We start from the raw sequence: 72,089 nt of genomic DNA, 5'->3' as shown, positions 1-72,089 counted from the left end.
GAGGAAAAGATTACCAAGCATTGGTAGAGCCAGTGTTCTCTGATAGCCAGCCCACTGTCCTGACAGCCAGAGGGGTAGTTGATGTTCGCAAAGGGAGAGTACCTGTACGCCTCTTGAATTGTGGGGAAGAGGAGGCCACAATACCTCGGTATGCCACAGTTGCTAAGCTGCTTACTGTCAGTAACAATGCAATACGGGAAGCAGAGCCCTTGGTCTCATCTGACCAGGTGGAGGACAATGGCTCTGTAAAGCAGCTGGAGGAGTGGTGTCAGCAGCTGCAGGTGGGAACTGACTCCACCCCTTCATACCAAAAGAGTGGGGTTTACCGAGTGACTCAGGAGTATGAGCAGGTATTCAGTAAACACCCTCTAGACTTTGGGAAGGCAAAAGTGGTTTAACACCATATCCCCACTGGACATCATCCACCCATTAAAGAAAGGTACCGGCCTATACCCCCAACACAATATCAATGTGCCAAAAGTATGTTGCGGGAAATGAAGGCGGCTGGGGTGATCAGAGACAGTTGTAGCCCTTGGGCAGCTCCAATAGTCTTTGTGAAAAAGAAAGATGGTACCATGAGAATGTGTGTTGATTACCGAAAAATTAACAGCATTACACATAAGGATGCCTACCCATTACCAAGAATTGAGGAGTCACTAGCCGCACTTAAAACTGCTAACTATGGCAGAGGCAGACAAAGAGAAAACAGCGTTTACCACACCAATGGGTCTCTGCGAGTTCAACTACATGCCGTTCGGGCTCTGCACCGCCCCAGGGACATTTCAACGGCTAATGGAGTGCTGTCTTGGACACAAGAACTTCGAGACAGTCCTGTTGTACCTTGATGATGTCATTGTTTTCTCCAAGACTTATGAAGACCATTTGAAGCACCTGGCTGAGGTGTTTGAAGCCTTGTCCAACTTTGGCCTGAAAGTGAAGCCTTCCAAATGCCACCTCCTGAAGCCCAAGGTACAGTATCTCGGTCATGTAGTGAGTGCAGAAGGTGTGGCACCGGATCCAGACAAAGTCACTGTCATCCGAGTCTGGCAGAAGCCCAGCAACCTCCATGAGGTACGTCAATTACTCGGGTTGGTAGGCTACTACCGAAGGTTCATCAAAGGCTTCACTGAGATAGCCACGCCTATGCAAAATCTTCTGGTGGGCCAGCCCAAGAAAGCCAAGAAGAAGAATCCTACATTTGAATGGAATGAGGAACTGGAGAGGTCCTTCACTCAACTGAAAATGGCTCTCACAGGAGATGAAGTTCTGGCCTACCCAGATTATGACCAACCATTTGTTTTGTATACTGATGCCAGCAACGTGGGACTGGGAGCAGTATTGTCACAGGTACAGAATGGCAAAGAAAGAGTGATCTCCTACGCCAGTAGGAAGCTTCATCCCACTGAAAGGAAGCCTGACAACTACAGTTCCTTCAAACTGGAGTTCCTCGCCATAGTCTGGGCTGTGACTTAACAATTCAAGCATTACCTAGCTTCAGCCAAGTTTACCATCTTCACGGACAACAACCCGTTGACTCACTTGGAAACTGCAAAACTAGGTGCACTGGAGCAGCGATGGATGGTCCGGCTGTCTAACTATGAATTTACCATCAAGTACCGAGCGGGGCCCAAGAATGCCAATGCTGATGCGCTGTCCAGAATGCCCAATCTGCCAGATGCAGGAGAAGACCCTGAGGCACTCAAAGAAATAGAGTTACCTGTCTTCCACCGGCCAATTGCGGCCCAACGTGCCCAAGGAGTGAGAAACAGACGGTCTGTCATGAAAGAGGCCACCCTAAATCCATTGCCTCATCATGACTGGGCAGAAACGCAGGATAGCGACCCCGCAGTCCGCCTGGTAAAAGAGCTACTGTCACAAGCTGACTCACGCCCAGGTCCAGATGCTCCTGAAGAAACCCAGCACTTGTGGAAGGAAAGAGGCAGGCTGTTCCTCTATGAGGGAAAGCTGTGTCGGAGGAGTATCAATGCCCACACTCATGAGCTGGTCTGGCAGGTGGTAGTCCCAAAGAGGGAGGCAGCAATGGTCTTGGAAGCATACCACAATGGAGCTGGACACTTTGGATGGAAGAAGTTGGAGGCCTTGCTCCGGGAGAGATTCTACTGGGCTGGTATGAGGAAGGCCATTGAAAATTGGTGTTGGGAGTGTTTACAATGCAACCTGCGCAGGAAGGACCGTAACAGCCAACGAGCTCCTTTGCAGCCAATCATAACCAAACAGCCACTTGAGTTGGCAGCCCTGGACCATGTGAAGCTGGTTCCAAGCCGTTCAGGCTACGTTTATGCTCTTACTATCATTGACCACTACTCGAGATTCCTGGTAGTCGTGCCTGTCAAGGATCAAACAGCCAGGACAGCAGCTAGAGCATTCCAACAGCACTTTTGTCGACCACACGGATATCCCGAGCGAGTGCTTACAGATCAAGGTCCAGCTTTTGAGGCAGAAGTGTTCCAGGAATTCTGTAACTTGTACGGTTGCAAGAAGATCAGGACAACACCGTACCATCCACAGACCAATGGCATGTGTGAAAAGATGAATCAAGTGGTGATCGATCTACTGAAGACCTTGCCTTTAGAAGAGAGGAATCTGTGGCTTGAGAAGTTGCCATATCTGGTAGACCTCTACAATCACATTCCTGTGAATTCCACCAACTGCACTCCAGCTTACCTAATGAGAGCGAGGCCTGGCAAGTTGCCTATTGATTTGGATATGGGAGTCCTGACACCTGAAGTGACATCACCAGATGCTGACTGGGATACCGAACGGCAGCAGCTGTACCGTAGAGTACAAGAGTGCGTAAAAAAGAGTGTAGCTCAGGCGAGACAAAAACAAGAAAAGAACTACAATCAACATGCACCTGCAGTTCCCTTGTCACCAGGAGAACAGGTCCTAAAGAGGAAAAGGAGGATGCATAAATTGGATGACCAATGGGAAGCTGAACCCTACACCATCTTATCATCAAACTTCGACAACACCAAGGTGTGCCTTATCAGTAAGGATGGAGGAGAAACCTCATCAGCAGTATCGAGGGATCATCTGAAACTGTGCCCTGACCAGCTAAAGGAAAGGATGGGAGAACAAAACAACCTTCAACCAATAGAAGAGGAAGAAAAGGTCAACACTCTACTTGGAGAATTTCCTGCAACATGGACAAGAGTGGATCAAGCCATCGTAGTTCCTGTCCTAATCTTTCCCCAGCCTACTGCAACTGAAGTAGCGGAGACTCAAGAGAACGCTGAAAATCAGGAAGTTCAGGCAGCGGATGCCACACTAGCAGTGGAGCCAGAGAATCCTCGCCCTGCCAGTGGTGAATCTGTCATGCCCACAGTGAGTCTAAGAGTTCATAGACGGCTACTACCCAGTTTACCAACAGCAGTAACAAGCCCACTAAACCTAAATAGGCCTTTAGAAGTACCAATGCTAAGCAGATCTACCCATAGTACAAAAGGTGAGATCCCAGTTAGATATAGAGATTAAGTGCAAATAGAAAATGTAAACTGTACCTGTAAATAAGCAACTTTTCAAGCTTATGTGCCTACAGAGACTCTGTAAGAACTTTTTGAATATCTTGTTTTGTTTTGATGGACAATTGGACCACAGGACTATATGTGGTCAAAACTACACTTGTACATAGTTACCAACTGCTCAGGAAATGGACTATGGACATTGACACATGGACTAATCGTCATCAGGACTATTTTTGAGCTTTGGGTTTTTGTAATTTTTCATTTTTGAAATCTTGTTACATTTATAATTGTTCATTTGGTAATATGTTTTGCATGTTTTCTTCAGTTCGGGAGTACTGAATTGCACTAGGGGGAATGTGGCGCCCCCAGGAGTATGGTCGTCACAGTGGCATTACCTTCCACCTAGGGAGTGTGATGTCATGCTTGGAAGCAATGAAAGGGTCTCTCTATCAGTTAAATACAACACACAAGACAGTTCCCACTCCAGGCCAGCAGAGGGAGCTCTGAACCAAAATTGGGGGAGGAGCTGCTCTCTGGGGGCCAGGAAGGGGAAATTAGTGAGTTTGTGTGAGGAGGGAAATGTATGTAGACGTGAGGAGAAGAGCTGGAAGATTGAGCAGAGTTCGGGCTCACTTCTAGCTGTAGCGTATGATCTGGAGTCCGGTCTCCAAGGCTGTACGGATACTGATGTTCCTGCAGCAGAAACCGGAGGAATAGGAAGCTGTAAATGCTCTGCTCCCACATAAGACTCAGAGGCACAACAGCAACGTTTGAGCCAGAAGAAGAAGGCTACAGCTGTCTGCTATACGAGGCAGTTCTAAAAGAGAACAAACAAGTGGAACTTAAGTGTAACACAGTACAGCAAGTACCTCAGATAAGCACTAGAAAGGAGACTACACATCCCATCTGCATAGAGAGATTCCTAAGTTGCTTCCAAGCTGACCAGCCTCTGTTCCATCTGTAATCTGGACCCTGGACTGCACTTACAAAGCACAGTAAAGGTAACGGAAACTGCACCCTGTTGTGTCATTGTATTCTTCCTGCAAACCCTCCAGCACTGCTACATCTCTGTGCCAGACACTACCCCTCTTCCTCAACACCTATTACCACTGCCCTGGGACTACAGCTCTACCTGTGGGGAGCTATTACATCTTGCTGCCTTATACCATCTGTCCCAGAGGATATGTCGGCAGCGTCGGCTTAACCCCTTCATTGCCAAGCACCACAGGTGGCGTCACGTATCATCCACTTATAAGCTTTAACCAGCCACGCTTAGGCTACTTTCACACTTGCGTTTTTTGCGCTGCGCACCATGCGCAGTGCAAACGCACATAAAAAACGCATCATGTGTTTTTGTGTGCTTTTGTGCGGCTTTGCACACTTTTTTTTTTTAAAAAAGCATGCGTTTTTTTGGGCTGACGTGCGCATTAACATGCGCACGTCAGCGCACCCATAGACTATAATGGGTGGTTGGGTGAAAAATAAACACATTGCGTGCGCATGCGGTTTTTTTTGGGCAAGTCGGACGCTCAAACAATGCAACAGAGTGCATTTTGTGCACCCGAGCGCACACTACAAAAAAACGCATGCGCATACAAACGTGTACAACCGCATGTGTATGCGCACCCATGTTAAGAATAGGAAAAAAAAGCATGCTTTTTTTGCGCGAAAAAAACAGCGCAAAAAACGCAAGTGTGCAACCAGCCTTAACCCCTTTTACATGGACGCCCAGGGCCACGGACCAGGTCACCGCTACTGTGACACTTCCCTCTGAGATACCGGCCCGGTACCGAGTACCCCACTTCCCTGGCGGGCGATCCAGTAACAACTGACAAGACTCCAGCACCTAAATCCAGCACAGACACCTTAGAACAGCAGAGCACCCTTTATGGCAGCTGCTTTGGTTCATGAAGGGTGCTGGGTGGTGGGTGGAGCTTAGATTGCACTAAGAGGGGAAAGCTGACAGGAAGTTTGGTCAGAATCTCCAGAGAGTGGGAGAAAGACAAAAGAGCCCCGGAGGGGCATGAAGAGATGACGTGTTTGCAGCAGCCTCCTGTGAGCTGGAGCTGTTGGCATGGAAAGAGAGAAAAGGAAAGATCAGTTGTTCAGAAGGAAGATAGATAAGAATGGAACATGAGGAGGAGAGAGACTGGGGACTAGGGCTACAGCAGAGCCCTTCTCTAAGTTAAATGCGCCAAAGGCCGGGCGCCGGTATCCAAGGCTGTGTGTGATATTAATGATCCTACAGCAGAAACTGGAGGAATAGAAGTTGTGACCACTTTATTCCCACCTAAGACTCGACGACACATCAGCAACGTGTGTGTGGCGGGACATGATTGTAAGGAGTCCCAGAAGTAGGCTACAGCTGCCTGTCATGCGAGTGAAGTTCTAAGTAACAACATGAAAGAGGAACTTGAGTGTAATTCATAACTACAAGTACTTCAGATTAGCTCTAGTAAGGAGACGTTCAGAAAAGGCACATTTGAAAGGGAGTGCTGGAAGGGTGTATTCCATCTGCCTGGGAGTTGGCTGAGCCCCTCACCTGAAGGCCACGGCACTGAAGTGGGCACCTGCTTATGCCAGAAACGTGAGTAAAGCATTGGAACTGCATTCAGCTGTGTCATTGTCTTCTTCCTGCGCCAACCTACTCAGCACTGCTACATCTCTGTGCCTAACACTACATCATCTACCTTAACATCTACTACTTCTGCCCTGGGACTACAACTCTGCCTGTGGAGAGCTTTACCAACTCTGCTGCATCATACCATCTGTCCCAGAGGATCTGCACTGCAGCGCTGGTCCCTCTTCTGACCAGAAACCACAGGTGGCGTCACAAACTTATCCATACATAAACTTTATTCATTCCATCTATTTTACATGGACATCCAGGGCCACGGACCGGGTCACCGCCACCGCGACACATTCCCTTTAAGACACCGGCCTGGTACTGAGTAAGTGTGAAATCAACCCCTCCACTTGCCCTGGGGGTGCTCCAGACTCATATACAACATAACAGGTTCTCTTTAATTATAATGATGATAGATTACTTTAGTGTCTCCCATACTAGATATTGATAAAATATATCACCCGACTTCATATATACATCTGACAATACTTTCAGCTCATATTGTTCTATTATAAATACAGGACTGTGTTCTGCCATTATTCATAGCAGTAATTGCTTTTCACTTGAAGTAAATACATACAACACAAACAGACGACAATAACGAAGGACGTGAGGCCTGGAGCAAAGCATCATGGCTGTGCGCTAAATTAGTCCTGTCCTCATCAAGACAAATTTACTAACAATAGAATGACGAACTCGGCCACGGGCTAAGGAAACACACAGAAGAGACTGAGAGAACAGGAACGTGTACACAAGAAACTAAGGAAAGTGTCAGTGATGAACCCGGTGGAATATCCCCCAAATATTAGTATAATTAGCTTAGTTATTACTTTTGGGACCCTCTCGCCTATCAGGACAACAGAGCCATGACCCAGAGTCATGGCTAGGCTTTCTTTCCTGTGGGAAAAATGTTCAATTGACTGTCATGAACATTTATCTAAACCCTTTGGACGCATTATCTAATAGACAGCCAGCTCATATGACACATGCCGTGATTGCCCTGCCTGTGCAGCGACCCATGCTCACAGAATCGGAGTTGCTGCATGCTGGCTTCTGCCATGTACCCCGACATTACTGCCGAGCCCAACAATTGGCTGCAGTGGTCACATTGTATAGCCATGTCAACAACGACTGGGGCAGAGAGGTAGAATTGGAGCATAAGAGGGTAAGTACAGCTAATTTTGTCATTTTTAAACAGTTGAACCTGTGGAATATAAGGAAGTAAAAAAAGAAAACCCATTTAGTAAACCATGCATCAGCCGGAAATACTGTGGATACGCCATATACAAAACAGAATGCAAAATGACTGTTTCTATTACAGCCAAGTCAAAGTATAAAATAACGGCAAACTAGCTAGTCGCATAAATGGTTTTGAGAATACAGCTTGCTGTTGCACTTCCAAATGTATTGTTAAGCGCAAGCCTTATATATACCCGAAGATAGAAAAAAATGGGGAATGGCGTAGATTCACTGCTGCCAAGGTGCATTTCCTGCATGTTGGGACACAGTGCCAATCATGTCTGACAGTCCAGTTACTAAGTATAGTGTTCTCAGTGTGGCAGTATGTTTTATATAGTAAGTCTTAGAGGGGTAAAGAGGCTTAAAAAATGCTTCCATTGATCACTGCTACTTCAATCAAAGTTAGGCATAGTTAATAGCACAGGTTATAGTTATGGTAAAGGTAGTTTGAAAATTCCATTGTCTTCCATTGTACTTAGCTGAAGACATATCATCAGGTCCAGTGTCGGACTGGAGCACCTTGGGCACACCAGAGAAAATCATTTTTGGGGCCCACTATGTAGCTACATAGAAATAAATACAAGACCACCAATTGTGTGGTAAAATGCGCTAATATCAGGTTCTAACATAAGGTAGTCTTAACTATGTAGCAGGGGTTGGGGTAGTCCTCCTCATCAAATATACAGTAGCCAACTCATAGAATATAAAGTAGCCCCCTCATAGGGTACAATGCAGCCCCATCATAGTATATAAAGTAGTCCCATCATATAGTTTAATGTAACTCCCTCACAGAATATAATGCAGACCTTATATACTGTAGTATAATGTAGCCCCCTCATATAATATAATGTAGCCCTCCTCATAGAATATAATGTAGCTCCCCATAGAATATAATGCAACCAACATCATAGAGTATAATGCAGCCCCCCCGTAAGGTATATGTGGCGCCCCTGAGGGTTCAGTCGCCACAGAGGTACTGTACCTCCTCCTGAGGTGTGGTAGCCCACCATTCAGGTAAGGTGGAGACACCTGACCACACTCCAACACCTGCATCCCACACAGCAAAGTAGTGTAGCAAAGCATCCTTGGTGGCTCCCTGCTTGGAACACGAAGCATGCTGGGAGGCGGGTGGAGTTTAGTCTGCACCAAAAGAGCGGGAAGAGTTTAGTATTTGGTCGGTCTGAGGAGGAGTGAAGATCCCCTGAGTGTGATGGATGAAGGAAGTGCTGCAGCCGACCTCAGTGACCTGGGTCCACTGGCACAGGAAAGGAACATTAATAGAAAGCCTGACTCTCCATAAGAAGGGAAAGATTAGTAAGGAACGTGAGGAGAAGAAGAGAACCAAGGATTAGGGTTAGAGGAGAACCCTTCCCAAGTTCTAAGCGCAAGGACGGGGTCCGGTCCCCGAGGTTGTATGGATACTAATGGTCCTGCAGCAGACACCGGAGGAACAGAAGTTGTCACCACTTTATTCCCACACAAGACTTAGGGGCACAACAGCAACGTGTGTGAGCCGGGACTAGGTAGTAAAGAGTCCCCGAAGCAGGCTACAGCTGTCTGCCGTACAAGTAGAGTTCATAGAAACATCTGACAGGAGGAACTCCAGTGTAACTCGGTACTGTGAGTACTTCATTAAAGGCGCTAAGAGGGAGACGTTCAGAAAAGGCACATATGTTGGCGGAGTGTTGGAAAGGAGTACTTCATCTTGCCTGGAGGTTGGCTGAGCTCCTGACCCGGAGGACACGGCACGGATGCGGGCTCTGGTGCCACAACAGACTGTGAGTAAAGCTTTGGAACTACATGCCCCGGTGTCCTCCACTTATTCCTGCGTCAACCTGCCCAGCACTGCTACATCCCCAGCGCCCGACACTACATCATCTAAGTGTCACTTCGCTTATTCTGCCCTGGGACTACAGCCCTGCCTGTGGAGAGCTATAACATCATTGCTGCACCCCACCATCTGTAAAAGAGGATCTGTCTGCAGCGTCAGCTCAACATCTTCATTGCCGAACACCACAGGTGGCATCACGACTCATTCATTCATAAACTCTAATCATCATAAGCACACTGAACATTTCCCCCTTTTACATTGGGCGCCCAGGGCCACGGGCCGGGTCCCAGCTGCCGTGACATCTCCCATTGAAGCTCATCGGGCCCGGTACTGAGTACCCCACAGCCCTGGGAGGGCGACCCATATAATGTAGCCCCCAAAGACTATAATGCAACCCTCTCATAAGGTATAATGCAGCCCCCCCCATAGAATATAATGTAGCCCCCTCATAGGGTATAATGCAGCCCCCTTCATATGGTATAATACAGCCCCCCCACAGAATATAATGCAGCCCCCCTCATAGGGTATCATGCTGCCCCCCTCATGGGGTATCATGCTGCCCCCCCTCATACGGGGTATCATGTTGCCCCCTCATACGAAATATCAAGCTGACCCCCTCATACGGAGTATCATGCTGCCCCCCCCATATGGGGTATCATGCAACCAAGTCTCACTATATATAACAAAAGAAAAAACACTATACTCATCTCTCCTCCTCACTCCCACGCTGATTCCAGCAGCGGCTCTGCTCCGATGTCAGGAACTGCGCTGCAGTCAGCTCAGCACACAGCTGGGACGTGATGAAGTGACGTCATTGCACAACCGCTGTGTGTCAGAGGAAGAGGGAAATGATGGGAGAGGGAGCATCACGTGATGCTCTCTCTTCATTATTACAGCGTGCACTGGGGGAGCGGCGCTGACGCCTGGTCCCCCTGACTTTTGGCCCCATAGCGGCCGTGTGGGCTGGGGCCCCAGGGGGAGCGGGGCCCTGGTCTGCGGGCCCTTATAACGGGCAGTGTTAGTCGCAGCCTGTGGCATACACTGCCTGTTTAATTTTCACTCCTATGCACGCCCATGGGGGTGTGAGAAGAGTGAATATTCATTTTATTTTAGCAGCGGAAACAGGCTCTGGCTTCCTGTCACCTGCTCCTGCTCTGCTGGCACCGGGGGCCCCCATAGCAGCTGCATTGTGTGCCGCTATTAGCAACACACAACTGGCTGGGGGCCCCTGGAGCAGCAGGGGCCCTAGGCAGCTGCTGGCCCTATATGCCAGCAGGTGTAAGTGCCTGGGTCCACTGGAGAATCCTTCGGTTCTCCGGTGGCCCAGTCTGACCCTGATCAGGTCATTGTTGTGGCATTAACTAATAGACACTTACAGACTGAATGAACAAGTAGCATAAATGCTGCTTATTATCAGCATTTTTTTGCAGGTGTTTGCAGCAAAATACTTTATAACAATCTTCTTGTGTTTTTTTGGGGTGCTTTTCTGTTTTTTTGATGTATTTTTGGTTCAGATTTAAATCTGTCACTCCCTGGGATGCTTTTAAGCTATTACTATGGGCATACAGTTAATAGAATGGCTAAACTAGCCTTATATGTATGCCTCATAGCTGTGGTCTAGATGTTGAGAACTTCACTTATAATCTTTTATGTTAATGATTTCTTCCAGGCTCAGGGGCGTTTGGTGCCTCGAAGAAATCCCTGCCTCTTCTCTTTATTACAATACTACATCATGTCCTAAAATGGACACTGTACAATACCACCCCCCTCCCACATCCAGTTGCGGTGCCATAATCTCGCACATGCTCAATACCCTTGCGCGGTTATGTGTGCTTAATCCGCTCGTCTATGGACAGTTTCTTTATCCTGTTTCTGCGCAGGTGCCACCGAGTCGCTGCGCAGTATCATTACCTGCTTCTGCGCAGGTGCCACCGAGTCGCTGCGCAGTATCATTACCTGCTTCTGCGCAGGTGCCACCGAGTCGCTGCGCAGTATCATTACCTGAAAGAAATGATTAACATAAAAGATAAAAGTGCATTTTTCAACATCTAGACTGCAGATATGAGGCATACAGGTAAGACTGGTTTAACCATTCTATTACCTGTATGCCCATAGTAATAGCTTAAAAGCCTCCTGGGGGTGACAGATTTCTTTTAAAGCGGCATTTTAATGTGTTTTTTTTTTAGTGTAGAAAAGCTTGGATTCTACACTTGAAATTGCAAATATGTTTTTTACATGAGTTTTTTTCAGGCTCCCCATTGAAGTCTACAGGGAAAAAATGCACCAAAATGCCCCAGGAAGAAGCCCACGCAAAACGCATGTTGGGGCGCAGCGTGCGGTTCTCTTGACAGCCATAGGTAAGGAATAAATATGGGGTTATGACCTGATGACTGATTAGCGAGGGACTATTATGATGTTTACACCTCACTAGGGGATTATTTTACCTCTGCTAATTTGTACTTTTGGGGCCTCTTGAATTTATTTGCACTGGCAATATACAAACTATTTCTTCCTGTTGTCACTAGTGCTTCACTTTTGTTGCACCTAGGTCTCTTTCTGACAATCAGCCATATTATTATTGTATTATCTTGTCTATTAATATATTTGTGATTTATCTAGTAATAAAATAACTATGTGATTTTACTTGAGGATTTAGACTCCTTCTTTTTGCATGTTTACATCTACTTTGCTTAAGCAGTGAAAGAGGTTATCTGGGAATAATTTTTTTTTTTTCTTGTGGGCCCAAAAAATTACAGGCAGGTAGTTTCTAACTACAGATCTCTGCTCGCTCAGAGCAGTCGTGGACTGCTCCTGCTGGCGATTCTGTGGCATCCGGTGACATCAAGTCGAAAGAGCAGCTATTTCTCTTCAGCTTTGCTCTGTCAACGGGGCGTTACTCCTAATGTTTAGCAGATAGACAGCCGGCTCCGCGATGCCTAACTGCATGGAGCCATCTGTCAATTAGCCTAACATCAGCAGTTGCGCAGCGGCAATAGAGCAGCATTGAAGAGGGAAGGGCTGCTCTGTTGATGGTCAAATGAATATGCAAATAAAGTCCCTGGAGCCTCAAACACGGGCCTAGCAAGATCTTCCTCCAGGGAAGGACCCAGCCAAGGGGTGGCTCCTTTCGGAAACCACCATTACCACCATATTAAGTGGCCCTTTAAGTCAGGCCACTTAATATGGTGGTAATGGTGGTTTCCGAAAGGAGCCACCCCTTGGCTGGGTCCTTCCCTGGAGGAAGATCTGGCTAGGCCCATGTTTGAGACTCTTAAATGAGGCTCCATGGACTTTATTTGCATATTCGTATTTCCCAGGGAGCATTGCACATAGGATTTCACTGAAGAGCGCCTTTGCCGGCTGCCGCAGTGTTTTCTTTGACTGGTCTCCCTGAGGTCAGTGATTGTTTCGTGATGGTCAAATGAAGCAGCAGAATTGCTGGCAGGAACGGTCAGTAATTGATCTCAGCCGGTGCCAGGCAGAACAGGCAGATAATTAGAAACTACCTGCCTGTCAGTTCTTAGCCCCATGTGAAAAAAAACCCTTTTAAACCCAGATTTTCTCTGCAAAAAAAAAATAACGCAGAGAAAATGCAGTATTTCTGCTTCGTTGGAACATGGCCATACATGGCTTTATTGTGGGGAGGTTGACCTGACAGAGGCACTCAGATGAAAAGAATAGGGTGCCATAATGAGAGTGACCATTAGAGGGTAGTGAGGAGCTGACAAAGGGTGGTCATGTAACTGTCAAGAGAGTGTTACCTAACTGCCAGAGGTCAAGGTCACTCTCATTGGTCGGAGGTGCCTGTCAGGTGACAGTGGGCGGGGCTACCTGTGCTGAGAGTATAAATCCTGAGGTAAGCTTCTAGAAGCTTCAGTCAGCCCAGGGAGCTCACTAGAGAGGAGAACCTGCTGTAGGAAGGAAAGTGGAATACCCCTACAGAGACTAACTGACAGTGGAGACGGTCACGGGGGGTGACCCTAAAAGACAGCGGTCGCAGACAGAGACAGCCTGTGAGTACCAGGTGTTCGGTGTACTTCAAAGGGTGAAACGCCGTGGTGGATTGGCCTAGGGCAGCCACGGTGGAAAGAGCCACAAAGGACACCACGACGGTGACAATCAATAAATGAAGGTACTCGGCCCAATGAACAAAGGAACATACACACTGCAGGTGTGCGTATATGGTGTGGTATAATACAGCAGAACTGATATAATGCAGTCAGCTGAAGATATATTTCATGTCTGTGGATCTGTTTGAAGTTTACATGACCTACTTATTCAATCTATGCTAGAAGGAAGAAAAATGTAAATTATCTTCCATGCTTTTCGCATGATTTCAAACATTGCAATGCGACATCTGTAGCGTTAGCAGATAATTGTCTCTTCCAGGATACAATCCTGAAGGACACTTATTGTATTTGTCACTCATTATCCAGTCTTTACAGAGTTAATTACGAGCCTCTTATTGATGCTGGAAATGAATAAAGGAAATCTAATGGCACAATTGTGACAATGGATGCTGGACATTCCTCTACATATTAAGAGTATTTTTAGATTCCACATTTAATCAATGTAACTAGTAACTGAAACAGTTCCGTTGTCATGCGCTTAGGAAACGTGTTGTTGCCATGGCGATTCCGTCATCCCATATAACCTTATAATCAGAGGATTTAGCAAACATTTCAACTCAGCGTGCTGATACATTATCAATGATATGGGGTGAAAGATATATGTGATGTACAGGAATTTAGCCCAGATCAAACTCTGTTATTACTCAGCAAATTATGGTGTTTTGATCTGTTTTCTATCAATTGTGGGAGCCACATTCATTTGTTTTCTGTCACTGTGTTGTGCTAGAGAGGCTTCATAGCTAATCACATAATTCCTATGGCCGCCGCGCCGTCATCAGCTGTCAATTAGTGTCTACAATGCAAAGCAGTATATATGCTGTCTCTTTATTTTTCCTTCCATGTATAAAAGAAAGCTAAATGGAGCAATCCAGCAATTTTTTTTCCATTTCTTCACCCCCACCTGATTGTCCATCACAGTCGGCACTTCTCCTATATGTAGTGCACTCATTTACCTGTAGTTCAGCCTCATTTTTTTTCTCAAAGTTTTACCAAATTTGAAATAGGGGAAAACTTCCCAATTACTGACTGCTCCAACTAAATGACTCTGAATGCAGCACAAGTCAAGCATGCCATTCTCTGCTCCTTTTTTCTCTATGAGACTGTTGGAGGCTTCCAACTGCTATTTTTGGTTGTTTTTTTCAGGACTGCCATAGGAATGAATGAAGCAAAAGAGCACATGCTCATTATCGACGGCATTTAATTACGACCCATGACATATATATACGTCATAGGTCACCTCCCCCTCTTTGATGCTGGCTCCAGTGCTGAGCCCTCATGTTTTCCGACACATGACAGTTGAGTTCATCGCGATCCACACTGGCTCTTAAAATGTTAAATGTCCAACAGCGGCACTTAACATGGCGTTACTAACCCCACCCATCGGTGCACCCGTCACATGATCACAGGGTGCCAATGAGTTGTCATGACAATCCTGGATCTGCAGGAGACTCCTGTGGTTGTCATTGCTGATCTGCTATGAGCACCGCCCAATGGCCAGAGCGTATGAGCAGATGATCAATTCTGAAGCTTTGCTATGTGTAACACAAGCGATCAGAGGATCACAGCTTCGAGTCTCCTCCGGAGACTATTGAAGCAAGTGAAAAAAAATGTTATTAAAAATATTTAAAAAATTCAAATTGCCCCATTCAACATATAACATTAACAAAAAAAACCCCACATACTCGTATTTTGCGGTTTATAAGATGCACCCCAAATTTTGATGAGAAAAATTGTAAAAAGGCCTTTTTTTATTAAGTGGTGGTGCTTCTGACAATCCATTCATCATATTGCTTATCGGGGGTGGTGGCTGCAGTGAAGCAGAGTCCCAGGTGGGTGATGCTGCGGACCCCAGACAGGGAAAAAGGGGTGTTCGTATGTGCGACGCTGCGGGTGCTCGGTGGTGCGGGCTCCGCAAACATTTTGTGAAAGCCCGGACCCCGTACTTCCATTGTTCACTTTGCGGAGGACTCTAGGAAAATGGCCGCCAGGGGTGGCGCATGCGCAGATGCAGATCTTGGCGCTGACTTATAAGACACCCCCCCATTTTCCCTCCAAATTTGGGACAAAAAAGTGCATCTTATAATCCTAAATATATAGTATTTGGTATCGCTGCAGAAACGCTCAATAAATAAAAATATAAAAAGAATTAATCCAATTGGTAAACGACGTAACAAGAAAAAAATCAAAACACCAGAATTAAATTTTTTTTTAAATTTTAAATTAAATTTAAATTTAAATTTAAATTTTAAAATTTAAATTTTAAATTTTTTTATTGCAACATTGCAATAAAATGTAATATAACATAATCTACCCAAAAATGGAATAAATAAAAACGTCAGCTTGGCGCGCAAAAAATAAGCTCTCACCCAGCCCCAGATCCCGAAAAATGGGTATCGGAAAATGACACCAGTTTTTTATTTATTTTTTTGCAAACTTTGGATTTTTTTTCACCACTTAAATAAAAAAGAACCTAGATATGTTTGGTATCTATGAACTTGTAATGACCTGTAGAATCATGTCAGTTTTAGCATTTAACATTCTACCGCCAAATGGTGCGGTAGAAACCGCCATCTCTGGGAAATATCTACATACAGTCGGTCGGCTCAACCCATTTTTTTTTGAGTTTGTCACCACCATTGAACTGAACTTACTCTACTGTTTGATCTGTTTTAAAGAAGAAAAATACCCCGACAGAGTATCAATCATCCGAACAGATTCATTCACTCATGATGTTAAAAAGATGTACCAGATGTACTTAAAGTGTCCACTTGGTGACCAAGACAAAAGCTTGGCCCCTTATGTGATATGCTCAAGTTGTTCAAATGGTCTCCGTGACTGGTTGAATATGAGGAAAGTGGCTATGACATTTGCTGCTCCCATGATTTGGAGAGAACCCAAAAATCATAGTGATGACTGCTACTTTTGTTTTGTCAAACTGAAGGGCTTTTCTACAAAGAACAAACATAAGATTAATTACCCTGAACTTGAATCTGCGATTAGGCCAGTTCCACATGATGGCACCTTGCCAGTTCCTGTACCACCGTTGTCTGGATTGGATGAAAATGAAGTAGAATATGAATACAATGAATACAATGGCGCTGAAGCTACTGACGAAGACATGGCGACCTCAAGTCAAGATGAATATGTACCTGATGGAGCAGCCTGAAGCCTGAATGCTTTACTCAACATGAATTAAATAATCTCATCAGAGACCTTTCATTGTCAAAAGATAAAGCTGAACTTCTTGCATCTAGGTTGAAACAGAAGAATCTTCTTCATGATGATGTCAAAGTGTGTTATTACCGAAACAGAAGTAACACTTTAACACAATTTTTCACAGTTGATGGACTAATGATGTACTGTAACAATGTGAATGGCCTCTTTGAAGAACTGAACTAAGAGTATTTTGTTGCAGATTGGCGATTGTTTATTGACTCATCCCAGAGAAGTTTGAAAGCAGTGTTGCTTCACAATGGAAATATGAAACCATCAATCCCTATTGCTCACTCATGTCATCTAAAGGAAAGTTATGAAAATCTGTCAGTTGTTTTGGATGCTATACAATATAAGCATCATCAATGGAATATCTGTGGAGATTTGAAAGTGATTGGGAATGCAAGGAGGTTTCACAAAATGTTGTTGCTTCTTGTGTTTATGGGACAGTAGAAATACATTAGAGCATTATGTTCGTCATGACTGGGGACAGAGAAACATCTATACTCCAGGCAGAGACAATGTTCAGCATAATCCTTTAGTTGCTCCAAAAATACATTTTCTCCCTCCACTACATATAAATTGGGATTGATTAAAAACTTTGTGAAAGCCATGGCAATGATAAATTCACAAGGATTCCAGTTCATTTCACAGAAATTCTCCATTTCACCAGAAAAACTTAAGGAAGGCGTATTTGTTGGTCCTCAGTTCAGAGAGCTTGTGAGAGATGATGTGTTTGAAGGTACTCTAAATGATAAGGAATTGAGATCTTGGAAAAGCTTCAAGTGGATCTGTGAAAATTTCTTAGGAAACCAAAAATCTCCAGAATATGTTGAAGGTGTTGAGGAACTGCTAAATGCATACCAGTGTCTTGGATGTCCCATGTCTCTGAAAAATGCACTTTTTGCATTTACATTTACATTTCTTCCCTCAAAATCTTGGGGATGTAAGCGATGAACAAGGAGAGCGGTTTCACCAGGACATTAATGTAATGGAACACCGCTGCCAGGGTTTTTGGAATGACTCAATGATGGCAGATTACTGTTGGATTTTATATAGGTACAACCCTGAAAAATCGTATCAACGACAGTCTAATGTCATGCACTTTTAATTTCTGTTGATATTTTGGTTTCTATTTTGCATGTGAAATTATTTGGGTTCAATAAAAACTGCTTGGAAGCATTCGTTTCTGATATGTAGATTACTGTTTTCTTATTGTTGCCAGTATATTTCCTATACCTTATAATAATGATGCTGCTCCATGGAAACTATACATGCTACAGAAAAACTATATACATTTTTGAAATCAGGACAAAAAGATGATTTGGAAAAGTACAAAGTCACCTGCGATGGTTCCAAAAATGCCCACTTAACATTAAATAATGTCCCCTGAGTCCCGCCATGTACAGCTCTCATATACACACTATGATGGACCCACAGCTCCTCTATACACCGTATATTGTCCCCACACCTCCCCTATACACAGTATAAATGACTCACAGCTTCTCTATACACAGTATGATGAGTCCAGAGCTGCTCTTTGCACAGTATGAGGGGCCCATAGATGCCTTGTGCACAATATGATGGGCCCACTGCTCCCCCAAAACACTACATAATGACCCACCACAGTAGTCCTCGCACTATATAATAGTCCCCACACTTTATAATGGCTCCCACAGTAGCACCAATACTATAAAATGACCCTCACACTTTATATTAGCCTACACACAGTATGGTGGCCCCTAAACTGTATAATGGCCCTCACATTAGCTTTCACACTGTATAAGGGCCCCACAGCAGTACCCACACTTTATATTTGCTCCCACACTATATGAGGGACCCTCACAGTAGTCCCAACACTGTATAATGACCCCCAAGCTGTATAATGGCCCTCTCGTTAGCTCCCACACTATATAATGGCTCCAACAGTATTCGCCATGCTGTATAATGGCCACCACACTTTGAGGACTACAAACCATATGACGGCCTCCTACAATAGTCCCTACAATATATGAGGGTCCCTCCATGCTTTATGATGCCCCCATAGTCACACTACAAGTATAGATGGTCGGACTTGAACTGTATAGTCACCAGGAAATCCGTGTTACTGTTTAGGTTCAGCCCCCGAACACCGGGTGTTTGTCGCACTATCATGGGCATGACAGCACTACAAACACTGCTTCTGATTAGAGATAAAATCATCATCGCCAGGTCAGACAGCCATATTTCCCATGCTGTCAAATTACTGCTGTTGGGACTACTGCTCCTATCAGCCGACGCTTGCTGCTGCTAATAACAGTGAGAGCAGGTGCGGCTGATAGAAGTATTCATCAGCCGGCACCTACACTGTAAATAAATAATTAAAAAAAAAAACTTGTGTGGGATACCCTGTATTTTTCATAACAAGCCAGGCAAAACTCACAGCTGGGGGCTGCAAGCCCCAGCTGTCAGCTTTTGCAAGGCTGGTTATCAAAAATAAAGGGGTCCCTACGCTGTTTTTTATTAATTAATTAAATAATTTAAAAAAATGGCGTGGGGTCCCCCTATTTTAACAACCAGCCTTGCTAAAGCAGACATCTGAGGGCTGGTAGTCTCAGGCTGGTAAGGGACCATGGATATTGAGCCCCCCAGCCTAAAAAGAGCTGCCTTCAGCAGCTCAGAAAAAGGCACATCTATTAGATGCAACAGTTCTGGCACTTTGCCGACTCTTCCCACTTGCCCTGTAGCGGTGGCAAGTGGGGTAATATGGGAGGTTATTGTCACCTTTGTATTGTTTGCTGACATCAAACCAGGCCACAGATTAGTAATGGAGAGGGGTCTATAAGACACCCATCCATTACTAATCCTAAAGTTACATTGTAAATAAAGTCACAGCAAGAATAAAGTATTTTACAGTATTTTTAAATAAAAACAAAATACACTTTTCTTTTTTTATTTAAAAATATCAAACACAGTTATACTTGCCTAATGCCCATTCCATTGAATCTATCATCTCCTATAATGAAAAAACAATATCCCGCACCTCTCCATCCTTCTGTCCCATGCCATAATCCATGTCTGGGGATTAATAGTTTTCAACCTGGATGGTTCGAAGATGTGACTGTCCAGGCTGAGAACCACTGGTGAATGAGCTGCTGTGAGTGCAGTATCAGTAAACAGTGGTGACCTCATTGAGGTTACCATGGGCCACTGAGGTTGCGTTCCCAGCCGAGCTGAACTGCGGTGGCCTCAGCGAAATTCTCCCGGTGAACTCACCTCTGCCCCAGCTGTCTGCTTTAGCAAGGCTAGTTGTCAAAAATAGGGGAGACTCCACGTCGTCTTTTTAACTTATTTAAATAGTTTTAAAAAACAGCATGGGGACCCCTTTATTCTTGATAACCAGCCATGCTGAAGCTGACAGCTGAAAGTTACAGTCCCCATCTGTGAGTTTTGCCTCGCTGGCTATCAAAAATACATAATTGTTTTTTTTAATTATATACACTCCCATCAGCCGCTCCTGCTCTCACTGTTATTAGGGGCAGCAGACGTCCGTTGATGGGAGCAGTAGTCCCATCAGCAGACACCAGTGACTGGAGGTAAACTTTATACCTCCGAGCACCGCTGCGCACTCATGCTGTCATTTGACAGCGTGGGAACCAAGGCTGTGTGACTGACGGTAATGATTTTATCGCCGATCAGTAGCAGTGTTTGCCGCGCTGTCATTCACATGATGTGACATACACTAGATGTTCGTGCCCCCAATCAAGTGAGTGGGGTCCAGGTTCGGGTACTTTTCAGGTACCCACACCCAAACTTTTTTTAACTGTTCGGCCGAACCTGCCAGACCCGGACCTGAACATCCAGGGGTCCGCCCATCTGTAACTACAAGTTTTAATTAAAATAAATAACATTGCATACTCCACCTAATCCAAGATTCTGACGAGTACAGCAGCAAAAGCAGGAAGTTAGAGTCCTGGCATGATGACATCAACACAGCGGGACTCTAAAGTCATGTGCATATGCTGGCGACTCGGCCAGTGTATTTGGGTCGCCCTCCCAGGGCTGTGGGGTACTCGGTACCGGGCCGGTGTCGGCAGGATGTGTCACAGCAGCGGTGACCCGGTCCGTGGCCCTGGGCGCCCAATTAATGGGGGAAATTGAATGGTAGAATGTAGTGAATGGAATAGTTTGTGATGCCACCTGTGGTGTTCTGCAAGAGAGGTGTTAAGCCGACGCTGCATGCAGATCCGCTGGGACTGGTAGTATGGTGCAGCAAAGATGTAAAAGCTCCCCACAGGTGAAGCTGTAGTCCCAGGGCAGTGTAGATGTGGTTGGCACGGGGATGTAGCGGTGCCAGAAAGGTAGGAAGCAGACAAGACACAGCGGGGTGCAATTTCTGTACCTTTACTTGGTAAATGCAGTCCAGGGTCCTGATTACAGATGGTACTGGAGCAGGCTAGCCTGGAAGCAACTCAGGGATTCTCTCTCAGCAGATGGGCTGTGCAGTCTCCTTCCTAGCGCTTACTTAAGGGATCTCCAGTACTGAGTTACACTGGAGTTCCTCCTGTCAGATGTTCCCAAGAACACCACTTGTACGGTAGACAACTGAAGCTTGTTCCAGGGACTCCTCATTCCTAAGTTGCTGTTGTGCCCTCAAGTCTTAGATGGTAGTATTGCATTTACAGCCTTCTACTCCTCTGGTGTCTGCTGTAGGACCATCAGTGTCCATACAGCCGTGGAGACCAGGCTCCAGTTCATGCGCTCTTACGGGAGATGAGCTCTTCCTCTCAGCTCTAGCTCAGCGCTCCTTCCAATACATCTGCACACTTCACCCTCTGCAGACTAACTAACTCCCCACTCCTTCCTCTTGGCCCTCAGAGAGCACTCCTCCCCTGAATTCCGGTTCAGAGGTCCCCCTGCTGGCCTGGAGTGGAACTGTGTTGCATGCATAGATTGACTGCGAGAGAGACCCGTCATTACCTCCAAGCCAGGCATTACCCTCCCCTGGAGGAAGGCAAAGCCACTGAGGGGGCGCCACATATTACTCTGCCGATCTGTAAGCTGCAGGCTTAAAGTGACATGTGCTCCAAACAAAGGAGATTACCAGATATTAACCCTAAATTTTTATATGTAAATTTTTAAGTAGACACCTTAAACTTGAAACCAAAAAATTCTACTTAAGAAAAAGAACTCCAAAAATAAATAATTATCAAATATATCATTTTTATTTAATCACAAAGACTCCAACATGATTTTAAATATAAAAGACAATCAAAAATTGTTAGATAACTATACAACTAGAGTTGAGCGACTTTTGCTTTTTTAGGGTCGCGTTTCGTTTCGTGAAACCCGACTTTTCCAAAAGTCGGGTCGAGCAAGATCGTCCGATTATAGGGAAAAGTCGGGGTCGTCCCGAAACATGAAACCCAATGTAAGTCAATGGGGAATAAAAGTCGGCAGTGAGAGGAGGACAGGAAACACACCTACAGTGCCCATTTGAATGCCAAAAGCATCAATTCTTCTTACTTAAGCTTGTCAACCTTAATTAACTTCATAATACAAGTTACGCACTGAAAAATGGGGGTTATTTGGCTAAAGTTGTGGGGGGGGAGGGCTGGCTGCAGGTTTTCATGTGCCCTGGGCGAAAGAGCGCCCCTTTAACACATACCACAACTCATCATGCTCCGATACGGCAGAGAAATAGCGGTATAGTACAATGAAAAATACCTCACTTTTTACATCTCATGACGAGGCCCATCTATTTCTCCATACAAAATCATTGGTCCCATATAATGTTTGAAACAGTATATGATGAGCTCCACATAATGCTACAGTATATGTTGGTCCCCATGGATGAAGCTCCACTGTCTTATGGGCCCAAATAATGCTCCAAACATAATGGGCCCCATTTCTACTGCTCTAGTGTATAATGGGCCCTGTAAATGCTGCTCCAGTGTCTGATGTCCACCTTTGGAATGTTCCAGTGTATGGTGGGCCCCATCTATCATTCTCCAGAGTATAGTGCTCCCCAAAAATTGCTGTCCCAACATAGAAAACAATCAAATAAGTCTCCTTGCTAGGGAATCCCTGTACTTGTCTTGACAGGTGCTGTAGCTTGCTTAACAGCTCGCCAGCCGTTCTCACGCCCAGTATGGATTGCACGTGATTGCACAAAGGTTAGAAAGGGTACCGTATCCCTGGATAACATGTATGGATAGCGTAGACATTCAAAATATATGTCTATACAGCATGAGGCAGGCTCAGACGGTGTTAGGCCCAGTATGGATTGCACGTCATTGCACAAAGGTTAGAAGGGGTACCGTATCCCCGGATAACATGTATGGATAGCGTACACATTCAAAATATATGTCTATACAGCATGAGGCAGGCTCAGACGGTGTTAGGCCCAGTATGGATTGCACGTCATTGCACAAAGGTTAGAAGGGGTACCGTATCCCCGGATAACATGTATGGATAGCGTACACATTCAAAATATATGTCTATACAGCATGAGGCAGGCTCAGACGGTGTTAGGCCCAGTATGGATTGCACGTCATTGCACAAAGGTTAGAAGGGGTACCGTATCCCCGGATAACATGAATGGATAGCGTACACATTCAAAATATATGTCTATACAGCATGAGGCAGGCTCAGACGGTGTTAGGCCCAGTATGGATTGCACGCCATTGCACAAAGGTTAGAAAGGGTACCGTATCCCCGGATAACATGTATGGATAGCGTACACATTCAAAATATATGTCTATACAGCATGAGGCAGGCTCAGACGGTGTTAGGCCCAGTATGGATTGCATGTCATTGCACAAAGGTTAGAAGGGGTACCGTATCCCCGGATAACATGTATGGATAGCGTACACATTCAAAATATATGTCTATACAGCATGAGGCAGGCTCAGACGGTGTTAGGCCCAGGATGGATTGCCCGTCATTGCACAAAGGTTAGAAGGGGTACCGTATCCCCGGATAACATGTATGGATAGCGTACACATTCAAAATATGTCTATACAGCATGAGGCAGGCTCAGACGGTGTTAGGCCCAGTATGGATTGCACGTCATTGCACAAAGGTTAGAAAGGGTACCGTATCCCCAGATAACATGTATGGAGAGCGTACACATTCAAAATATATGTTTATACAGCATGAGGCAGGCTCAGACGGTGTTAGGCCCAGTATGGATTGCACGTCATTGCACAAAGGTTAGAAAGGGTACCGTATCCCCAGATAACATGTATGGATAGCGTACACATTCAAAATATATGTCTATACAGCATGAGGCAGGCTCAGACGGTGTTAGGCCCAGTATGGATTGCACGTCATTGCACAAAGGTTAGAAGGGGTACCGTATCCCCGGATAACATGTGTGGATAGCGTACACATTCAAAATATATGTCTATACAGCATGAGGCAGGCTCAGACGGTGTTAGGCCCAGGATGGATTGCACGTCATTGCACAAAGGTTAGAAGGGGTACCGTATCCCCGGATAACATGTATGGATAGCGTACACATTCAAAATATATGTCTATACAGCATGAGGCAGGCTCAGACGGTGTTAGGCCCAGTATGGATTGCACGTCATTGCACAAAGGTTAGAAAGGGTACCGTATCCCCAGATAACATGTATGGATAGCGTACACATTCAAAATATATGTCTATACAGCATGAGGCAGGCTCAGACGGTGTTAGGCCCAGTATGGATTGCACGTCATTGCACAAAGGTTAGAAGGGGTACCGGATCCCCGGATAACATGTATGGATAGCGTACACATTCAAAATATATGTCTATACAGCATGAGGCAGGCTCAGAGGGTGTTAGGCCCAGGATGGATTGCACGTCATTGCACAAAGGTTAGAAGGGGTACCGTATCCCCGGATAACATGTATGGATAGCGTACACATTCAAAATATATGTCTATACAGCATGAGGCAGGCTCAGACGGTGTTAGGCCCAGGATGGAATGCACGTCATTGCACAAAGGTTAGAAAGGGTACCGTATCCCCAGATAACATGTATGGAGAGCGTACACATTCAAAATATATGTCTATACAGCATGAGGCAGGCTCAGACGGTGTTAGGCCCAGGATGGATTGCACGTCATTGCACAAAGGTTAGAAAGGGTACCGTATCCCCAGATAACATGTATGGATAGCGTACACATTCAAAATATATGTCTATACAGCATGAGGCAGGCTCAGACGGTGTTAGGCCCAGTATGGATTGCACGTCATTGCACAAAGGTTAGAAGGGGTACCGTATCCCCGGATAACATGTATGGATAGCGTACACATTCAAAATATATGTCTATACAGCATGAGGCAGGCTCAGACGGTGTTAGGCCCAGGATGGATTGCACGTCATTGCACAAAGGTTAGAAGGGGTACCGTATCCCCGGATAACATGTATGGATAGCGTACACATTCAAAATATATGTCTATACAGCATGAGGCAGGCTCAGACGGTGTTAGGCCCAGTATGGATTGCACGTCATTGCACAAAGGTTAGAAAGGGTACCGTATCCCCAGATAACATGTATGGATAGCGTACACATTCAAAATATATGTCTATACAGCATGAGGCAGGCTCAGACGGTGTTAGGCCCAGTATGGATTGCACGTCATTGCACAAAGGTTAGAAGGGGTACCGTATCCCCGGATAACATGTATGGATAGCGTACACATTCAAAATATATGTCTATACAGCATGAGGCAGGCTCAGACGGTGTTAGGCCCAGGATGGAATGCACGTCATTGCACAAAGGTTAGAAGGGGTACCGTATCCCCGGATAACATGTATGGATAGCGTACACATTCAAAATATATGTCTATACAGCATGAGGCAGGCTCAGACGGTGTTAGGCCCAGGATGGATTGCACGTCATTGCACAAAGGTTAGAAGGGGTACCGTATCCCCGGATAACATGTATGGATAGCGTACACATTCAAAATATATGTCTATACAGCATGAGGCAGGCTCAGACGGTGTTAGGCCCAGTATGGATTGCACGTCATTGCACAAAGGTTAGAAAGGGTACCGTATCCCCAGATAACATGTATGGATAGCGTACACTTTCAAAATATGTGTCTATACAGCATGAGGCAGGCTCAGACGGTGTTAGGCCCAGTATGGATTGCACGTCATTGCACAAAGGTTAGAAAGGGTACCGTATCCCCGGATAACATGTATGGATAGCGTACACATTCAAAATATATGTCTATACAGCATGAGGCAGGCTCAGACGGTGTTAGGCCCAGTATGGATTGCACGTCATTGCAGAAAGGTTAGAAGGGGTACCGTATCCCCGGATAACATGTATGGATAGCGTACACATTCAAAATATATGTCTATACAGCATGAGGCAGGCTCAGACGGTGTTAGGCCCAGTATGGATTGCACGTCATTGCACAAAGGTTAGAAGGGGTACCGTATCCCCGGATAACATGTATGGATAGCGTACACATTCAAAATATATGTCTATACAGCATGAGGCAGGCTCAGACGGTGTTAGGCCCAGGATGGACTGCACGTCATTGCACAAAGGTTAGAAGGGGTACCGTATCCCCGGATAACATGTATGGATAGCGTACACATTCAAAATATATGTCTATACAGCATGAGGCAGGCTCAGACGGTGTTAGGCCCAGTATGGATTGCACGTCATTGCACAAAGGTTAGAAAGGGTACCGTATCCCCCGATAACATGTATGGATAGCGTACACATTCAAAATATATGTCTATACAGCATGAGGCAGGCTCAGATGGTGTTAGGCCCAGGATGGATTGCACGTCATTGCACAAAGGTTAGAAGGGGTACCGTATCCCCAGATAACATGTATGGAGAGCGTACACATTCAAAATATATGTCTATACAGCATGAGGCAGGCTCAGACGGTGTTAGGCCCAGGATGGATTGCACGTCATTGCACAAAGGTTAGAAGGGGTACCGTATCCCCGGATAACATGTATGGATAGCGTACACAGTCAAAATATATGTCTATACAGCATGAGGCAGGCTCAGACGGTGTTAGGCCCAGTATGGATTGCACGTCATTGCACAAAGGTTAGAAGGGGTACCGTATCCCCGGATAACATGTATGGATAGCGTACACATTCAAAATATATGTCTATACAGCATGAGGCAGGCTCAGACGGTGTTAGGCCCAGTATGGATTGCACGTCATTGCACAAAGGTTAGAAGGGGTACCGTATCCCCGGATAACATGAATGGATAGCGTACACATTCAAAATATATGTCTATACAGCATGAGGCAGGCTCAGACGGTGTTAGGCCCAGTATGGATTGCACGCCATTGCACAAAGGTTAGAAAGGGTACCGTATCCCCGGATAACATGTATGGATAGCGTACACATTCAAAATATATGTCTATACAGCATGAGGCAGGCTCAGACGGTGTTAGGCCCAGTATGGATTGCATGTCATTGCACAAAGGTTAGAAGGGGTACCGTATCCCCGGATAACATGTATGGATAGCGTACACATTCAAAATATATGTCTATACAGCATGAGGCAGGCTCAGACGGTGTTAGGCCCAGGATGGATTGCACGTCATTGCACAAAGGTTAGAAGGGGTACCGTATCCCCGGATAACATGTATGGATAGCGTACACATTCAAAATATATGTCTATACAGCATGAGGCAGGCTCAGACGGTGTTAGGCCCAGTATGGATTGCACGTCATTGCACAAAGGTTAGAAAGGGTACCGTATCCCCAGATAACATGTATGGAGAGCGTACACATTCAAAATATATGTCTATACAGCATGAGGCAGGCTCAGACGGTGTTAGGCCCAGTATGGATTGCACGTCATTGCACAAAGGTTAGAAAGGGTACCGTATCCCCAGATAACATGTATGGATAGCGTACACATTCAAAATATATGTCTATACAGCATGAGGCAGGCTCAGACGGTGTTAGGCCCAGTATGGATTGCACGTCATTGCACAAAGGTTAGAAGGGGTACCGTATCCCCGGATAACATGTATGGATAGCGTACACATTCAAAATATATGTCTATACAGCATGAAGCAGGCTCAGACGGTGTTAGGCCCAGTATGGATTGCACGTCATTGCACAAAGGTTAGAAAGGGTACCGTATCCCCAGATAACATGTATGGATAGCGTACACATTCAAAATATATGTCTATACAGCATGAGGCAGGCTCAGACGGTGTTAGGCCCAGTATGGATTGCACGTCATTGCACAAAGGTTAGAAGGGGTACCGTATCCCCGGATAACATGTATGGATAGCGTACACATTCAAAATATATGTCTATACAGCATGAGGCAGGCTCAGACGGTGTTAGGCCCAGGATGGATTGCACGTGATTGCACAAAGGTTAGAAAGGGTACCGTATCCCCGGATAACATGTATGGATAGCGTACACATTCAAAATATATGTCTATACAGCATGAGGCAGGCTCAGACGGTGTTAGGCCCAGTATGGATTGCACGTCATTGCACAAATGTTAGAAAGGGTACCGTATCCCCGGATAACATGTATGATAGCGTACACATTCAAAATATATGTCTATACAGCATGAGGCAGGCTCAGACGGTGTTAGGCCCAGTATGGATTGCACGTCATTGCACAAAGGTTAGAAGGGGTACCGTATCCCCGGATAACATGTATGGAAAGCGTACACATTCAAAATATATGTCTATACAGCATGAGGCAGGCTCAGACGGTGTTAGGCCCAGGATGGATTGCACGTCATTGCACAAAGGTTAGAAAGGGTACCGTATCCCCAGATAACATGTATGGAGAGCGTACACATTCAAAATATGTGTCTATACAGCATGAGGCAGGCTCAGACGGTGTTAGGCCCAGTATGGATTGCACGTCATTGCACAAAGGTTAGAAAGGATACCGTATCCCCGGATAACATGTATGGATAGCGTACACATTCAAAATATATGTCTATACAGCATGAGGCAGGCTCAGACGGTGTTAGGCCCAGTATGGATTGCACGTCATTGCACAAAGGTTAGAAGGGGTACCGTATCCCTGGATAACATGTATGGATAGCGTACACATTCAAAATATATGTCTATACAGCATGAGGCAGGCTCAGACGGTGTTAGGCCCAGTATGGATTGCACGTCATTGCACAAAGGTTAGAAGGGGTACCGTATCCCCGGATAACATGTGTGGATAGCGTACACATTCAAAATATATGTCTATACAGCATGAGGCAGGCTCAGACGGTGTTAGGCCCAGGATGGATTGCACGTCATTGCACAAAGGTTAGAAGGGGTACCGTATCCCCGGATAACATGTATGGATAGCGTACACATTCAAAATATATGTCTATACAGCATGAGGCAGGCTCAGACGGTGTTAGGCCCAGTATGGATTGCACGTCATTGCACAAAGGTTAGAAAGGGTACCGTATCCCCAGATAACATGTATGGATAGCGTACACATTCAAAATATATGTCTATACAGCATGAGGCAGGCTCAGACGGTGTTAGGCCCAGTATGGATTGCACGTCATTGCACAAAGGTTAGAAGGGGTACCGTATCCCCGGATAACATGTATGGATAGCGTACACATTCAAAATATATGTCTATACAGCATGAGGCAGGCTCAGAGGGTGTTAGGCCCAGGATGGATTGCACGTCATTGCACAAAGGTTAGAAGGGGTACCGTATCCCCGGATAACATGTATGGATAGCGTACACATTCAAAATATATGTCTATACAGCATGAGGCAGGCTCAGACGGTGTTAGGCCCAGGATGGATTGCACGTCATTGCACAAAGGTTAGAAAGGGTACCGTATCCCCAGATAACATGTATGGAGAGCGTACACATTCAAAATATATGTCTATACAGCATGAGGCAGGCTCAGACGGTGTTAGGCCCAGGATGGATTGCACGTCATTGCACAAAGGTTAGAAAGGGTACCGTATCCCCAGATAACATGTATGGATAGCGTACACATTCAAAATATATGTCTATACAGCATGAGGCAGGCTCAGACGGTGTTAGGCCCAGTATGGATTGCACGTCATTGCACAAAGGTTAGAAAGGGTACCGTATCCCCAGATAACATGTATGGATAGCGTACACATTCAAAATATATGTCTATACAGCATGAGGCAGGCTCAGACGGTGTTAGGCCCAGTATGGATTGCACGTCATTGCACAAAGGTTAGAAGGGGTACCGTATCCCCGGATAACATGTATGGATAGCGTACACATTCAAAATATATGTCTATACAGCATGAGGCAGGCTCAGACGGTGTTAGGCCCAGGATGGAATGCACGTCATTGCACAAAGGTTAGAAGGGGTACCGTATCCCCGGATAACATGTATGGATAGCGTACACATTCAAAATATATGTCTATACAGCATGAGGCAGGCTCAGACGGTGTTAGGCCCAGGATGGATTGCACGTCATTGCACAAAGGTTAGAAGGGGTACCGTATCCCCGGATAACATGTATGGATAGCGTACACATTCAAAATATATGTCTATACAGCATGAGGCAGCCTCAGACGGTGTTAGGCCCAGTATGGATTGCACGTCATTGCACAAAGGTTAGAAAGGGTACCGTATCCCCAGATAACATGTATGGATAGCGTACACATTCAAAATATGTGTCTATACAGCATGAGGCAGGCTCAGACGGTGTTAGGCCCAGTATGGATTGCACGTCATTGCACAAAGGTTAGAAAGGGTACCGTATCCCCGGATAACATGTATGGATAGCGTACACATTCAAAATATATGTCTATACAGCATGAGGCAGGCTCAGATGGTGTTAGGCCCAGTATGGATTGCACGTCATTGCAGAAAGGTTAGAAGGGGTACCGTATCCCCGGATAACATGTATGGATAGCGTACACATTCAAAATATATGTCTATACAGCATGAGGCAGGCTCAGACGGTGTTAGGCCCAGGATGGATTGCACGTCATTGCACAAAGGTTAGAAGGGGTACCGTATCCCCGGATAACATGTATGGATAGCGTACACATTCAAAATATATGTCTATACAGCATGAGGCAGGCTCAGACGGTGTTAGGCCCAGTATGGATTGCACGTCATTGCACAAAGGTTAGAAAGGGTACCGTATCCCCAGATAACATGTATGGATAGCGTACACATTCAAAATATGTGTCTATACAGCATGAGGCAGGCTCAGACGGTGTTAGGCCCAGTATGGATTGCACGTCATTGCACAAAGGTTAGAAAGGGTACCGTATCCCCGGATAACATGTATGGATAGCGTACACATTCAAAATATATGTCTATACAGCATGAGGCAGGCTCAGACGGTGTTAGGCCCAGTATGGATTGCACGTCATTGCAGAAAGGTTAGAAGGGGTACCGTATCCCCGGATAACATGTATGGATAGCGTACACATTCAAAATATATGTCTATACAGCATGAGGCAGGCTCAGACGGTGTTAGGCCCAGTATGGATTGCACGTCATTGCACAAAGGTTAGAAGGGGTACCGTATCCCCGGATAACATGTATGGATAGCGTACACATTCAAAATATATGTCTATACAGCATGAGGCAGGCTCAGACGGTGTTAGGCCCAGGATGGACTGCACGTCATTGCACAAAGGTTAGAAGGGGTACCGTATCCCCGGATAACATGTATGGATAGCGTACACATTCAAAATATATGTCTATACAGCATGAGGCAGGCTCAGACGGTGTTAGGCACAGTATGGATTGCACGTCATTGCACAAAGGTTAGAAAGGGTACCGTATCCCCGGTTAACATGTATGGATAGCGTACACATTCAAAATATATGTCTATACAGCATGAGGCAGGCTCAGACGGTGTTAGGCCCAGGATGGATTGCACGTCATTGCACAAAGGTTAGAAGGGGTACCGTATCCCCGGATAACATGTATGGATAGCGTACACAGTCAAAATATATGTCTATACAGCATGAGGCAGGCTCAGACGGTGTTAGGCCCAGTATGGATTGCACGTCATTGCACAAAGGTTAGAAGGGGTACCGTATCCCCGGATAACATGTATGGATAGCGTACACATTCAAAATATATGTCTATACAGCATGAGGCAGGCTCAGACGGTGTTAGGCCCAGTATGGATTGCACGTCATTGCACAAAGGTTAGAAGGGGTACCGTATCCCCGGATAACATGAATGGATAGCGTACACATTCAAAATATATGTCTATACAGCATGAGGCAGGCTCAGACGGTGTTAGGCCCAGTATGGATTGCACGCCATTGCACAAAGGTTAGAAAGGGTACCGTATCCCCGGATAACATGTATGGATAGCGTACACATTCAAAATATATGTCTATACAGCATGAGGCAGGCTCAGACGGTGTTAGGCCCAGTATGGATTGCATGTCATTGCACAAAGGTTAGAAGGGGTACCGTATCCCCGGATAACATGTATGGATAGCGTACACATTCAAAATATATGTCTATACAGCATGAGGCAGGCTCAGACGGTGTTAGGCCCAGGATGGATTGCACGTCATTGCACAAAGGTTAGAAGGGGTACCGTATCCCCGGATAACATGTATGGATAGCGTACACATTCAAAATATATGTCTATACAGCATGAGGCAGGCTCAGACGGTGTTAGGCCCAGTATGGATTGCACGTCATTGCACAAAGGTTAGAAAGGGTACCGTATCCCCAGATAACATGTATGGAGAGCGTACACATTCAAAATATATGTCTATACAGCATGAGGCAGGCTCAGACGGTGTTAGGCCCAGTATGGATTGCACGTCATTGCACAAAGGTTAGAAAGGGTACCGTATCCCCAGATAACATGTATGGATAGCGTACACATTCAAAATATATGTCTATACAGCATGAGGCAGGCTCAGACGGTGTTAGGCCCAGTATGGATTGCACGTGATTGCACAAAGGTTAGAAGGGGTACCGTATCCCCGGATAACATGTATGGATAGCGTACACATTCAAAATATATGTCTATACAGCATGAAGCAGGCTCAGACGGTGTTAGGCCCAGTATGGATTGCACGTCATTGCACAAAGGTTAGAAAGGGTACCGTATCCCCAGATAACATGTATGGATAGCGTACACATTCAAAATATATGTCTATACAGCATGAGGCAGGCTCAGACGGTGTTAGGCCCAGTATGGATTGCACGTCATTGCACAAAGGTTAGAAGGGGTACCGTATCCCCGGATAACATGTATGGATAGCGTACACATTCAAAATATATGTCTATACAGCATGAGGCAGGCTCAGACGGTGTTAGGCCCAGGATGGATTGCACGTGATTGCACAAAGGTTAGAAAGGGTACCGTATCCCCGGATAACATGTATGGATAGCGTACACATTCAAAATATATGTCTATACAGCATGAGGCAGGCTCAGACGGTGTTAGGCCCAGTATGGATTGCACGTCATTGCACAAATGTTAGAAAGGGTACCGTATCCCCGGATAACATGTATGATAGCGTACACATTCAAAATATATGTCTATACAGCATGAGGCAGGCTCAGACGGTGTTAGGCCCAGTATGGATTGCACGTCATTGCACAAAGGTTAGAAGGGGTACCGTATCCCCGGATAACATGTATGGATAGCGTACACATTCAAAATATATGTCTATACAGCATGAGGCAGGCTCAGACGGTGTTAGGCCCAGGATGGATTGCACGTCATTGCACAAAGGTTAGAAAGGGTACCGTATCCCCAGATAACATGTATGGAGAGCGTACACATTCAAAATATATGTCTATACAGCATGAGGCAGGCTCAGACGGTGTTAGGCCCAGTATGGATTGCACGTCATTGCACAAAGGTTAGAAAGGGTACCGTATCCCCGGATAACATGTATGGATAGCGTACACATTCAAAATATATGTCTATACAGCATGAGGCAGGCTCAGACGGTGTTAGGCCCAGTATGGATTGCACGTCATTGCACAAAGGTTAGAAGGGGTACCGTATCCCTGGATAACATGTATGGATAGCGTACACATTCAAAATATATGTCTATACAGCATGAGGCAGGCTCAGACGGTGTTAGGCCCAGTATGGATTGCACGTCATTGCACAAAGGTTAGAAGGGGTACCGTATCCCCGGATAACATGTGTGGATAGCGTACACATTCAAAATATATGTCTATACAGCATGAGGCAGGCTCAGACGGTGTTAGGCCCAGGATGGATTGCACGTCATTGCACAAAGGTTAGAAGGGGTACCGTATCCCCGGATAACATGTATGGATAGCGTACACATTCAAAATATATGTCTATACAGCATGAGGCAGGCTCAGACGGTGTTAGGCCCAGTATGGATTGCACATCATTGCACAAAGGTTAGAAAGGGTACCGTATCCCCAGATAACATGTATGGATAGCGTACACATTCAAAATATATGTCTATACAGCATGAGGCAGGCTCAGACGGTGTTAGGCCCAGTATGGATTGCACGTCATTGCACAAAGGTTAGAAGGGGTACCGTATCCCCGGATAACATGTATGGATAGCGTACACATTCAAAATATATGTCTATACAGCATGAGGCAGGCTCAGAGGGTGTTAGGCCCAGGATGGATTGCACGTCATTGCACAAAGGTTAGAAGGGGTACCGTATCCCCGGATAACATGTATGGATAGCGTACACATTCAAAATATATGTCTATACAGCATGAGGCAGGCTCAGACGGTGTTAGGCCCAGGATGGATTGCACGTCATTGCACAAAGGTTAGAAAGGGTACCGTATCCCCAGATAACATGTATGGAGAGCGTACACATTCAAAATATATGTCTATACAGCATGAGGCAGGCTCAGACGGTGTTAGGCCCAGGATGGATTGCACGTCATTGCACAAAGGTTAGAAAGGGTACCGTATCCCCAGATAACATGTATGGATAGCGTACACATTCAAAATATATGTCTATACAGCATGAGGCAGGCTCAGACGGTGTTAGGCCCAGTATGGATTGCACGTCATTGCACAAAGGTTAGAAGGGGTACCGTATCCCCGGATAACATGTATGGATAGCGTACACATTCAAAATATATGTCTATACAGCATGAGGCAGGCTCAGACGGTGTTAGGCCCAGGATGGATTGCACGTCATTGCACAAAGGTTAGAAGGGGTACCGTATCCCCGGATAACATGTATGGATAGCGTACACATTCAAAATATATGTCTATACAGCATGAGGCAGGCTCAGACGGTGTTAGGCCCAGGATGGATTGCACGTCATTGCACAAAGGTTAGAAAGGGTACCGTATCCCCAGATAACATGTATGGATAGCGTACACATTCAAAATATATGTCTATACAGCATGAGGCAGGCTCAGACGGTGTTAGGCCCAGTATGGATTGCACGTCATTGCACAAAGGTTAGAAGGGGTACCGTATCCCCGGATAACATGTATGGATAGCGTACACATTCAAAATATATGTCTATACAGCATGAGGCAGGCTCAGACGGTGTTAGGCCCAGGATGGAATGCACGTCATTGCACAAAGGTTAGAAGGGGTACCGTATCCCCGGATAACATGTATGGATAGCGTACACATTCAAAATATATGTCTATACAGCATGAGGCAGGCTCAGACGGTGTTAGGCCCAGGATGGATTGCACGTCATTGCACAAAGGTTAGAAGGGGTACCGTATCCCCGGATAACATGTATGGATAGCGTACACATTCAAAATATATGTCTATACAGCATGAGGCAGGCTCAGATGGTGTTAGGCCCAGTATGGATTGCACGTCATTGCACAAAGGTTAGAAAGGGTACCGTATCCCCAGATAACATGTATGGATAGCGTACACATTCAAAATATGTGTCTATACAGCATGAGGCAGGCTCAGACGGTGTTAGGCCCAGTATGGATTGCACGTCATTGCACAAAGGTTAGAAAGGGTACCGTATCCCCGGATAACATGTATGGATAGCGTACACATTCAAAATATATGTCTATACAGCATGAGGCAGGCTCAGACGGTGTTAGGCCCAGTATGGATTGCACGTCATTGCAGAAAGTTTAGAAGGGGTACCGTATCCCCGGATAACATGTATGGATAGCGTACACATTCAAAATATATGTCTATACAGCATGAGGCAGGCTCAGACGGTGTTAGGCCCAGTATGGATTGCACGTCATTGCACAAAGGTTAGAAGGGGTACCGTATCCCCGGATAACATGTATGGATAGCGTACACATTCAAAATATATGTCTATACAGCATGAGGCAGGCTCAGACGGTGTTAGGCCCAGGATGGACTGCACGTCATTGCACAAAGGTTAGAAGGGGTACCGTATCCCCGGATAACATGTATGGATAGCGTACACATTCAAAATATATGTCTATACAGCATGAGGCAGGCTCAGACGGTGTTAGGCCCAGTATGGATTGCACGTCATTGCACAAAGGTTAGAAAGGGTACCGTATCCCCGGATAACATGTATGGATAGCGTACACATTCAAAATATATGTCTATACAGCATGAGGCAGGCTCAGATGGTGTTAGGCCCAGGATGGATTGCACGTCATTGCACAAAGGTTAGAAGGGGTACCGTATCCCCAGATAACATGTATGGAGAGCGTACACATTCAAAATATATGTCTATACAGCATGAGGCAGGCTCAGACGGTGTTAGGCCCAGGATGGATTGCACGTCATTGCACAAAGGTTAGAAGGGGTACCGTATCCCCGGATAACATGTATGGATAGCGTACACAGTCAAAATATATGTCTATACAGCATGAGGTAGGCTCAGACGGTGTTAGGCCCAGTATGGATTGCACGTCATTGCACAAAGGTTAGAAGGGGTACCGTATCCCCGGATAACATGTATGGATAGCGTACACATTCAAAATATATGTCTATACAGCATGAGGCAGGCTCAGACGGTGTTAGGCCCAGGATGGATTGCACGTCATTGCACAAAGGTTAGAAGGGGTACCGTATCCCCAGATAACATGTATGGATAGCGTACACATTCAAAATATATGTCTATACAGCATGAGGCAGGCTCAGACGGTGTTAGGCCCAGGATGGATTGCACGTCATTGCACAAAGGTTAGAAGGGGTACCGTATCCCCGGATAACATGTATGGATAGCGTACACAGTCAAAATATATGTCTATACAGCATGAGGTAGGCTCAGACGGTGTTAGGCCCAGTATGGATTGCACGTCATTGCACAAAGGTTAGAAGGGGTACCGTATCCCCGGATAACATGTATGGATAGCGTACACATTCAAAATATATGTCTATACAGCATGAGGCAGGCTCAGACGGTGTTAGGCCCAGGATGGATTGCACGTCATTGCACAAAGGTTAGAAGGGGTACCGTATCCCCAGATAACATGTATGGATAGCGTACACATTCAAAATATATGTCTATACAGCATGAGGCAGGCTCAGACGGTGTTAGGCCCAGGAAGGATTGCACGTCATTGCACAAAGGTTAGAAGGGGTACCGTATCCCCGGATAACATGTATGGATAGCGTACACATTCAAAATATATGTCTATACAGCATGAGGCAGGCTCAGACGGTGTTAGGCCCAGTATGGATTGCACGTCATTGCACAAAGGTTAGAAAGGGTACCATATCCACGGATAACATGTATGGATAGCGTACACATTCAAAATATATGTCTCAGGAGGCAGGCTCAGACGGTGTCAGGTAAAGATTGCAAATGCTGGGGCCCTGGCCAAGTAAGGGGGGCCCACTCGTGGGCGTCGGTACTGGCACTGGGCCCCTCATAGTACAGCGGTGTGTCTGATGGCGGGTGTGCACCACCACCGTCAGAGACACTTGATTGCACTATGAGGGACCCTGTGCCAGTGCCCGCGCCCAAGAGTCGGCCTACCCACCTGTCCAGGGCAACGGCACTCGCACGGTGTCGTGCGCTAGGTGGTGACCCCGGCCATGGGGGGGGAGGCAGCACAGTTATGGAGTTTTAGAAAGTGGCATATGTTGATGTTGGACATTCAACTGATGCAAAAGGCGAAATAGGTGAAGTACCAGGAAGAGGTGGACCAAAGGAAGCCATTTTTCTGTCACCCTATGTGTCATCAGGGGAAGGTGGGACAAAATCCTTGGAAACCCATGCGTGGTTCATTTTAATGAAGGTTAGATCATCCACATTTTGGGTTGACAGACGGGTCCTTTTTTCTGTCAGGATTGATCCAGCTGCACTGAAGACTCTTTCCGATAGCACACTTGCAGCTGGGCAAGCGAGCTCCTGTAAGGCATATTGGGCCAATTCAGGCCAGGTGTCCAGTTTAGCGGCCCAATAGTCAAAGGGGAATGACCTGTGTGGGAGAACATCGATATGGGAGGAAAAGTAGTTTGTAACCATAGTTGACAACTGCTGTCTCCTGTCACTTTCCATCGATGCAGTATTACCAGTTGTGTGAGCGGTATTTGAAAAATCAGTCCACAACATTGTCATGAAACCCCCGTCTCCAACGCCACTTCTGCTGTGTGCACCACGAACACCTCTGCCAAGCTGCCCCCGGCCCGTACGGCTCGTGTGAGAACCATCACCGCTGCTGTGTGCTGGGAATGCCTCAAGCAACCGATTTACCAGAGTTGCTTGTTTATTAGCCAATATTAGGTCAAGGTTCTCCTGTGGCATGATGTTTTGTAATTTGCCTTTCTAGCGTGGATCCAGGATGCTGGCCAACCAGTAGTCGTCATCGTTCATCATTTTGGCAATGCGGGGGTCCCTTTTTAGGATCCGCAAGGCATAATCTGACATGTGGGCCAATGTTCCCGGTGTCAATGATGCACTGCGAGTGCTGGGTGGAGGAGCACTTTCTGGCAAATCCACATCCCTCCAGTCACGCACAAACCCTGTACCAGACCTTGCCACGCCAACATTTTCACTTGCCCCACGAGATGCATCCTCCTCCCCTAAGTAATCATCCCCATCATCCTCCTCCTCCTCCTCTTCTTCCTCCACCTCGTCCAGGAGAGGTCCCTGAGCAGACAATGGCTGAATGTCATCAAGGATTCCCTCCTCCTCTTCCTCCTCATCAACATTGGCTGCAGATGCCTGCTCCTTAAGGTGCGTCAAAGTTTGCATGAGCAGATGCATAAGTGGGATGCTCATGCTTAGGATGGCGTCGTCTGCGCTTACCAGCCGTGTGCATTCCTCAAAACACTGAAGGACTTTACAAAGGTCTTTCAGCTTCGACCACTGCACGCCTGTCAACTCCATGTCTGCTCTCAAAGTGCCTGGCCGTGTATCCTCCCACAAATGCATTATGGCCTGCCTCTGCTCGCACAGCCGCTCCACCATGTGCAGGGTGGAGTTCCACCTTGTTGCAATGTCGATAATGAGGCGGTGGTTGGGAAGGTGGAGCAATCGCTGCAGCTTCTGCATACGAACGGAGTGTACAGGCGACCGGCGGATGTGCGCGCACAGTCTTCGCACCTTCTGGAGCAGGGCTGTTAACTCCGGATAATTTTTGAGGAAGCACTGCACCACCAGGTTCAAGGTGTGAGCCAAGCAAGGTATGTGGCTGAGTTTTGAAAGGGCTATGGCTGCCACAAAATTACGGCCGTTATCACTAACTACCTTGCCTGCCTCAAGATGTACACTGCCCAGCCATGACTCAGTTTGTCGCTTCAAGTACTCGGCCAGCACCTCGGTGGTGTGTCTGTCGCCCAAACACATCATCTGCAACACAGCCTGCTGACGCTTTCCACTAGCTGCTCGATAGGGGGACACATCGATTGCAACAGTGGCAGCTGCAGATGGAGTGCTCATACGACTGCGCTCTGTGGACGAGCTGTCGCTTCTGGAGGAGGAGGAGGAGGAGGTTCGAACGCCTACAGCCAACTGTTTCCTATACCGTGGGCTAGGCAGCACTGTCCCACCACCGCTGTCCCCTGTGGACCCTGCATCCACCACATTAACCCAGTGCGCAGTGATGGACACGTAACGGCCCTGGCCATGCCGACTGGACCATGCATCAGTTGTGAGGTGCACCTTTCCGCTCACTAACTGCTTGAGTGCATGGACAATGCGGTCTTTCACATGATGGTGGAGGGCTGGGATGGCTTTGCGAGAGAAGAAGTGGCGACTGGGTAGGTCATAGCGTGGTACTGCATAGGCCATGAGTTTGCGGAAAGCTGTGCTTTCCACCAACCGAAAGGGCATCATCTCAAACGAGATTAGTTTGGCAATGTGGGCGTTCAAACCCAGTGTACGCGGATGAGAGACTGAGTACTTTCTTGACCTACTCATAGTGTCTGGGAGGGTGAGCTGGACTTGAGAGCTGCATATGGTGGAAGTAGCGGTGGACAGGGCGGACTGAGAGAGGGTTGATGATGGTGATGGAGTTGGTGTTCTTTCTGATGGCCTAGAATCAGTCTTTCGTTGATATAACAGTGGGATTCCCTGACTGCTGTGGCCTTGCAACGACACCTCAACATTTGCTGCTGTGCTAACCGGTGGGCTTACAGTGGGGGAAACAATGTAGCGTTGCTGACTACCTTCATTGTGATCAGTTGCACATGTGGCACTTGAGGTTTGGTGTTGTGTCCACGCTTGCAAGTGCATGCTGGTTAAATGTCTAAGCATGCAACTGGTATTCAAATTTTTCAGATTTTTCCCTCGGCTAAAGGTCTTTGCGCACTTCTTACAGATAACCTTGGCCTGATCATGAGGATTTTGTTCAAAAAAGTGCCACACTGCACTCTTCCTACTTTGGCAGACATTTTGCGGCCTAGCACGCTGTGATCTTTTGACCCTCTGGACAAGCTGTCCAGCAACTCTTTTGATGTTTGGAACCTGTCTTTGGAGTGCTCCGGGCCTGCCAGATAACAGCTGTTGCGATGTCGATGTCTGCTGTGGATGCTCCTCATCTGAGCTATTGGAAGCAGCACCCTCTTCCCCCAATGGATGCCAATCTGGGTCAACAACTGGGTCATCCATCACCTCCTCTTCTATGTCATGTGCACCTTTCTCTGTGTCACCGTGTATGGTGGTATAGTGTGCGGGAAGGGGCACCTGAGTCTCATCAGGGTCAAAATCTGGCTCTGTACACTGCGAGGACAATGTAGTGCTCTGAGTGAATGTACCAGCAGAATCATCCATCAGCGGCTGTGCATCAGTGCACTCCATGTCAGATTCATCTTGGCCTGGGTAATTCACCATTTGACTTGATAATCCAGGCATGGTATGTGAAAACAGCTCCATGGAGTAATCAGTAGTATGGCCTGCATCATCCTTCAATCTTGGTTGGGGTGAAGGACACAAGGAAAGGTGTGGTTCATGAACATGAGCCTCCAATGACGACTCAGTGCTTTTACTTTTTACAACTGAAGAAGAGGAGGCGATAGAGCTGGAGGCTGAGTCAGCAATGTAAGACAAAACTTTTTCCTGATGCTCTGCCTTTAAAAGCGGTTTGCCAACTCCTAGAAAACTAAGCGTTCGAGTCCTTATGTAGCCAGACGATGACGCAGGGTCAGCACCTCCTGCATTCGGTCCTATTTTGCTCTTGCCACTACCATCAGATCCACCACCAACACCATCATTACCAACTGCCAACCCCCGCCCAATTCCACGGCCTCTTCCACCAGCCTTCCTCATTTTTCGTAGAAATGTAGACAAAATCCAACAAACTATATAGTAATGTAAAACAAGGTACAAGGTGTCTATAGGACAGGGGAGTTTTAGAATTTCTGCACACACTTGTGGACAGTGGACACTTGTGGATTGTGTGCGGCCCACTGATATCTGAGCGCTATGTGACACGCTCGATGGCACAGCTGTGACCAAAGTGACTAGAGGATAAGGGAGATTGGATTGCTTTTAAAAAAGCAGTTTGCGGAGCAGTGGGTAAACAGCAATGCCAGCATGTCAGGAAGCCTTAAAAGGCAGCCCAACAACCAACACCACTGATACACCACAATATAGCCTCCCCTTGCACTGCACACACAGTGACTTGTGTGTTGTGCAGGCCAAATCGCTAGCAGCAGAAGCAGTTTTTTTGTCTTCTTCCCTGCCTAACGCTCTCCCTACAGAATCAGCAGCAACCTCTCCCTATACTAAGATCGGCAGAAGTAAGATGGCGGTCGGCGTGCACGCCCTTTTATACCCCTTGTGACGCCCACCAAAGCAAGCCAATCACTTGCATGCCCTTCTGAAAGATGGTGGTGACCCGTGCCTATGTCATCACGTTGCCCACAGTGTCCGTGGATCCTGATTGGCTGCAAAAAAGAGCGCAAAACAAACTTTTGAAACGCGACTTTGGCGCGTAAGTCGCCGACCTCGTGGCCGACCTCATCCTAGGGTCGGGTTTCGTTTCATGAAACCCGACTTTGCCAAAAGTCGGCGACTTTTGAATTTTTTCGACCCGTTTCGCTCAACTCTATATACAACTCTTTTTGGGGATTTAAACCCCTTACATTGTTTACTGTGCATGTTGATCTGCTTCCTCTGTAGGAATTTTTAATTGTCTTTTATATTTAAAATCATGTTGGTGTCTTTGTGACTAAATAAAAATTATATATTTGACAATTATTTATTTTTGGAGTTCTTTTTCTTAAGTAGAATTAAAGTGACATGTGGTCTACAAAATGGAGAGCAGTAGTGCATGATGCTGATTTGTACTTATATTAACATTTAATAATGTCCTGTGAGTTCCCCTATGTACAGTAATAATGGCCCCAGTATCGTTGATGTGACCACAGGTATGTAACTTGCAGCCATGTGTCGACTATACTTTTTCGGCTTCTTTCAAAGACGTCAAACTTATCTAGTTGGCACGTGCAAATAGCAAACGTGGTTGCATAACCACCCGATCGCATATGGTCATACTCATGACAGCAGGCACACTGCACCCTGTCATGATTTGGCAGTCTGCAGTCACATAGATTGACTGACTGTAGACTTTTATCTCATGCCTGGACAACCCCTTTAAAAGGAGCCTGACGGGAGATGCATACTGCCCAAACCATGTGCATCATGTGTCAGGCACTGGCTGTAGTATCTCAGCCAGGTATGTTTGTCTCTGTAACGCTGCTGTCACGCTCGGACATGGGTAAATCCGGCGAATGACACAGCATACAAATACGATGGGATGGAAAAGGGAAAGGAAGGCCCGAACAGTAGAGGGCGAGTAATGGGACACGTCCTGACACCAACCTATGCCTGTCCCTAAGCTCCCCTAACACTCTATGTGGGTCCTTCCCCCCCACTGTCATGTGTCTAGTCCCTGATTACCGAAACAATATACCCTGGTTAGTGCACTGGCCGGTAAGGATGCTAGCATCACCACTGCAGATGATAAAAACACAGGGAAAATGACAAACATGGGATAGACAAAGATAAAGGACTTAATACTCATTTTCAGGCTATGCTGCTAAGCTCCACACAGCAGAGGATATGGCATCAAGAATCCAAACTCCACAGCAGCAGCAGCAGCTACACCACTGACACCAGAGAGCTCTTAACTCCAGATTGGTCTGCAAAGAATAACTCTATTACTGAAAGTTACCTGATGGGTCATGTGATTAAAGGACGGTGGGAGTGGTTACCAACCAACATCAGCTGACCAGCCTAAAAGCAGCTGCCAGCAAGATACTGACATTAACTCTTGATGGACCAAAAGGAAAAAGCAACATTTAAATTACAGCAGAACCAGAGCTGCCATGAATCCCATAAAGAATCATGACAGCTGCGGTTTTTCAGAGAAAAACATACTTTTAATAGCTGCTGGGGAAAGAGTTGTGCTGTAGCGTAATCTTACAGCCTTGTCCCAGGCGTCTTCTCCTACCCACTTATAGTGACTGACAATTGTCTTCCTACATTCAGAGACAAACATACAGGTGCTTCTAATAAAATTAGAATATCATCAAAAAGTTAATTTATTTCAGCTCTTTAATACAAAAAAGTGAAATTTGTATATTATATAGAGTCATTGCAAAAAGAGTGATCTATTTCAAGTGTTTATTTCTGTTAATGTTGATGATTATGGGTTACAGCCAATGAAAACCCAAAAGTCATTATCTCAGTAAATTAGAATACTTTATAACACCAGCTTGAAAAATGATTTTAAAATCCGAAATGTTGTCCTACTGAAAGGTATATTCAGTAAATGCACTCAGTACTTGGTCGGGGCTCCTTTTGCATCAAATAATGCATCAATGTAGCGTGGCATGAAGGCGATCACCCTATGGCACTGCTGAGGTGCTATGGAAGCCCAGGTTGCTTTGATAGCAGCCTCCAGCTCGTCTGCATTGTTGGGTCTGCTGTCTCTCATCTTCCTCTTGACAATATCCTATAGATTCTCTATAGGGTTAAGGTCAGGCGAATTTGCTGGCCAATCAAGCGCAGTGATGATGTTGTTTTTAAATCAGGTATTGGTACTTTTGGCAGTGTGGACAGGTGCCAAGTTCTGCTAGAGAATGAAATTTCCATCTCTAAAAAGTTTGTCGGCAGAGGAAAGTATGAGGTGCTCTATAATTTCCTGGTAGATGGCTGCACTGACTTTGGTCTTAATAAAACACAGTGGACCTTCACCAGCAGATGGCATGGCTCCCCAAACCATCACTGATTGTGGAAACTTCACTCCAGACCAAAAGCAGCCTGGATTGTTGCCTCTCCACTCTTCCTCCAGACTCTGGGACTTTTATTTCCAAATGACATGCAAAATTTACTTTCATCTGAAAACAACACCTTGGACCACTGAGCAACAGTCCAGTTCTTTTTCTACTTGGCCCAGGTAAGACGCTTCTGGCGTTGTCTATTGGTCATGAGTGGCTTGACACAAAGAATGTGACACTTGTAGCCAGCGTCGGACTGGAACACCTTGGGCCCACCAGAGAAAATCATTCTTGGGGCCCACTATGTAGCTGCATAGAGTTAAATACCAGACCACCAATTATGCGGTAAAACACGCTAATATCCGGGTATAAGGTTGTACATGTCTTAATTATGTAGCAGGAGTTGGGGTAGCCCCCTCATAGAATATAAAGCAGCCCCCTCACATAGTATAATGCAGCCATCTCATAGAATATAATACTGCCCCCCTCATAGGGTATAATACTGCCCCCCTCATAGGGAATAATGCACCCCCTCATAGGGTATAATGCACCCCCTCATAGGGTATAATGCACCCCCTCATAGGGTATAATACTGCCCCCCTCATAGGGTATAATACTGCCCCCCTCATAGGGTATAATACTGCACCCCCTCATAGGGAATAATGCACCCCCTCATAGGGAATAATGCACCCCCTCATAGGGTATAATGCTGCCCCCTCATAGGGTATAATACTGCCCCCCTCATAGGGAATAATGCACCCCCTCATAGGGTATAATGCTGCCTCCTCATAGGGTATAATACTGCCCCCTCATAGGGTATAATACTGCCCCCCTCATAGGGTATAATACTGCCCCCCTCATAGGGAATAATGCACCCCCTCATAGGGTATAATGCTGCCCTCCTCATAGGGTATAATGCTGCCTCCTCATAGGGTATAATACTGCCCCCTCATAGGGTATAATAATGCCCCCCTCATAGGGTATAATAATGCCCCCCTCATAGGGAATAATGCTGCCTCCTCATAGGGTATAATGCTATATAGATATATAGATATAGAGTTAGATAGATATAGATAGAAAGATAGATGTAGAAATAGATAGATATAGAGATAGAAAGTAGATAATGGATAGATATAGATAGAAAGATTCATAGAGATAGATAGAGATAGATAGAGATAGATATAAAGATAGATATAGAAAGAAATATAGATAGATAGATCGATAGGTAGATAGATATAGAGATAGATAGAAAATAGATAATGGATAGATAGATAGATATAGAGATAGATGGCTATAGATAGAAAGATATAGGGATAGATAGATATATAGATAGAGATAGATAATAGATAGAGATAGATAATAGATAGAGATATACATATATAATAATAATAATAATAATAATATAGACATATATAGATAGATATAGAGATAAATATATATAGATAGATGGCTATAAATAAAAATAGATATAGAGATATATAGAGATAGATAGATATAGAGATAGATAGATAGATATAGAGATAGATATAGAGACAGATAGATATAGAGATAGATATAGAGATAATAGCTAGATATAGAGATATGTATAGAGATAGATAGATATAGAGTTAGAAAGATAGATATAGAGATAGATAGAGATAGATAGATAGATGGATAGATAGATATAGATAATAGAGATAATAGATAGATATAATAGATAGATATAACGATAGATATAGAGATAGATGGATAGATCAATAGATAGATAGATAAAGAGCGAGAGATAGAGATAGAGATTGATAGATAATGAGATATAGAGATAGATATAGAGATATAGTGTTAGATAGAAAGATAGATATGGATATAGAGAACAGATATAGAGATAGATAGATAGATAGATAGATAGATATAGAGATAATATATAGATAGATAGATATAGAGATAATATATAGATAGCTATAGAGAGAGAGATATAGAGATAGATATAGAGAGAAACAGATATATATATATATAGAGATAGATATAGAGATAGATAGGTAGATAGATATAGAGATAATAGATATAGAGATAGATAGAGATAGAGAGAGCGGTAGATAGAGAGAGAGATAGATACAGAGATCGATAAATAGATAGAGAGATAGATATAGATAATAGATAGAGATAGATAGAGATAGATAGATAATAAATATAGAGATAACAGATAGATATAGAGATAGAGTAAGATAGAAAGATATAGAGATAGGTAGATATAGATAATAGAGATAGCTAGATAGATAGACATAATAGATAGATATAGATATAGATAGATATAGATAGAAAGATAGATATAGAGATAGAAAGATAGATACAGAGATAGAGCGATAGATAGAGATAGATATAGATAATAGATAGAGATAAATAGATAGAGAAAGATAGATAGATATAGAGATAGATATAGAGATAGAAAGATAGATAGATATACAGAGAGATAGAGATAGAGATAAATAGATAGATATAGAGAGAGATATAGAGAGAAATAGATATAGATATAGAGATAATAGATATAGAGATAGATATAGATATAGAGAGAGATAGATACAGAGAAAAGATATAGAGATAAATAGATAAAGATAGATAGATATATAGATATAGAGATAGAAAGACAGATAAAGAGATAGAGCGATAGATAGATATACAGAGAGATAGATATAGAGATAGATAGAGATATATAGATAGATAGCTATAGAGATATAGAGATAGATATAGAGAGAAATAGAGATAGATATAGAGAGAGATAGATAGAGATAGATTTATAGATATAGATATAAAGATAGATATAGAGATAGATATAGAGATAGAGCGATAGATAGCGAGAGATATAGATATAGAGATAGATAGATACAGAGAAAAGATATAGAGATAGATAACGGATAGATAAATAGATAGATAGGTATAGAGATTGATAGATATAGATATTAGATAGAGATATATATATATATATAGATAAAGATAGATAGATATAGATGGTAGTTAGATAGATAATAAATATAGAGATAATAGATATAGAGATAGATAGATATAGAGATGAGATATATATATATAGATAGATATAGAGATAGATAGATATAGAGATAGATGTAGAGATAGAAAGATAGATATAAAGATAGAGCGATAGAGATAGATATAGATAATAGATAGAGATAGATATAGAAATAGATAGATATAGATAATAGATAGAGATAGATATAGAGATAGATATAGATAATAGATAGAGATAGAAAGATAGATATAAGAGAGATAGAGAGAGAGATATATAGAGAAATAGAGATAGATAGAGAGAGCGAGAGATATAAAAAAACAAAACAAAACACAATACTCACCTCTCCTCCTCGCTCCCACGCTGATCCCGGCTTCAGTGTCAGGAGCTGCCCCCTCTGCCAGACACACAGCGGGTGCGCGATGTAGTGACGTCATCGCGCACTGGCTGTGAGTCAGGAGCAGAGAGGACTGAGGGCGGCGCCGGCCCTGATGCAGAGCGGCTTACTGGGCTGGGGGCGGGGCCTCTGGGGGTGGAGACCTGAAATGAGATTCACTGCTTCGCAGTGAATATTCATTTCTCTTTAGCAGCGGGGACAGGGGCTCCTGCCTCCTGACACCCGCTGCTGCTCTGCTGGCAGGGGCCCCCATAGCAGCTGCATGGTGTGCGACACACCACTGGCTGGGGGCCCCTGGAGCAGCAGGGGCCCTAGGCAACTGCTGGCCCTGTATGCCTGCAGGTGCCAGGGCCCACCAGATGCCAGGGCCCGATTCTCCGGTTCCCCGGTGGGTGGCGCTGCTTGTAGCCCATGTCCTGGATACGTCTGTGTGTGGTGGCTTTTGAAGCAATGACTCCAGCAGCAGTCCACTCCTTGTGAATCTCCCCCAAATTTTTGAATGGCATTTTCTTAACAATCCTTTCAATGCTGCGGTTATTCCGATTGTTTGTGCACCTTTTTCTAACACACTTTTTCCTTCCACTCAACTTTCCATTAATTTGCTTGGATACAGCACTCAGTGAACAGCCAGTTTCTTCAGCAATGAGCTTTTGTGGCTTACCCTCCTTGTGGAGTGTGTCATTGACTGCCTTCTGGACATCTGTCAAATCAGCAGTCTTCCCCAGAATTGTGGAGCCTACTGAAACATCCCACAGACAGACCGTTAAGGGTTAATCTAGGAGCATAGCAAGGCATGAGAACCCAGCATCTTCACTTTCAGGAATAATCCGAGTGCCTAGTTCTAGGGACCTGGTTAGCGCCCACAGTTCCAAGTTACTGCGTGACAATTTCCTTCCATACCCTCACACTGTCCATTCAGTGGTGACAAAAATATCAGACTGTGTTGGTACATGCACTTAAAGAAGCAATCTAACTGAATGGTTTAATTCCTAAACCTGTCTACGTTTATATAAAGTGCAATATAAATGCAGCAATATACTCACTGAGCAGTAACGTCCCCAGTTTCGAGCACCTCTGCGGTCCTCTTCTGGGTCACATGACTTAAATTGCCACAAAATATTGGATGTTATGTGTGATCCAGAAGTTGCTATTACAATGTAAACCTATGGAGCTTTGTTCTGATGCTCCATAAGCTCACATTGTAAAAGTGACTTTCGGCTCACACATAGACACTTGTGTGATCTGACAAGTTAGAATAAAAGTCATGTGAATGAGAAGAGGAATCTGTCTGATTTTAGGCTAACCACACTCAGAGTTTGATCAGAGTGTGATGAGATTACGTGATCCTATTTTCTCGTACTGGGGAAAGATGGGAAAAAAATATTTCTCCATTCTGTTAATTTGTGAAAATTGGATCACACTTGGATGTCATCCGAGTGAGGTCCAATTTTTTTCCAAGGACTCATTAATTTGGAAGTCATATCGGATACGTGCACAGCATCATAGGAAAACATTGGTCCAAGTGTAATCTGCAGCGGGCCTTGTGTTCATCTATGAGTTCGGGACTGGTCACCATGTCTTTGTGGAAAAGAAGATGGTGGAGACTGAATACCTACCCCAGAGGATGCACACTCTCACGCTGGGTAAGTGAGTGACATTCCTCAAGCACATGGCCCTGCGGATAGTACGCTGTTAGCGTGGTGTGCAAGAGTAAGGCTGCTGTTGCACATTTATGGGAACTAGCTAGAGCATGGGAACGGACCATGGAGGCCAGCCAACCTGGGGATGCTATCCCGCCGCTGGAACACTAGGGGTTGCCCTCACCATCACAGGAGTCGGTCATGGCTGGAGCATTGGCTCATGTCCATGTGCCCAAGGCTCTCATGGCATTAGAGGCAGAGCCGTATCTCGAGAAGGAACGAGGAGAAGAGGGGAAAGGAGGAAGGGAGAGATCATCCCTGCGTTCCCGAAAGGAAGAAGGAACCCTTCAGGATAATTGAACAATGCTTTAAGGAGTCAGATGCTGGAAGAGCTTGAGTTGTGCATGTATCCAGAACCCCCCACCACTAGCCATGCATGGCTAAACTTATTGTTTTCCCCACAGTTTTGTTGTGCTAGTTGCGCTGCCCCATGCTGGATTGTGAGGCGTTGCAGTGGATGGAGGGTCCCACATCCTCAGTTAAAAACTGAGCCCAATCCAAGATGGACGTTGTCAGTAATGGACTGTGTTCCTGTCTTGTGGACAGGTTTAAGGTAATGTCTGTGTCCCTGTCCTAATGACTGGTGGTGGGACAATGGAGTGTTCCCTTGTCATATGAGCTGTTTGCAAAGAGACAGACTTTGCTGATTATTTGTTCCAGGGCCTTTGCCAAAAAGGGCCAGATGAACCCAAAGGACTCATGTTGAGTTAAAAGGACTTGGATGGTTGTAGTTCTGGGGTGGTCCAACCCAAGTAGGACTATGCTGGTGTTTCTCTATAAGGAAAAGAGGACTCTATGTTGTTTAATATATGTTGTATGTGTTGACATCCTTGCTGTCTTCCAGGTTTTGGATGGTTGAGGATGGCCATCATTAAAGGGGAAAATGTAAGGATATGGACATACTTTCCTTGTTCCCTCTTGAAGACATTCATATTGGGTAATGTTTATTGTGACATGCGTTATTAGCAGTTTGACTGACTGTAGGGAGAGTTAGGTTTAATGTTTGGGACTGGCCCAGAGTGGGGAGGGGCTAAGGTGAAGGGACATGGGTCTGCTTCTATTGCATGCTGGGCCCTAAGGTCTGATTAGCCAACAGAGCCAAGAGACATGGGTGCCCCTGATGTGAGAGTGAAGACCGATGCAGTGGATAGCGAGCTCTGGAGTAGAGAACGGAAAAATTATAGAATGATATAGTGGTGCATTGGCAACGGGTCCTGGGATAGAACGCCTAACACTACAGCCCCTGAGTTCGCCACACAGAGAGGTAATGGACCAGGACAGAACGGGGGAACGTGAGATGAAGTGAGTGCCCCAGGCAGTACTTCCAAGGCAACAGCAAGCAAAGAAGTTACTAGTTCCCCTAAAGGAAGGAGGAATGTGGGTTGAGGACGGGACTCTCACTTACTGGGCTGTAATACTGTACTGAGTTGTGGTGAACGCAAAGGAACTTGGGGACAGAAGTAAGTAAGCCTGGAAGAGGTAGAGAAATTGTGTGTGAAGATGCTCCATGTTGTAAAGGAAATGTTTGTGAAGCTATGCACTTGTTATCTATTGTATATAATCCCCACCAAGTTGATGTACAGTAAAATACTGTTTGTTTGGCTGGTCGTCTCCTTCATTCAATTTTACACTATCGGGTCCTGGCCAGCCAAAGTCACTAGCATCATGCCGCCCGCAAGGGTGTAGCACCCCAGTAGACACAGCCCACACACCCAGCCAGGACCCTCATCTTTATGTAGCATGCAAGGGCGTGGAAGACAAGTACCTCGTCCACAGCTACCGCACTTGCGCCACGTTACACAAGTGCTATCCTATTTTTTATAAGATTACACTCGGACCGAAAATACGGTTGTTGCAAGAGCCCTTAAAGCCATTTGATTCCAGGAGAAAGACACTCATGAGTCTAGGCCTATGAGTCTTTGAAGACAATATATTATTATTTTTCTTATTATGTGCCATATGCCTGAATGTGAAAAGGGACGACGAGGCACTGGCAGACAGGTGAGGGTGAGTGTACGGCATCCGGCAGAGTCTTTTAATCAGTGCTAGCAAACATGAGGCGGCAGTAGCATATCACTAGAATGATGGCTGATTTTTTTCCCCTGTGGCTTCCAAGTTTTCTGATAGTTGTCATGGTGACCAAGCATCAAGACCTCTATGACAAATGTGGGGGGGGGCAGAGGTTTTTATGGGACAAAGGTCCCCCTGCTGCTGGAATTCAAAGCTTAAAATAAAACATTGTGACTGCATTGTTTTAGCTCAGGTAATCATTTCTGCTCTACCTCTAGCTCCAAAACACTTGAATTATCACTTTGCTTTCACAAATGAATGCATTTCTAAAGCTCCGGATGCTGCTATAATTCATGTTCTTGGTATCATGGCAGTTATAATTTCGGCTATTTTGTGCATTTACTTCTTTCACATGAATTGTACGTAGTTGTCATGGTTATGTTCCACTGCTTAGATAAAGCAAGCTATTGACTCGCCTTTGTTCTATAATAGTTAACCTCTTAGCTGCCGGCCTTCGTGCTCTGCTCCCCTGATGTAATATGAGCATATTTAGCCAGGTATGGGGTTAATGGCGGCTTTTATTTAAACATGAACAGTGGGGTACATGTCCCCCAGCTGATTTTCTGCACATACTAATACACTTGAACACATTTCCCGAAGTAATTGTTCAGCCTTTGATTGTTATTGGTGCTATGAATAAATGCAAGTACTAATTCCCCGAGACATTTATTTTATAAGATAACAATATTCCCTGCTTTACTAAAAATACCAGAATAATGGGACTCCCCACACAGTATGCTTTCTTCTATGTACTTGCCCTTTCCAAGTGCATATCTATCTGTCAAGTACAAAGCGAGAGTGGATTGAACAACTTTGATGATTTCTGTGTCATACGTATCCATTCTACTCAAGCGCGGTACTTCATACAAAAAAAAAATCAAATCAATAATTAACTGTCTAAAAGTCTAAATACAGAATGTTTGACATTGAATACCTCTGCCCTCTCTTTTGTGAGAGAAAATTGTAACTTTTCAAAGAGGTTCTTAGTTCAACACACATTAATAATAACTCTCCCCAATACAGTGCTATTTCCCTAGCATCAAGGATTGTTGTGTTGGAAAACTAGAGAATTACCAGCAAAATGTATTTTAATTATAGGGCCTCTCTGGGCATATGATATTAATGATCTACTCTGGAGATAGGTCATCAATATCAGATCAGTGGGGCTCTGACACCTGGGCCCCCACATATTAGCTGTCATTAGCTTTTGCGGTGACCAGATGTAAACAGTGAACAGGGTTGTACTACAGAGCCCCATTAATGTGTAGCAGCTACTGCTGGATACTGCAGGTCAGCGCTTTTCGATGTTTACATCCAGCCATCACTGTGACTGATAGCAACTGATTGGTGGAGGTGCCAGACCCCTACCAACCTGATATTGATGAGCTATTCCCAGGATAAATAATCAATATCCTATGGCCGAATAATCGCTTTAAGGATAAAATAAATTTGTTATCAATTAAGAAAGTGTCCCAGTTCTTTAACCCCTTCGACCCTCAAGCCTGTTTTCACCTTCCTGACCAGGCCAAATTTTACAATTCTGACCACTGTCACTTTATGAGGTTATAACTCTGGAACGCTTCAACGGATCCCACTGATTCTAAGATTGTGTTTTGTGACATATTGTACTTCATCGTAGTGGTAAAATTTATTCAATATGACTTGCGTGTACACATTTGAAGTGACTTTGAGGGGCCTATATGACCCCTCAAGGTGCTCAAAACCATGTTTAATAAGTTTATTAACCTTTTCAGATGCTTTATAGGTATTAATGGAATGCAGAAGGTAAAAAATTAACATTTAACTTTTTTCTACAAAAAAAGTTACATTAGACTCATTTTTTTTTATTTTCACAAGGGTAATAGGAGAAAATGGAACCCAACATTTATTGCGCATTTTCCCCCGAGTGTGCCGATACTCCATTTGTGGAGGAAAACTACTGTTTGGGCTGAGAAAAGAATGAATGATGTTTTGGAACACAGACTTTGATGGAATGGTCTGTGGGTGTCATGTCACGTTTGGAGAGCCCCTGATGTGCCTAAACAGTTGAAAACCCCCACAAGTTACCCCATTTTGGAAACTAGAGCGCTCGAGGAATTTATCTAGACGTGAGGTGAGTACCTTGAACCCAATTTCCCACAAAAATGTTGTTTAAGCCTCCAGTTTTTTCATTTCCACATGGATAGCAGGAGAAAACAGACCCCCAGGAGCTTCACAAAAGTTTATAACATTAAGCCATTAAAATAAAAAAATCAGACAAAACAAAACAAAAATGTTTTTTAGCCCAAAATTTTATTGTGCAGTTTCCCCTGAGTATGAAGATACCCCATATGTGGTCGAAAACTAATTTTCAGGCACGATGCAAAGCTTAGAAGTGAAAAAGCGCCATATTAGAGTTCATATTTTGCTGAATTGGTTTGAGGGTGCCATGTCACATTGGCAAAGCTCCCCGTTTTACAAACTACAACTCTAAAATTAATCAAGGGGAGCATTCATGATATTGACACCACAGGTGGTTACAGAATTTTATATCATTGGGCAGTGAAGAAAAAAAAAGACATTTTTACCACCAAAATTTTTTTTTAGCTCCAGATTTTACACTTTCACATGGGGAAGTTGGTGAAAATGGCACAAACATATGTCCCACAATTTCTGTTGAATGTAGAAATACTCCATATGTGGCTGTATAGTACTACATAGCCACATGGCAAGAATCAGGTTGGACGGAGCGCTATTTGCCTCCTGGAGCATAGATTTTCCTAGAATAACTGGTGGACTCCATATACACAGCCACTAAGTGCTAGAACAGCAGAACCCCCTTCATGTGACCCCCATTTAGGAAATTATACCCCTTTGGAAATGTATCTAAGTATAGTGATGATTGTGTGGTGAAGAGTTTGACTCTATGGGTGTTTTCTAGAAACAAGCACCAGTGTATGCTTCTGAGTGAAAATTGCAAACTGCTGTTGTAATTGTAAAGGTTAGCCAGGGCTGTAGTCATGGCCAAAGACACCGGGGCACCTGAGCCCTGGCCTCCCTTTACAGACACACTACATTTCTTGTGCAATTCACTTGCCTCTACATTTCTGGCACTGGTCAGGTCCACACTCCTTTTTGTGGGGTCGCCATTGGCCTTGCGTGAATGATCAGAGACAAGTATAATTCAAAAAACAAAACTTTACTCTCGGAACTTCGCAGTACATCCAGATCCAGTACAGTATTTACAGGAGTATTCACATCACACTACACTTCTTCCTTCCCTTCCTTACTTGATCTGTTACACAGCTCGAGATCGGGTCGTACCGCACTGTACGTTTCCTCGGCATTCTCCCTGTGCAGCCTGGCTTCCTTTGAGAGTTCCCTCGGCCGTTTTGCCCCGGACATGAAGGCATCTACCCATGCTAGAAACTGCCACATGATGAGTAAACCGCCCGTCTGTCCTGCCGTGTGGCTCCAATGCAGTTTCTTCTTTAGAAAACATCTGTAGCTATCGCTATGCTACTTGCACTGCAGCTGTAACTTTACTGCTTCTTCTCTGGCTGTATTGATGCTGTTTTCCATGTCCTGGATTACTGGGCTCTCACTTCTCGATAACATTGCGGGGTATCTAACTTGCCCGGGCAAGAGGCAACCTGAGCTCTATGGGCATCCTCGCCCTCACTGACTCTCACTAGGAAGCCCCCTTCATTTATGCTAAGTGACCCCACCTATGTTAACTATCTACATTCTCACTAAACCCTTTGTGGAAGTATGTACACTCCAGTGCTCCATCTAGCGGCCCATTAACAATATTACATTAAATAACCTGGTATACACATACTAAACACAGCACAATAACAAAATTACATAACAACGAAATATACATGCATATTTACAGTAATTAGCAGCATAGGGAGCTTAAAGGTGTAAAACCTTCAACCCCTTACATAGTGACCATTATGTTATAGTGCCCAGTACATTGTAGTGCACAGTACTTTGTAGTGACCAGTACATTATGCCCAGCTCATGCTTATGAAGACACACACCTGTAAATTAGGAGGGCTCTCATCACTACAGAAATGCCTAATATGTAGACACTAAATGTGGTTTAGTTACACTGGGACTCACAGGGGAAGGGGCATTTGGATTTGGGAGTGGAGAATTTGCTGAATTTCTTTTGGGAAGCGAGCAGTCATTTTGCTTTTCTAGAGCCTTTGTGCTACCAGTAACATGGAAGTCCCTTATATTTCCATTGACAGATGACAGACCTGAGTGGGGACTTGCTTTTTCTTGTAGAATAATATGATGATTTTGTTAGGAACATTTTTTCATAATGTTTGGGATCACATTCATCCTGCGCTCAACGCTGAGCACTTACATCGGGGTTTCCATCTAAATCTGATTCAGATGAAACCCCTGATGGATCCATTCACTATAATGAGGCAGCAGAGTTACTCTGTGGCCTCTGTTGAGCAGTATCCTTCTTTTCAGAGGTGCATAAAACTGAAGCTGACTGAACTTTTATGCATGCCTAAAAAGACGTACACTGGTGGATCATAGGCCAGGCAACATCAACAGTGTCTCCATCTTCCTCATTATAGGAAATCTTCCATCAGAGGTTCTGTTCAGGGGTGGGCTGAGCCGTTCCCCCAGCAGCTGTACAGGGTCCACCACCTGCTGCGTGATGTCAGTATAACAGACATGGCAATGCACAACGCAGAGTCAGAATACTCTGTGGAGACCAGAGCTGCGGGGAACAAGGAAGGTGAGTATTTGAATTTTTTTCTTTTATGTATGGAGCATTATACGGGGCCTGTTATACTGTATGGAACATTATATTGGGCCCATTATACTGTATAGAGCAATATATGGGGTCATTATTCTGTATGGAGCATTAATAATGGGGCCATTGTATTGTATGAACCAATATATGGGGCCATTATATACTGTATGGAGCAATATGTGGGGCCATTATATACTTTATGGAGCAGTGTATGGGGCCATTATACTGTATGGGGCAATATATGGGACCATTATACTGTATGGAGCATTATATGGGCCCATTGTGTACTATACGAAGCAATATATGGGGCCATTATACTGTATGGAGCATTATATGGGCCCATTATACTGTATGGAGCATTATATGGGCCCATTGTGTACTATATGAAGCAATATATGGGGCCATTATATATTGTACGGAGCATTATATGGAGCTATTATACTGTATGGAGCAATATATGGGGCCATTATACTGTATGGAGCAATATATGATCCATTATATACTGTATGCAGCATTATATGGGCCCATTATATACTGTGTAGAGCAATATATTGAGCCACTAAAAACTGTATGGGGCATTATATGGGGACCATTATAATGTATAACACTGTATACTCATACTGTATATAGGAGGCTATATAGGAGCTCATGCTTTATATAGGAGGCAATGTGGGGCCCATACTGTATATCGGCAGCTATGTGCAGGCTCATACTGTATATAGGAGGCTATATGAGGTTCATACTGTACATAGGAGGATATGTACCATCTCATACTGTATATAGGAGGCTATGTGGTAGTTCTGTATAAAGGTGGTTATGTAGGGGCTCATGTTGTATATAGGCAGCTATGTGTGGGCTCATACTGTATATGGGAGGCTTTTTCTCTCAGCTCACACATGCAAAAGCAGCAGGGTCCTAATGCTCTCCTGATAACATTACAGTTCACACTCTTACATGCCACCCCACTAGAGGTTGGCGTCCCTGGCATACCTCCCCACTCAAAATCGTCCTGAGCATAGTGCTGAGGTGGTATTCCTGCTGTAGATCGAGTAGTTCTCCTGAGACCTATTACACAGGCTCGGTCACAGAGGGTGTGAGAGTCTCTTCAATGGTATCATCAGAAGGAGCCAATGAGGCTGCTTCCTCCTGAGGGGTGGCGCCCTGTGACACAGCACCCGGGCCAAGTAAGTGACTTGATTCCCCCTCCTCCGCAGGACATACCACATTCTCAACCCTCTTTTCACACGGGGACAGAATGTTCACAAGAAGCAAGTAAGCAGGCACGGGAGAAGACACAGCATCAAATTCAAGAGCACCAGGAGTATCCACCCCTTGAAACATGGCATTTGCCTCTGTGGGAATGGGGTCTGAATCTTCAAACCAGCACCATTGTAGCATGTTATAGTGAAGATTATGGGTTGGCCTCCCTGTCCCCATTGGCTCGACCTCGTAGACTGGAGTCTCAGGGTTCACATGTTTCTTTATCAGGATAAGGAGTCGCCACCCACGGGTCAATCAGCTTCCCTGACCATCTTTTAGCACTTACCAACACTATCCCCTGAAGTAAACGGCTCTGCTTGCATGGGCATCAAGTCCCTATGGGTCACCTGACTAAGGCGATCACCCACCACCTGATGCACCATTCTTAGTCGCCGCCGATGCTCTCGAACCCACTCGGATGCAGTCAGAGGGGGATTGGAGGAGGGATCTGACATGCTGAAATCCTCAAAGTCCCTGCCGGGCCTCCCGAACATCAACATTTGTGGTGAATAGCCAGTAGTGCTGTGCACTCCATTATTATAGGCCCACATCAATTCGGGGAGATACTCAGTCCATCATACCTGCTGTTGGCCCTCTAATGTCCTCAACATCTGCAACAGTGTCTGATTAAAGCGCTCACATGCCCTGTTACCCTGAGGGTGATAAGGCGTCGTTCTCCACTGTTCAACACCATACATCTGGTGCAGCTCCTTCATCAGTGTTCCCTGGAAGCATGCCCCTTGATTCGAGTGCATTCTCTGCGGACACCCGAACACTTGGAGGAAATGTCGACATACGGCCTCAGCCGCCGACTCTGCCGTCTGGTCTCTTGTCGGCACCACTACAGCATACTTGGTAAAGTGATCTGTTATGAATGAGTCACCGTAGGATGCAAAAACAGAAATACTAGCTAAGTCCAGAAAACCAGAGAAGTTGGCAGCTATCAGATTGCAGACCCCTGAACCTAACAACAACTAGCAGTAGCTGCGGGGGGGGGGGTTCCTACTGTGCCCTAGACCCCTCGATCACAGCCAGAGAACTACATAGCCTAAAGACAGAAAGGGAAATCTAAACTGCCCCAGAGCAGACCCCAAAGCAATAGGCAGCCCCCAACATATAATGACGGTGAAGCAAGATGAAAAAACACTCACACAGATAGAAAGATAGGCTGAGCAAATGATGGGGCCCAAGCTAACTAAATAGGACAGAATAGAAAAGCTGCTGTCTGCAATCCGCCAAAACCCTCTCAAAAACAAGAGCCAACAGACTGATAGGGAAAAAAGCCCTGAAGACGCTAGGCTTCAAAAAGACTATATCAGTACTCAGGTATTATCTGAAGACAGAGCAAAAAGGAATTCAGCTCACCCAGCTGGGTAAGGCAGAAATCCAGAAAAACAAGGCAAAACAAAACCAAAACACAAATGCAAAAAGTAGAGCAGAAAACTTAGCTTTTGAGGAGCAGGAATCAGACTGGTCTCCAAGAATCCCTCAGAGTAAGGCAGAAGGGCGTCGGCTGCCTTATATCCAGTCAGCAATCCCAGTCACCCAGTCATCATCATTCTGCTCAGGTGCTTTGTAAACAGCCTCACTACCTTCCTTCACCAGATGAGGGAGTTCATCAGACCTCAATGGTGAAGGGGAAAATGAACTCACAACACTGATCTATCATTACCAAGTGGAGCGCTCGGGCGCGCACGCGGCGGCGTGAGAGCGCGCGCGGTGAGCAGGGCCGTGGGGTACTCAGTACCGGGCCCGTCGACTTCAACGGGGGACGGTGTCTCGGCGGCGGCGACCCGGTCCGTGGCCCTGGGGCATCCATTAAATAAACTGATGAAAGGGGAAGGGGAAAAGTTGTTTGAGATGTTGAAGTGTGGTAAAAATGAAGATAAAGTTTATAGATGATTAAATACGTGACGCCACCTGTGGTATTCTGGTCAGAGGTGACCAGCGCTGCGGTGTTGTTCCCCTGAGACTGTTGATGTGGTGCAGCTGAGGTGAAAATAGCTCTCCACAGGTAGAGCAATAGTCCCAGAGCAAAGATGTTAGATTGATAGTCAAAATGGCTGTGAACGTTGGGGTGCAGAGAAATGAGAGGAGGACACAGAGAGGTGCAGTTTCTTTACCTTTTACTGGCAATTGGTTGCAATCTGGAGTACCACATACAGGTGATGGGATGAGTCCGGCTCGCCTGGAGGCATTCAGGGGATTCACCTTGCCAGGTGGGAGTTAACACCTTCCTTCTGCGCTTTGTGTGTGGGTCTCCGCGGTTTATAACTAAGCTGTGACCCTCAATTGCGTGATGATTTCACTAACCTGTACGGCTGTCAGCATGAGCCTATTCCACGGGTACCATTCTTTTCACCGTCGGCCCCGGGCTACTTATCCGCTGTCGTGCCCTCAGGTGTTCATTGTCGCACAGGAATTTACAATCCCTTGTACTTTCAAATTCAGCGGTCAGGACATACAGCTCCTGACCACCAAGGACTCTGACGTCCCTTTTTTTCTCTGTTAGCGCTTCGCTCTGGGGTCTGCTACATGCAGTTTTCTTAGCTTCCCCAAAGCCTCTTCTCTCTGCTATCGTCCTTCCCCTCATCACCGATCAGCTCCCTGTCTTGAACTGACTGGATCTTCCAGAAAGATCTTTTTACCTCACGTTTAACTGTCTTGTCATTTTCCTCACAGCTCACAGCTGCTCTCATTTCCATGACAACTCCCTCAGCTCACTTCTAGCTGACTCACCAACCCCCTCTGTTGGCCAGAATTTATAAGGCAGCTCCCTTTTCTGACCTGCAGCAAGAATTGTGATTTAATCTATGTTACCTGGCATGGGGGTCCCCTTCTGCGTCCAAGCATGACTTCACCTCTTAGAGGGAGGCAATGTCACTGTGACAACCGGACTCTGGGGTGTCACACAAGCAATAGGAGTACCCACACATAGAGCACCCTATTGAAACATAGTCAATCATGAGCAGCTCTAACGGAGCGGTAGTGTTAATAGACTGTGTGAGGCCCCGCTGCTCAGAGCTTTTACTGAGCCCACAGACACGACAATGCCGACACGCATCTGCCACCATCCCTCCCAACTCAAGGCAAAAGAGGACTCGCTGTAACCAATGAAGTGTCTTTTTACTTCCAAAGTGAGCCCCCTTCTCATGCGCCTCACGAGAGACCCCCGGACCCATCCACACAGAGATTACCAGTTGTTACTGGTTCTGGAGCTAAGATGGCAGGTACACCTTCCGATACAAAAGGCCTTGTTCCACAGACAATTTGTCCCACTGCCGCAGCAATTTCATTCCTTCAGTTGACAGTTGAGCCTTGTCCTCTGCACGGGGCCAGGCCCCATCTTGTACCCAACAACTTACAAGTGCAATGTCTGGGCACTCATCCTGATCTTTTGCACAATCTGAGATCGTTTTACCCAGTACACAAGGCATCCCTGATGCCACCCCACTTGAGTGTGCAAACTTCGGAAAATAGGTACCTGCCCCAAGGCCGGAATTTCGGTATCCTCATGTTGGTCATCAACATTTTCCCCCGAGGACCCAAGGGGTACCTGTTATGAATGAGTCACCGAGGAGGAAAAAACAAAAAGCAAGCTAAGCCCAGAAAAACGGAGAGGTTGGTAACTAGCAGATTGCAGACCCCTGATCCTATCCACACAACTAGCAGTAGCCGTGAAGCGTGCCTACGGTGGTCCTAGATGCCTCGTCACGGCCAGAGAACTAAATAAGCCTAAAGAAAGAAAGGGAAAATCTAAACTGCCCCAGAGCAGACCCCAAAGCAATAGACAGCCCCCAACATGTATTGACGGTGAAACAAGATGAAAACACAAACACAGATAGAAAGATAGGCTGAGCAAATGATGAGGCCCTACTAACTAGAAAGGACAGGAAAGAAAAGCTGCTGTCTGCTATCATGCAAAAAACCCTGCCAAAAAATGTCCAACACGTCTGATAGAAAAAAGCCCTGAAGTCGCTAGACTTCAATTCCCTATATCAGCACTCAGGTATATTCTGAAGACAGAGCAAAAGAGATCAACTGATCAGAGACAAAATGGGGATTCAGCCCAGTCCCAGCCAGGGCTGGCTGAACAAAAAAAGTAAGTAAACCAGACAAAAACTCATAAGAACAATAGCAGAGAAAACTTAGCTTTAAGGAGGCAGGAGCCAAACTGGAAACCAGAAGCCACAGTCAGGAGAAATCACCAGCAAGAAACTAGGGAGTCGGCTGCCTAAATCCAATCAGAAACTCCAGATGTCCAATCGCAGTCCTCTTCCTCAGGTGGCCAGTCTCTGCCATTTAGACCAGCTTCATTACCTCCCTTCACCCACAGAGGGAGTCCAGACAGAGAACTCACTACTCCTCTGTCAGCACAGCCAGCTCCATAACCCTCACTAGAAGCCAGAGGCAAACCTGAAAATGAGCTCACAACAGGTACCCTTGACAATGCATCTACATTTCCGTTTTCTCACCCAGAGCAAAACTTAATGTGATAATTGTCACGTGTACCTGTCTTGTGTGACACGACCTGCAGGTCGGTAACTGAAACAACAAGACAATGTCATGTGTACCTGTCCTGTGTGACACAACCCGCAGGTCAGTAACTAAAACAACAAGACAAAAGGGGAACACTGGGGAAACAGTTACAACGGTGGGCCCTGCAATAGGGAACGGGGACATGGAGACCTCCTGCACTCCCCTGAAGCAGTGTCTCTGAACACTCCTAACGTTCCCTATACAGGCTCTTCACCTGTTGCCGAGCAGGATACCTGAATCCCTCACTATCCCTGCACCTATCCTTTGCTAGGGAACTGGATAGTGCGGACACTGGTCCCACCGCTGCACTAATACGCAAGAAGGAAAAAGGGGAAAACACAAAAAAACTTATTTTTCTCTGGTACAGTCTCCAGGCAGCAGAGTGCAGCATCAGATCAGCTTTCAGCAGTGCTCGACATCTCAGAGCCAGCTGCTACTTTCACCATCTTTCTCTGCTGCAGTCACCAGGCAGCAGAGTTCATCACCGGATTAACTTTCAGCAGTGGCTCGACACCTCAGAGCCAGCTGCTACCTTCACCATCTATCTCTGCTGCAGACACCAGGCAGGCAGAGTTCAGCACCAGTTTCAGCAGTGGCTCGACACCTCAGAGCCAGCTGCTAACTTCACCAGGTTTCAGCAGTGGCTCAACACCTCAGAGCCAGCTGCTCACTTCATCGTGGTTGGAATCCACTAAGGAACTGCTATCACCAACACCTGCTGATACACCATGTGAGCTTATGTAGGAAAAAGGAAGTGGTCACATCAGCAGGGAAAACAAAACATGTAATTACACCTATGGCCACTGGGGGCAAAAACCCATATTAAGTCCCCCAAATGCCTGAAAGGAAAAAAAGGGTTAACTGAGGGAATCCCGAATCTGACATAGATCCAAGAATTGTACTGTGACAATAATTAAATTTAGCAAGGCGGGCGACCCACTGCCGCTTCAATACTCTCAGTTTTGCATTCTCTAAGTGAGCCAGTGGGTTGCTATCTGTCATGACTAGCACCTCAGCTCCTGTTAGATACTCGGCAAAGCGTTCTGTCATTGCCCACACCAGAGCCAGCAATTCCAGCCGAAATGAGCTGTAGTTAGCCGGTTTTCGATCGGTGTCTCTTAAAGACCTGCTGCCATAGGCAATCACTAGCTCCCGGCCATCCTGCACCTGTGCTAGTACTGCCCCCAACCCATGAAGGATACCGTCTGTGTACAACAGAAAAGGGGCATCAAGCTGGGCATTCGCCAACATCGGGGTACTTGTTAGGGTGGTTTTCACTTCATCAAATGCCTATTTCTGCTGGAGTCCCCATTGAATGGGGTGGTTTTGAAGACCCAGCACTGTCCCTCTTAAAAGTTCATTCAGGAGACCCACCACTTGTGAGAATTTAGGCACAAATCGCCGATAGTACCCCGCTAAGCCCAAGAATGCCCGCACCTCTGGCATGTCAAGGGGAGGCGGCCACTCCTGTACAGCCTTAACCTTACTGGTAGCAGGCAGCACCCCATCCAGGGTCACCAAGTGACCCAAGTACTCAATCTGGCTCTGGAACAGTTGACTTTTTTTGGCTTTATTTTCAGGCCATAGCGATGAGCTGCCAGAGAAGTTGACGCAGCTTCTCAAGATGGTCTTCAAATGAGGTACCAAACACCACAATGTCATCTAGATATATCAGGACTGATTTAAAATTCAGATCGCCTAAGCAATGTTTCATCAGACATTGGGACATTAGTGAGCCTGAAGGGCATCTGGTTGAATTCATAGAGCCCCATCGGTAAGACAAATGTCATCTTGGGCCGCTCTTTTTCGACCATTGGTACCTGTCAGTAGCCACTTGCTAAATCCAACGTCGAGAAATATTTGTTACGACCCAATGCCGACAGGGATTCTTCAATACGAGGTAGAGAATATTCGTCCCACACCATGTGGGCATTCAATTTTCGATAGTGTGTAAGAAGATGGACCGGGCCGGTGGTACTTCTCTCGCGTCGGTTTGGGAACTATTGGGGCTGTCACCATTGTTGCCGGGGGGAAAGCTTTCTGACCCGGATGGACCTTTGCACTCGAGTGTAGGGGGCATGACAAAGATAAAAGGGACTGTGTGTGGGTAAAAAGGACACTTGGCGGGAAGACAGAGCACGCAGCAGGAGAACGTTGATTCACTCTCCGTGGAGCAACGTGGTAATCCAGGTCCACGCTGCAGCTCCTCAGCCCATGCGCAGACTGAGTGTGAGCAACTCTTACCTGTGTGCCCGCTCACCCCTGTCACCAAGAATTCGTCCCGCACTGTCCCGCTGACTGCAGTGGGTGCGCTGCATATGTCTGACCAGGTGAATCATATAGAGCAAGGTGCCTTCACCCCCTCTTCCGCCACTGAACTGAGTCAAACTCCGGCAATGCCAAAGACTACTTTCCACCATGTACGTTGCCCCAGGAATGCAGTACCTCGCCTACGAGAACCAGGATATGCCGCTTCTGTCAGGAGACAGTGCCTCAACTTTCTTCAGGATCAGGCGAGAGACTTCACTTGCGGCGGCACCGTGGAATTACAGGTTTCCCCTGCCCGGAAACCATCAGACTGATAAGTTTACCTGTTACATAAACATTAGTTCTTACGCTGCTACAATACTCAGTTTATACTTCTCTCTTAATTCTTTCTCTCCCTACGTGGAGTATCCCCCTCTAATAAACCCTTTAACTCTTGCTCTGCCCAGGGCTGCCACTAGGAATTTTGGGGCCCCATACTGGCAAAATTTTCAGGGCCCCCTTGAGACTCCACCCCTCAAACTGTCCACAGCCCCACCGCTCTCTCTTAGAAAAATTCCACTTCTCACCAATCACACATTAACAGTTCCCATCTCCAGATCACACACATAGCCAGCAGCTCTTGTTATGACCAAAAGATTTTTTAAATCTGCCACCACAAGGTAGACTCTTTTGGCTGAGCCCTACTCTACTCTAACCTATTAAACATTTGCTAAAATATCCAATACAATTTAGGTATATTTTTTTATTTATTTTTCAATTTTTAAAATGACCAATAATATCACATCCAAAGGGACAAATACCACCACACCATGCCCAGACACCATATTACCACCACATGGTGACCAATAATACCACATACAAGGAACGAATACAGCCATACCTGTTGTGAGTTCATTTTCCCCTATCTTTCTGTCTGTGTTAGTGTTTTCATCTTGCTTCACCGTCATTATATGTTGGGGGCTGCCTTTTGCTTTGGGGTGTGCTCTGGGGCAGTTTAGATTTCCCCTTTCTTTCTTTAGGCCTATTTAATTCTCCGGCTGTGATCGAGGGGTCTAGGGCAACGTAGGAACCCCCCACGGCTACTGCTAGTTGTGTTGATAGGTTCAGGGGTCTGCAATCCGATAGCTGCCAACTTCTCTGGTTTTCTGGACTTAGCTAGCATTTCTGTTTTTGCCTCCTACGGTGACTCAATCATAACACATACCATGTCCAGACCACATATTACCACCAGTGACAGAATAATAGCACATACAAGGGACAAATACCACCACACCATGACCAGACCACATATTACCAGCACATGGTGACTGGATACTACAATACTGATCATTAATAAAAAAAACATATTACTATCACCATAAGTGCCATTATACACAGGAGATCTGTACTTAGTATGTAGTGTCTGTGTACACGTAATACAGTGATCACCAGTGACATTATACACAGGAACTCTGTATATAGTGTCAGTGTACAGGTAATACAGTGATCACTGGTGACATTGTACAAAGGCACTCTGTATATAGTGTATAGTGTCATTGTACAGGTAACACAAACTCACCAGTGATGTCTCTAGGATGAAGTCCTTCATCTTTGCTTTTCATCTTTCATCCAGCACAGATCGCCATCACGTCTTCCAGCCAGGGCTCGTCTCTGCAGGAAATAACACAGTTATCTAGAGCTCCACTTGCAGAACACATTACTTAATTTTTTTCCCAACTTCTACACTACACCAGATGAAGAAAAAAGGCGACATAGTGTCGCTCTGCACAGTAACAGAACCTCCCCTCATTTAAAACAGTATCCTCAAAAAAATAAAATAAATACATCATTGCAGTAATAATATCCCTTAATTAGCCCCTATGGTAATAATATCCCCCATCCTGGCTCCAGCCATATTTTCTCTCATCCTGCCCTCATGAGTATCCATTCTGCCCCCACATGATCTCCAGATCCTGCCCCATCTGTCTACATTGTATCCATCCGGCCCCATGATCCTGCACCATGTGTCTCCCATCCTGCCCCCTCCTGTGTCTCACTGTCACATTCTGCCCCCTCCTGTGTCTCACTGTCAATTCTGCCCCCTCCTGTGTCTCACTGTCACATTCTGCCCCCGTGCCTCACATTCTGTCCCCTCCTGTTTCACTGTCACATTCTGTCCCCTGTGTCTCACTGTCACATTCTGCACCCTCCTGTGTCTCACTGTCACATTCTTCCCCTTCTTGTGTCTTACTGTCACATTATGCCCCCATGTCCATTCTGACCCCGTGTCTCACATTTTGCCCCCATGGTCATTCTGCCCCCTCATGTGTCTCACTGTCACATTCTGCCCCCTCCTGTGTCTCACTGTAACATTCTGCCCCATGTCTCACATTCTGCTCCTTCCTGTGTCTCACTGTCACATTCTGCCCCCATGTCTCACATTCTGCCCCCTCCTGTGTCTCAATGTCCCATTCTGCCCCCTCCTGTGTCTGTCACATTCTACCCCCATGTCTGCATACTGCCCCATGTCTTGAATTCTGCCCTAACGTTCTGCATTCTGCCCTCATGTCTCACATTCTGCCCCATGTCCATTCTGCCCCATGTCTCGCATTCTGCCCCCTCCTGTGTCTCACTGTCACATTCAGCCCCCTCCTGTGTCTCACTGTCATATTCTGCCTGCCCCCATGTCTTGAATTCTGCCCCTATGTCTTGCATTCTGCCCCCATGTCTTGCATTCTGCCCCCATCATGTGTGCATTCTGCCCCCATCATGTGTGCATTCTGCACCCATGTCTGCATTCTGCCCCCATCATGTGTGCATTCTGCATCCATGTCTTGCATTCTGCCCTCATGTCTTGCTTTCTGCCCCCATGTCTCATATTCTGCCCCATGTCTGCATTCTGCCCCCGTCTCACATTTTGCCCCATGTCTTGCATTTTGCCCCCGTGTCTAGATATTTGGCCCTGTGTCTCCAATCCTGCCCCCTTCTCCATATTTGCCCCTGTGTGTCTCCAATCCTGCGCCCTGTCTCCATATTTGCCCGTGTGTCTCCAATACTGCCCCCTGTCTCCATATTTGCCCATGTGTCTCCAATCCTGCGCCCTTTCTCCGTATTTGCCCCTGTGCGTCTCCAATCCTGCGCCCTGTCTCCATATTTGCCCCTGTGTGACTACAATCCTGCCCGCTGTCTCCATATTTGCCCCTGTATGTCTCCAATCCTGCCCCGTCTCCACATTTGCTCTTGTGTGACTCCAATCCTGCCCCCTGTCTCCATATTTGCCCCTGTGTGTCTCCAATCCTGCCCCCTGTCTCCACATTTGCTCCTGTGTGACTCCAATCCTGCCCCCTATCTCCATATTTGCCCCTGTGTGTCTCCAATCCTGCCCGCTGTCTCCATATTTGCCCCTGTATGACTCCAATCCTGCCCCCTGTCTCCATATTTGCCCCTGTGTGTCTCCAATCCTGCCCCCTGTCTCCATATTTGCCCCTGTGTGTCTCCAATCCTGCCCCCTGTCTCCACATTTGCTCCTGTGTGACTCCAATCCTGCCCCCTGTCTCCATATTTGCCCCTGTGTGACTCCAATCCTGCCCCCTGACTCCATATTTGCCCCTGTGTGCCTCCAATCCTGCCCCCGTGTCTCAATTCTGCCAGGGATACATACCGCCCCTTTCAAAAATAAAAACTTTCTTCTTACCTGACCTCGCTCCTGCGCTGAAGATGGAACTGATGCTGTGATGATGTGAGCTGAAAGGACCTGTGGTGACGTCATCGTCATGTGATCAGGGGGCAGAGCTGATCAATGCTGAAGGCCTGTGATAATGATGACGTCACCACAGGTCCTTCAGCTCTTCTCTATCTTTCAGATGTCGGGCGCTGTGGCGGCTCTGCTGATGTGTGCGCTGCCCGGCGCCCCTATGACGCACAGCACTTGGGGCCCGATGACTGGCAGCACAGGAGCGGGGCCCCTGATCTGCAGGCCCCCTTCTGTACTGCTGTTCATCGGGCCCCATACAGCAGTAAGGGCTGTCATGCCCTGATGGCGGCCCTGGCTCTGCCCCCTGCTCATCACTGCATCCCGAGTTCCTGTGATTTCTACACTTGGTGTAGTCGGCGGGTTGCAGTCTAACAACATGGAGGCAGCAGACCAAGCAGTTGGGGTAAGCCCTAGGTCCAGTATCTCTCTGCGGGCCATGTTGAACAATCTCCCTAAGATTACGGGGAGTAATACCATGTTATGGAGCTGAACTGAGCGCCTTAGAGGGATGATGAAAATGCACCCCTTGACCCCTTCATTAGTAGCTGAGGTGGCGTGACTCATGGGGATCCCACGGACGTACAGTAGGAGAGTTAAGGATGCATCTGTTTAGTCGTATGCAAAGGGAGGGGGAGACGGTGACTCAGTACATGAACGCTCTTCAGGAGATCCATACTGCTATCATTAGAAAAGAAAGCATAGGCTTAGGGCCTACTGACGTATTGCTGCGAGATCAATTGGTGACAGGCTTGCAGGACGTGCTGATGAAACAGGTTTTGGGGAGCATTTGTGGGCGAATCCTCTCATGACCTTTTCTGACATAGGAATCAAAGCATGCACACATGAGCAAGGGCAGGGGGTGATAGTCCCGGTAGGAAAAGCCCAGAGTGGAGAGGTATCTGTAAACATGATTGTGGCGCCCCCAGGAGTATGGTCGCCACAATGGCATTTCCTTCCTCTGTTGTGAACTCATTTTCTGGTTTACCCCTGGCTTCTGGTGAGGGTGGTGGAGCTGACAGTGTTGACAGAGGAGTCATGAGTTCTCCATCCGGGCTCCCTCTAGTGGTGACAGTAGGTAATGAAGCTGATCTAAATTGCAGAGACCTGCCACCTGAGGAGGAGGACTGCGAGTGGACATCAGGAGTCTCTGACTGGATTTAAGACAGCCGACTCCCTAATTTTGTGCTGGTGATTTTTTCCTGCCCTGAGGTTCTGGTTTCCAGTTCTGTTCCTGCCTTCTCAAGCTAAGTGTGCTCTGCTATTTTTTCACATGAGATTTGGTCTGGTTTACTCAGTTTTTGTGGTCAGCCAGCCATGCTGGGGCTGTGCTGAATTTCCATTCTTATGTCTCTGTTTATGCCAGTTGGTTTTTGTCCCTGATCAGATTGGTCTCTTTTTGCTCTGTCTTCAGAATATACCAGAGTGCTGATATAGGGAATTGAAGTCTAGCGACTTCAGGGTTTTTGTTATCAGAAAGTGTTGGACATTTTTTGGCAGGGTTTTGTGCGTGATTGCAGACAGCATCTTTCCTTTCCTGTCCTTTCTAGTTAGTGTGTGCCTCATCGTTTGCTCAGCCTATTTTTCTATCTGTGTTTGTGTTTTCATCTTGTCTCACTGACAATACATGTTTGGGGGCTGTCTATTGCTTTGGGGTCTGCTCTGGGGCAGTTTAGATTTCCCCTTTTCTTACTTTAGGCTTATTTAGTTCTCCGGCTGTGACGAGGCGTCTAGGATCATCGTAGGTACGCTCCACGGCTACTGCTAGTTGTGTGGATTGGATCAGGGGTCTGCAATCCGCTTAGTTACCAACCTCTCTGGTTTTCTGTGGCTTAGCTTGTTTTTGTTTTCCCTCCTCGGTGACTCATTCATAACATTCCTCCCAGGGAGTGTGATGTCATGCTTAGAAGCAATAAAGGATCTCTCTGGCAGTTAATCACAACACACAACACAGCTCCCACTCCAGGCCAGCAGAGGGAGCTCTGAACCCAAAACTGGGGGAAGAGCTGCTCTCTGAGGGCCAGGAAGGGGAAATTAGGAGTTCGTGTGAGGAGGGCAACGTGTGTGGACGTGAGGAGAAGAGCTGGGAGATTGAACAGAGAGTTCAGGCTCATTCCCAGCTATAGCGCATGATCTGGAGCCCGGTCTCCGAGGCTGTACGGACACTGATGGTCCTACAACAGAAACCAGGGGAATAGGAAGCTGTAAATGCTCTATTTCCACATAAGACTCGGAGGCACAACAGCGATGTGTGAGCCAGAAGAGGAAGGCTACAGCTGTCTGCCATACGAGGGAGTTCTAAAGAGAATAAGCAAGTGGAACTTCAGTGTAACACAGTACTGCAAGTACCTAAAAATAAGCGCTAGGAAGGAAACTACACAACCCATCTGCATAGAGAGATTGCTAAGTGCTTCCAGGCTAGCCAGCTCCTGTGCCATCTGTAATCTGGACCCTGGACTGCATTTGCCAAGCAAAGTAAAGGTAAAGAAACTGCACCCTGTTGTGTCCTTGCCTTCTTCCTGCAACCTCTCCAGCACTGCTACATTTCTGTGCCAAACACTGCACCCTCTTCCTCAACACCTACCCTCTTCAACTACTCTGCCCTGGGACTACAGCCCTGCCTGTGGAGGGCTACACCATCATTGCTGCACCCCACCATCTGTCCCAGAGGATCTGTCCGCAGCGTCGGCTTAACATCTTCATTGCCGAACACCACAGGTGGCGTCACAAATCATTCACTCAAAAACTTTATTCCATCACTTAATCCCTTTTACATGGGCACCCAAGGCCACAGACCGGGTCACCTCTGCTGTGACATTCCCCTCTGAGAGACCGGCCCAGTACCGAGTACCCCACAGCCCTGGGAGGGCGACACATGATCACCGAACCACAGTGGGTGGAGGAATTGCGGATGGAAATCCAGGATATTTGAGGAGAGTTGGCTTATGTAAAGAAGAAGCCACGGGGTGCCTTGAGTCCGTCAGGGGGCAGAGGTGGTACAGAACTCCGCTGTGAAACAAGGATGTTCTGTCGAGATACCCCTCACCTGTAATTATTGTGGAGAAATTGGACATATAGCTCGGAAGTGCCCATGATGGGGTAGGCTCCTTCAACGTCACCCGTTAAACTAGAGGGCTTCAAGCCTTGGGGATGCCGCCCGGGGCCTGAACAGTCACGAAGGAGTAACAGAAGTCCCACAAATTTAGTCTCTACATGCCCTCTCGTCTGAGCCGAATTGGACGGTTGAGCAGTACGTTGTCTGGTGGATACCGGCTCACAGGTGACTACGAAGCCTGAAACTTACTTTCGGCGACACTTTCCTGAAGCAATGCGGCCTGAGTGGGGCCCAGTGATAAAGTTGACAGCTGCAAACCACTTGCCCATTCCGGTTGTAGGAGTGGTCTGAATGCAAATAACCATCTGTGGCAAAGATTTGGGTCGGAAGGGAGTGGTGTTGACTATTGGAGAAGCAGGTAACAGACATACCGTCACCCTGGGGAAGAACATGCTGAAGGAGTTCGGGAGTCTTCTCATCAGTAAGCCCTCAGATATAACCCTGAAGCAGTGGAGCCTGCACGCTACCCAAAGAAGAGTGTTCCAACAGTTAATTTGCGTATCTCAAGCTCAGGAGTTCTCCAGTGACGTAGGAACATTGGGAAAAGTGATTGTTCTAGCCTCTGCTAAACTCATTTTGCACACCAGGAGAGACCGTGCTTACCTTGCCTGTACGGGCTTGGACTCCTCTAGAAGGAGTTAAGATCCAGATCAAATCAGCTACTATGGAACAAATACCCCCAGGGCTCCTTGTGACATGAATGTTAGCCATTGTACGTGATGGAACGGTCCCAGTACGCTGTGTCAATTTAAGAGAAGGTAACATCGTGCTACCTCCCAGAAGTGAAGTGGCTCGAATTATAGGCATGCCCGAAGAAGTGATAACACCTCAGGCTGTGCAGTTGACTGTGAAACACGGAGACCCTTGGACCGTGGCTGTGGATACATCTTTGACATCGGAACCCCAGCATATCCGAGAAGGGCATTGTATATTGAAGCAGATGCAGGCTGAGCTGACAAACCTTACTCCTCTACAGATCCTGCAGGTGGAGGCTCTGCTAGGGTGATATCAGGATGTGTTTACATGCCATGAAGATGACTTCGGCTGCACTTCGACAATCACACATGAGATACTGTCGGGGAATGCCACACCCATAAGAGAGCAGTATCGACAAATTCTGTCACCACTGTATCGAGAGGTGAAAGGTATGCTGTAGTGTGAATATAAAAATGGCTAT

This window comes from Dendrobates tinctorius, unplaced genomic scaffold (genome assembly GCF_039654945.1).
Source record: "Dendrobates tinctorius isolate UK_male_01 unplaced genomic scaffold, ASM3965494v1 ptg000241l, whole genome shotgun sequence".
NCBI lineage: Eukaryota > Metazoa > Chordata > Amphibia > Anura > Dendrobatidae > Dendrobates > Dendrobates tinctorius.
This window is presented reverse-complemented; position numbering follows the sequence as displayed.